This window comes from Lepus europaeus, chromosome 3 (assembly GCF_033115175.1).
Source record: "Lepus europaeus isolate LE1 chromosome 3, mLepTim1.pri, whole genome shotgun sequence".
Lineage (NCBI taxonomy): Eukaryota > Metazoa > Chordata > Mammalia > Lagomorpha > Leporidae > Lepus > Lepus europaeus.
In genome coordinates this window covers 75,184,169-75,256,257 of record NC_084829.1, presented here as the reverse complement: position 1 = coordinate 75,256,257, position 72,089 = coordinate 75,184,169, and the positions used below count along the sequence as shown (strand labels likewise).

Below are 72,089 nucleotides of genomic sequence, written 5' to 3'. Positions count from 1 at the left end.
TACAGTCATCCCAACAAGCCACAGAGATACAGACCAAAGACAAAGGTCACGGGACCCAAAAAAATTCTAAAAATGCCAAAGAATCAAGAAGAATATTCAAAAAATAAGAATAAGAAAGTTACTATGAGCCCTGCAAGGGAACACTACAACATTTCAATATTAGAAGGTGAAAATGAAGAGATTTGAGGAAATACCAGAAACTGAATTAAAAAACTAATCATCAGATTACTCAGAAGCAATCAGCAGCAAATTCATAAACTAAAGAAAACAATACATGATATGAATGTAAATTTTCCCATGAAATTGAGATCCTAAAGAGAAATACATATAAAATACTAGAAATGAAAAATTTAATGGATCAAATAAAAAAATGCAGTGGAAAAGTAGAAAGCCTTAACAATAGAGCTGGTGAAGCAGAAGAAAGAATATCCAAGCTAGAAGAAATATCTCTGGGAATTTTAGTCAGATCAAAAATAATAAGAAATTAGAAACCTAAAAAACATTGTTTGAGAGTTACAGGATACTATCAAATGACCCCACATATGAGTCTTAGAGGTCCCTGAAGGCCAGGAGAGAGAGAAAGAATTAGAAGGCATTTCCTGTGAAATAATAATGACAAACTTCCCTAATTTGGAGAAAAAAGGGACATCCAAGTACAGGAAGCACATAGAAATCCTGATAGACATGACCAAAAAAGATCCTCACTAGGTGACACAGCCATCCCACTTCCTGTAATTTACCCAAAGGAAATGAAATCAGCATATGAGAGATTTATCTTTAACCCATGCTTATTGTGGCTCAATTCACAATAGCTAAGACATGGAATCAACTCAAATGCCTATCAACTGAAGACTGAATAAAGAAATTATGGGATATGTACACCATGGAATCTATACAGCACTATAAAAATGAAATCTGATGATTGGCAACAAAATGGTTGCAACTAGAGCCACCCCCAAAGTGACAAATACTATATGTTCTTCTTGACCTGTGATAACTAGGAGAACATCTAAAACACAACCTGTAGAAGTGGAATTGCTTTATTTGATTACTGACACCATAAACAAGAGTGTCAATTGTTAAATCAACAACAGGAGTCACTGTGCAGCTACTCCTCATGTAGGATCTCTGTCCTTAATGTGTTGTACTATGTGAATTAATGGTAAAACTACTACTCAAACAGTTCTTTATACTTTGTGTAGCTGTGTGGGTGCAAACTGTTGAAATCTTTACTTAGTATATACTAAGTTGATCTTCTGTACATAAAGATAATTGAAAATGAATCTTGATGAAGAATGGGATGGGAGAGGAAGTGAAAATTGGGATGGTTGTGGGTGGGAGGGAAGTTATGGGTGGAAAAGCTGCTATAATCCAAAAGTTGTACTTTGGAAATTTATATTTATTAAACAAAAGTTGAAAAAAGACCTTTAAATTAAAAAAAAAAAAAGAAGTGTAATTGCACTTTGAGAAGCAATGACTTTGAACAGCTCTTGCCTTGACTACTGAAGAACAGTTTTGTTTTATTTTTAATTTTTTTCCTTTCTTTTATATTCTTTTATGTTATTTTACTTATCTTTTTTCTTTCATACTAATTATTGAACTCTTAATGCAGAGACAACCATATGTGTATTTAGTTAATTGAAAATAGACCTTAGTTAAAAATAATAGTGAGAATAGGAGACGGAATAAGAAGAGGGGGTAGGAGTGGGGGTGGGAATGAGGGTGGGAGGGTGGGCACAGAGGAGAGAATCACCATCATCCTAAAGTTGTAATTGTTAAATATATAAAGTTTGTAACTGTAAAGCAGTATAGTTCTACATACATTCCTATGGACTTACTTTTAAGGGTACAGGTTAAAAACTTGTTACGGGACCCCAAATCTCCTTAAGTTGGGTGGTAAAAATAGCATTTTAAGTATTATAGAGTTCATATGGATCGGATTAAGTGTTAAAGTGATCATATAAATAGGAATAATTGTTTGGTAATAATAATAGATAGAATTTAAAAGCAGTAAATTCTCCAACATGAGAAGCAGTCTATACAGCAGACTCATAGAATGGCAATTGCCTTAAGGAGGACTTTAGGCATTCTGGTCTGGCTGAAAAGCCCAGGAGAGCACTTCAGGCATGGAAAGCCAAGACATTGTGGCAAAAAAGTTCTACATGAAGGACCTCTGTATATGAGACCCCAGTGGAAAGAAGTGGCAACAGGGCCAGTGCTGTAGCTCACTTGATTAATCCTCCGCCTGCGGCATCCCATATGGGCACCAGGTTCTACTCCCGGTTGCTCCTCTTCCAGTCCAGCTTTCTGCTGTGGCCCGGGAGGCAGTGGAGGATGGCTCAAGTGCCTAGGCTCTTGCACACACATGGGAGACCAGGAGGAGGCTCCTGGCTTTGGCAGCACTAGCCATGGCAGCCATTTGGGGAGTGAACCAATGGAAGGAAGACCTCTCTCTCTGTCTCTCTCTCTTTCACTGCCTATAACTCAACCTGTCAAAAAAAGAAAGAAAGAAAGAAAGAACAAACGAAAGAAAGAAAGAAAGAAAGAAAGAAAGAAAGAAAGAAAGAAAGAAAGAAAGAAAGAAATGGCAACCAAAGAGGGATGTACTTTCCTCAGAAGGCAGGAGAGAGCTTCCATTTTGCCTATAGCTTTGTTAAAATGCTGAAGGAGTTGGTGGATTCAACTATGAAAGCCTAGGTAGTTCATGTTAAGAGCCTTGAGTGATCTTGAGGAGAGCAAGGAACTAGGTTGAAAGCAGAGTAGCAGGGACTTGAAATGGTGATCCAATATGGATGCTGGCACTACAAGTGGTGACTTAACCCACTGCAATTCACCATGAAACAGTACCAAATGTAACAGTAAAATTTGGAAGACCATATCTTTATGCCACATATCTAAGATTCTGATTTGTCTTAAGGATTCTCTAACTCCCCAAGAAACTCAGTAATTCATTACTGATAATAAATTTCAAAGCTTGGGAGTGTTTCTTGGATTATTTGTAACAGTGCCAGGGTCTTGGCATAGCACAAGTTAGCATCTTAGTATAGAGATCAAGTAGGAAAATGCCTATGTATCACTGTAGCACCTAAGAGCAGGACAGGGCAAGGGATGATGGTCCAGGATAACTTCAGGAGGATGGAATCCAAGAAAGTCGCTTCCACAAAGCACTGGCATCAGACAACAGGGGGATGGAATCCTGGATTTAGGAAATGTGTCCTTGAGCTATTCCTTACTCATTTCTTAATCTATAAAATAAAATGAGGATAATAATTGTGGGTGCCTAGTAGGGTTATATTATTAAGGTGGAAGACAGAACATGGTGCGGTTTAACATTTACTTTGGCTATTATCCAAAAGGCAGGCAGAAAGATTGAGACAGGACTGCAGGGCATTACAGATGAATTTCACTCTTTGCAATTTTGTTTGGGCTTCATCCCAAGACGTAGAATTATTGTTTGGAGAATTCTGTTTTCTCAGAACAACATGTTACACATCTAGTCAAGGTGATCTCCCACCTGATAATAATTAGGAAAGGAAAGTATAAGATCAAGAGATGATTCAAGTGAACAAGAAAAAACTAAATTCTTTGGTGGAATAAAAGCACTGCCAATGACATATTTATTCATTTGTGTTTTAGAGGGCAAATGGGCAAAGCTTTAGGTAGGAGTTCAGGATGTGATAATCACAACAGCCTGAGAACCTCAGATCTGGATTCAGTGTGGCTTCTGCAGCTCTATTCCTGGGTGTTTCTAGTACATAATCCAGGCCTATTTCCTGTGGTTCCTCTAAAAAAATTCTCCATCTTAGTAATTCATAATGGATAAAAAACATGATTCCTTCCACAAAACATGTTAGTGTCATTTACCAACTCTCATGATGCTGATTTTGGCTAATAGAAACATATAAGTCACTAAGCTAAGAGGTCTCATGGCATATGATAATGTCAAGCCCTTGATGGACTTGGCATTAAGAGATACCATACTTCTCAATTTCCTCAGTTCAAGAAATCATCTAATTTAGAAAGTATTATAAAGTAATCTTCATTTTTCTCTATTGTACTGAAAAGTTCCCAGAGACATAAAAGATAAATCTACTATATGAAAAATTGACTGTTCAGCTATAATTCTCTTTTAATAAAAACTATATACTGTTTAGCTGAATAAAAAAACAGATGTTCCTTTCTTCTTCCCTAGAGGAAATGTGCTACAACTTAGGAGCAAAATATTGCTGGAAATGTTTAAACTATTTTATTCAGCAAGTACAGTCTACCGAAATCTGGGCATGAGTTTTATGCCCTCCAAAGTTGCAGAAGGATTAGACTGGGAGAAAGCATTTACATGATGCAAGAACTCTATGAGCTGTCTAGCATACACCCCTCAATATGGCCATATTGCTCTTTTCTTGTCCCATACACAGAAATATTCTCATAAATAACAACTGAGCTCCATTGCAGATTTATGCATATTTATGTTACCAAAACTATACAAGAATATATCCCTTCTAAATTTCAAGTGTTGCCAATGTGATAATATTAAGAAGTGGAGGCATTAAGAGGCGATTAGGCCAAGTGGCCCCTTCCTCATTATTGGTATTAAGACTCTTATAAAAGCCCTTCTGCTTTCTGTCATGTGAGGATGCGCTAAGGAGGCCTATTCACCAGACATCACATTTCAGTGATATTGGGATTTCCATGCTGTAGAACTAACAACATACTGTTATTTAATAAGTTAACCAGTTTTAACTATTCTTTATAACAACACAAAACAGAATAAAACATCAACTTATAGCAACTTCTAGTGCATTGTGACAGGATTTTTTTTGTTTTGCATAAAGAAATTATAGTATATATACACTATGGAATACTATACACTGGTTAAAGTGAAATCCTGTCATTTGCAGCAAAATGGATGCAACTGGAAACCATTATACTTTGTGAAATAGGCCAGTCACAAAATGACTCTTGTTTTAAGTCAGGGTTGTTCATTATAGCAGTTTACCTCTCTACACTAATACAAATGTTAAGATGTGTGTGTCACTAGAACCTAGGGATACAGCATCCTTTCCTTTGTAGAAATTGCATTCAATAGTGATGGCAAAAGTAATAAGCAAGTATAAATACAGTGATACAGCAGACATGTAAGTTACAGGCAAAAATAAAGCAGGCTTAGAGAAGAGAGAATGGAGCTGAGATGTAATTTTATATGGAGAAGAGTAGAAAAGCCTCTTTGAACAGGAAACACTTGAACAAAGGATGGAAGTAAGTGAAAGAATAAGCTAAGTTTGAAAGGCATGTATTCCTGAGAAACAACAGGAATTACAGATGTGCTGGGTTGGCACAAACCTTGATGTGTTGAGGAACAAGAAAGAGGTCAGCAGGTAAAGAGCACTGTGCAAGAGGGAGTATGATTAGCAATAAAGCCAAACAACTATCAATGGGCCAGGTCTCTGAAGGCCTTCTAGCCCACTGAAAGGATTATAGATCTGACCATGGTTGAGGCTAGAGGGCTTGGAAAGACTTTCAAGAATGCAATGATGTAATGTGCTCTAGGATTTTGAAAAACTGAACTGGCTGCATTGGGGAGAACAGAATAAAATAGATCAATGATGGAATTAAAATATCCTGTAAGATATGGATCACGTCAATAGGCCTCTGTGACATACAGGGCTCAATTAATTGGGAACATGAATGAGAAACTGAGGTAAAAAAAGTAATTTCAGGGTACTTATTCCTCAGTCTTACTTCCAAAAAGTTATAACCTCAAGCTGGCCGAATTCCTCAATTCAAGTTCAGGTTCCTGTTGGGAATCTTCTTAACCCCTACCCTTGCTCTTTCAGTTCCAGGAGTGATATTGGGCCATGTTTACCATCTTTCTGATAGCGTTCTCCCATTGTGTTTTCCTGTCTTTTTCTAATCTCTTGGTTAATGATTTAACCTAAGGTTGCAGATGTGGAGCTAGTAACATCATATTCAAAGTATGACTTTAAAGTACTATTAGAAAAATCTCTGGTGGGTTGCATAAGGGATATGGTGAAACAAAAAAGGAAACAAAAGGAAAAGGGAACACAGGAGAAGAGGAACTTTATGCTTCAGAATCCAATCCTCATTATTGTGAAATAAGTAAATTATTGTGGTATTTATCAATCAATGAGACTTGTTTATCTAAAAACAGACCAAAAGAAAAATTTGTTAGATCATTCACAAGTATTTTTTAGTATTATTTTGTTTTATACCATTCTGAACTTCAAGATTATGTTTTTTATTAAAATTATCTTTGTCAATTCTTTAATTTAATTTAATTTAATTTTTTGTTTTTGATTTTTGATTACATTATTTTTACATTCAGTTGAATTTTTCAGTTTATTTAATTATCATAAGGTTATTTAATTATCATAGGTTTATTTAGTTTATTATTTAATTTATTTAATAGTTATAAAGTTAATGCTACACTAAGGTAAAACAGCTTAACAAATAATATGAAGAAAAATTTACTATTCCTCAACAGAGGAGGCAAAGGCTGTAAACAATCACCGAATGTCACAATGTACATTTCACTACAATACATAACATTTTAGGTATGATGTTAGTTACTCCTGATCAGGAAAAAAACATATGATATCTGTGTTTTTGGAACCAGCTTATTTCACTAAGTATAATGGTTTCTACATCTATTTTGTTGCAAAAGACAGAGTTTCATTTTTTTCCAGCTTAGCAGTACTCCATAGTGTATATATACCATGATTTCTTTTTTAATTACTCTAATTTCTTTCTTTTTTTTTTTTTTTGGTCAGACTGACAAATTGCCAGATTTCTTCTAGCACAAATATTCTTTCTACTGCTTCACAAAATCTGTTGTTCAGGCTCTCCACTACATTTTTATTTGATCTATTATATTCTTCATTTCTTATGTTTCATTTTGATTTCATATTAAAATATCAATTTCACTGGAAAAAATTTATTCATGTCATGTATGGATTTCTTTAGGTTGTAGATTTGCTTCTGATTGCTTTTAGTACATCTATGGTTAATCTTTTGAATTCTGTTTCCTGCATTTCCTCAATCTCTTCACCTTCACATTCTGATAGTGAAATGTTTTTGTCCTTTTTGGTGGTGATCATTATGTCTCCCTTATTCTTTCTTCTTGAATATCTGCATTTATGTTAGGCATTTGTGGAGATATTTGTTAGTTTTTTTCTCTGAATGACTTGTATCTTTGAACCATGCCTCTGTGGCTCAGTGAAATGTCTACATTTTAATTGGGTATCAAGAAGTGTCTGCTTGGTGTGGCCAGGCAGCTCTGGCCAGTGCTCCAGAGTGGGGCAAGTAGCCAAGGCAACACCCACATTGTGCGTGGTACATCTCCTCTTGTTAACAGAAGGCGGGGAATGGCCACCGCTGTTCATATGATCACAGTCTCACCTCCTTCCTCCAAGGTAATCAGTGCCTGAGTTTTAGCCCACAGTTGGTATAACATTCATTCACACTGCCATATGAACTGCACAAATAATCTGCATAATTTTCACTCCAAACACGGATCCCACTACAATGACATGCCCAAGCAACCAGGGAACTTTAGGTCTGTGAAGCCACACGCAATAACTGTCCAGAGACTACGTTGTTTTCAGAAAGATGATTCCTGAGTATCACATTGCAGGTGGATGGTGAGTTTGGGGGAGTGCTCAATTTGCTATTCTATTGTTTACTGGTTTCCATTTCTTCTGATAACAGTAGTCATATACTAGCTATTAAATATGACTCATATTATTATATTTTTACTATCTATCCTGATTGAAGTTCATAGCCATTCCTGAATATCTGCCCAAATTCCTTCCACTACCATCTGTTTTGCTGAAATTTCACTGTTTCTTCAAATAAAGTGTCTTCTCTCAATGTCTCTCTTTCTCTCTCCCTCTCTCCTCCCATTCCACATGTATTAGAAATTTTCATTGTGCCACCTTATATATTTTATTTCCTTTTAAATGTTTTCCATTATTTTATTGTATACATTTTAGTCTTTATTCTACTGACATATTTTCTAATTTATCACTTCAGTTATATTTATTCAGCTGTCATATATTTCTACATTGAATTTGAACTTCCTGTGAATGTACTTACGTTTTAAATGTTCAGATTTTCTACTTCAATCTGCCTTACACATTCTAGTTCTTTAGTGAATTACCTCACTTTGATAAGTGTTTTCCTGGACATGTTAACTAAAGTTATCTTGAAGTCCTTTTTTATCAACCTTGAAATATAGAAAACCTGAATTCATTTCTGTTTCTATCATTCAATTTTTCTCTTTACTTTGCTCCTCAATATGTCTGGTAACTTGTTAATTCAATGTCAGTTATGCAGATTTAAAAAGTCATGGTTGTTCCACAACCTCCTAGGTGATGTCAAGGAATTTTAACAACATAAATAAACACATGTGATATATACTCAAAAATAAAAGGTTAATACAGATTGTTGAGAAATTTTTTCTGAATAATTTTGAAATATTACTCTAATGTGTTTCAGGAAATCATATTTTTCATTCCTATCTTTGCAAACATAGCTTATAAGGTAACAGAAATGTCAGGAATCCTTTTGATATGTTAATGCCTTGCTTTATATATTCATAATATATAATAACATATTATTGACCTATGGTAACTTTATGTCTGCCTCTGGTGACAAAAGTGTTTCCCTGTATTAGAAACCACTTGCACTGCATATCATTTATTACTATAAGTCTTAATTACAACCTAACAAAATATAGGGATCATAAATTAATACTTTACTTATACCTTACAGGTTTTTTATAAAAAAAAAAGTTTTTATTGCAGATCTCTTTAACCATTTCCCCTTCTTTTTATGATCCTTTTGTTGTCCCAGGGATGTAAAATACAGATAAAAAGAATATTAACAGTGTATTTTTATCTTACATTATTTCTCAGAATCTTTTAACATTATGAGTTTGGGCTTCATTCCTTGTCTACTGCATTCAATGAATTCCATGTCAACTGTAGTCAATGAATCAGAAAATTAGACTTTAAAATTGGACTTTTTCTTTCTGGCTAATGTCAGTCTTATACTTGTCAGAAGAAAATATATTATTTTAAGCTAGATTTCTCAAAAGAAAGGGGGGGGGGTAAATTGCCTTCATTGACAAATGCAGCCTATTAACACATGCCTGAGGAAATCGTGCAGGAAGCAGGGATGTGGAGGGTGATGAGGATATCAGGCTGCTTAGAGTGAAAATAAAAAAGGATATTTGATAAGCCCTCACATTAATATGACCACAGCACATCTTACCCTCAAATAGTATTTGGTAAAGCTATTTGCAGGAGGTTTCGACTTCAGAAAGAACATCTAAAGAACAGCAAAACAGAGGTATGTGCGCAAGGTAAGCAGGTCATCTCAGAAGTAGAGTTTGGATATGATCATTTCAAACCAAAACATTCCAGGGGACCCTGTTCCCTTCCTGTAATTCTTTCCTACTTTACTAGTGCAGATCCAGGGCTGGAATCCTAATAAAGAATTTGCAGAGAAATAAGCCACCAGAACTGATTTTCTCCCTGCTGCATTGAATTTCAATTACCTAACCACCACTGTAGGAGTGTGATTTTCCAACTAACATTCCACTGAGAATACCAAGGGATGACTTGGAGAGAGAAGAATACAGAGCCTTCTTGATCCTTTATAACTAAAAAATACACAGACGAAAAAAGATGAAAGACATTCAACAGCTATAATCCCCTGAGAAGAAGACTGAAGACCTGGCTGTCAACTCGAATACCACCTGAGAGCACACAAAATAAATGAAAGAATGTAGGTCCTCCTGTTAAAGTCAGTGTCCCTGGGATTCAAAAGCTACATCACATATGCTGTCCCTGAAGTGACACAAAGGCTGGTATTGAGAAATGGCAGCTCACATGACAGTAAAAATAAGGTTTAAGACCCTGGAGCATCAGAGCAGATTTTAAATATCTGAAATCTCAGAAATATTGACTGTGAAGTTCTAATGGCTCCTTCTGTCTGCAGTGCCCTTTCTGTCTGCTTATTAGGAAAGAAAACACATAGTTCAAACCCTTCAGGGTCTTTCTCAGTATAATACAATTGTCAGTATCATAAAATGTGAAGTCAGAACAACCTGGGTTCAAGTACCAGCTGTGCCACTTGCAAGCTCAATGAACCCAGTCAACATATTTGTTCTCAACCATTCTGAATCTCAGACTCTTTACATGCAAGTGTCCACATCCTATAGGAATATTATCTCTATCAAAAATAGAACTAATCCATGGTGGTAGGTATATACACAGATATTTTAAAAGTATATTTGAAAACTAAACTTACTGCTTTTAAATTTGAGATTCTTAAATATGAGCTAGTCTAAACTGAGGAGCAATATTTTAGTCAATGATTTGGTTGCATTCTTTTACTTCATTTTCATGTGTGTAGGATTCTGGATAGCAAATACGAAGTGGATTGTGTTAGTAAACTACAGACTATGTCTCACCTAATGAGAAATTTAAAATGCATTAAGAACTTTCAAAATTAAACTGTAAGTTTAGAATAAACAAATGCAAGCTACCTATAGAAGCCTAAAAGGACAAGGGAACTTCCCTCCATGAGCCCTCAGAAAGAATGGAGTCCTGCTGATATTTTGATTGTCTGTTGAGATATATGTTGGACTTCAGACTTTCAGGTCTGAAGATGATAGATTTGTGTTATTCAACCTACTGATTGTGGGAGTAATTTTTTTTAAGCAGCAACAGAAAACTAATACATAGCTTACAGAGGGATGTTGGTTGACAATACAGAGCATAGGAAGCTGCAACTCATGTTTTGCCAGCAAGGGACAGTGGCCAAAGATGAGAAAAATAAGGGTAAAAATTAAGTTGTAGAATAACAATGAAATATTCTGAAACAAAACTGCATGGTGTTCCAAAAAAGAAACTATAGGTAACATGAAATGGAAATTAACAAAGGAATAATAAAAGAGAAGTTTCTAGATAATGAATGAGAACACAAGTCTTTAGCTGAAGAAGTCTGACCTTTTGCCCAGCACAATGGTTGAACAAAGAGTTCTAAATCATGATAAATGATGTGAAACATCTTAAGAAGAAAATAAACAATATTTAAAAAGCAAGGAAAGTGAGTTAATCAACATAAACAGCACCAAATACTGAAGAACAACGGAGAAGTACATTCAAAGTTTTGAAAAGAATTGTTTTAAATCTGGAAATTTTTAGAACAGCCAAATTATTGGATATATATGATGGCACACTAAACCATTTCAGACAAGAACTCTGACAACAGTTCTCATGTCCATTTTTCTATGGGGTTTAGTAATATTAAGTAGTAAACCAATGAACAAGCCATGAGAACATAGCACCATTTCAAAAAGTTAATGCAGTTCTTGGATGACAGCTCAGCCACAGGATAGCAGAAAGATAAAATTAACAGGGGCACAGCACCGTGACTCACTTGGTTAATCCTCCGCCTGCGGCATCGGCATCCCATACGGGCGCCGGATTCTAGTTCCAGTTGCTGCTCTTCCAGTCCAGCTCCACTGCAGGAGGGCAGTGGAGGATGGCCCAAGTGTTTGGGCCCCTGCACCCACATGGGAAACCAGGAGGAGGCACCTGTCAAATAAAAAAAAAAAAAAAAGACAAAATCAACACCTGAAAGAAGGCCTCCAAAAGATGGTCTCTTAGGGAATGAAGGAGTTAGATCCCAAATCCAACCATTTCTTACCTCCTCCATTGCTCTTAATTATTAAGTCATCATCTCATATATAATTCATATAGAGGCCCCAAAATCTACCTGCTTCTATTTCTTGCCACCTATTAGAAATACAACTTCTAGAGTTATTCTTTCAACATAAATCTGAACATGCTATTCATTTGCTCAAAGCACAGTGACTTCTCATTATTCATGGAGTAAAATTACTTCTCATGGCCCATAGGAACAAAAGGCTGGCTGCAGGCTGACAGTCTGTCTAACAGATAATGTTCCTTTCTTTCCATTTTCTTCCAATCACCATATCCACTTTAGTATTCTTCAAACATTAGAAGCCCCTATCAACTCACGTTTTCATCCTTCCTTTTAAGTTATTCCAGACAGCTGGTTAGTCTTCACTTCCTTCATGACTCTTCTCAAGAATCCCCTGTCTCCAAAGGAACATCCCTGATTACCCTTTCCAAAATGTCATTACCATTACTTCCCATTCATTCTTGTAGAATGTGGTCTGTGTCTTAACCTTCACTGTGGATTTTCTCAAAGCAATTGAAATAAACTAACATTTTTCTTAACTCACCAGTCAGATTGTACTGTCTTTATTTTTATAGATCGGTTCTGAACAGCTCTCTAATTAACTCATAAGTTTTAACTTCATCCAAATAAAATAAGTGGAAAGCATTGTGAATGCTTTTGTGGTCTTTGTTTGGATCTTCCCAGAGCGTTTGGCACAGAAATGAATACACAGGAAGTGGTCAAAGAGTTATTGATTGAATGAGGCAGTTACATTTCAAGGTCATATGTAGGGCAACATATGTCTGAAGAGGCAAGGAGTTCAGAAGGTGAGGGAAGTGTAAATTATATAGTGTTCTCTAAAGAAGACACTAGAAAAAACAATCTTGAAAGTCAGAGACATAGAAAATGATAACGAAGAATAGATAATCAAGGAAATACCTTTTAAATGCTCAGTAATTTCACTCAGAATCTGGAAAACACATAACATAATCTGTTTTTTTCTACACTGACAGGCTTTCAGCTGTCATCAAGAAACCTCAGGGCATTTGGAGATATATCTAGTAAGAGTTATGCTTATGAAGATGGCGGAATAGACAGGGAGCACACTTAGTCCGGGGGGACAGAAAGTTTAATATAAGTGGAGATACTGCAGGGTCAAGGAAGAGTAGGGGATGAAACAGCAGAGGAAACTCTTCCGGAACTAGTGATTCACAGTGGACCTGCGTGGAGAGCGTGGGAGCCCAAGTTCGGGACACCAGCGGCAGACTCAACGCACCAGCGCTGGAACGCGAGGTGAGCCGAACCTCCATAGCCCTAGACACCAGCAGGCAAGCGGAAAGAGGAGGCTAGAGGGAACGAGGCTTGAAACTCCGTGGGGAAAAGTTCACCAGGCTAACTAGAAGAGAGAGAAAAAAAATAAAAAAAGTGACTGATACGGACACAAGTTTCTCTCTCTCCGCTCACCTCTCAAAGGCGAGCAAGACAGAGCAGGTGCCATTTTGGACAAACGTCATAAGCAGGGTGACCTCAGGTCTGCACCAGCCCTGAGCCGAGCAGAAAAACCTGACTCTGGGGGGAGGGGTGAAATAACAGGAGATTAGCATCTAACTTGGCAACCCAGTGGGAGACTGCAGGAGAATTGGAGCCCACACTGAGGGCAGCAGAGATTCCCTGTGTGGACCTTGGGAAAGAGCTTCCGATCTCTGGCTCCTGTGGGTATATCATTTGCCTGCTAACTACCTCCAATTACGTTCAGCTGTGCGGAATTACTTCCCTTTTAAATCAAAAAAAGAAAGAGAGATTTACCACACCTAACCTGGGAGTGTCATCTTTGACACACCCTCAACACTAAGGAACCAAACACAGCTCTCAGTCCACACTCATCTCAAGCCTCTAAGGCTCCACTGAAAGCAGACAGTCCACTTAATATAGAGCCATAGTGTAACAAGAAAAAACACCACAGTGAAGAAACCAAATATCTCCAACATGCCAAACAACAAACGCAAAAACCAAGCTAACAAGAACAAGGAAGAAACTATGACGCCCCCAAATGAAAAAGACACCCCAATTCAAGATTATGAAGATGATGAGATCGAAGAAATGCAAGAAGCGGATCTCAAAAAATTGATAAGAACATTAAGAACTTCTCAAAAACAAATTCTTGAACTACAGAAATCCTTCATAGACAAGATAGAAAATCTCTCTCGTGAAAGTGAAATATTAAGGAGGAATCAAAATGAAATGAAACAACTAGTGGAACAAGAAATTCTGATAGTGACTAGAAATCATAATGAAATGAAGAGTTCAATAGATCAAATGAAAAACACATTAGAGAGCCTTAAAAACAGAATGGGCGAAGCAGAAGAGAGAATATCAGACTTAGAAGACAGAGAACAGGAAAGGAAACAGGCAAACCAAAGAAAAGAAGAAGAAATTAGAAATCTAAAAAATATTGTCGGGAATCTACAGGATACTATTAAAAAACCCAACATTCGGGTTCTAGGAGTTCCTGAAGGCATGGAGAGGGAGAAAGGATTAGAAGGCATTTTCAGTGAGATACTAGCAGAAAATTTCCCAGGTTTGGAGAAGGACAGAGGCATCTTAGTACAGGAAGCTTATAGAACCCCTAATAAACATGACCAAAAGAGATCCTCACCACGACATGTTGTAATCAAACTCACCACAGTGAAACATAAAGAAAAGATCCTAAAAGGTGCAAGAGAGAAACGTCAGATCACTCTTAGAGGATCTCCAATTAGACTCACAGCAGACTTCTCATCAGAAACCCTACAAGCTAGAAGGGAATGGCGAGACATAGCCCAGGTACTAAGAGAGAAAAACTGCCAGCCCAGAATACTATATCCTGCAAAGCTCTCATTTGTGAATGAAGGTGAAATTAAGACTTTTCATAGCAAACAGAAACTGAAAGAATTTGTTGCCACCCATCCTGCCCTGCAAAAGATGCTTAAAGATGTGTTACACACAGAAACACAGAAACATGGTCACCAATATGAAAGAAGGTAAAGGAAGGAAACCTCACAGCAAAAGATCACAGGAAGCTCAATTTCTCTTTGACATAGAATTAAACTCTGATGCTCTGTTAAAGCAATGTGTTAAAGTAATCTAGTATGTTCTCTTCATGTCTGTTCAATTCTAATTGTTCAAAAACAGCTGAATTTTTATTAAGAGCTATGGGTTATTTAAATATGTGCTTTTTTCAAAAATTTGAATAATCACCTTGTAACAATGATCAAATTTGGTCTATGTTATGTCATGATTTTAAGGAATCTTATTTCAACCAGATATTTTGGATTTTGAGCCTTCTTGGCATTCTTGACAGGCATTCAAAAAATCAAAGTTTCAAACAATCTGGTCTCTAAAATTTCCAGTAAACCCTGGACTTTGGTTTTTCCAGTTTGGGCCCAACTGAAAAAATCGAAGGACTTATGTCTCTCATCTTATAGAAACACCAACTAATCAGTCTATTTGGAGTATATTAGAAGTACTGTCAAGATGTGATGTGGTACCAGACTTTAAGTTTCTATAATGGAAAATGCTATTAATACAAATGTTTGAGAATTAAAAAGTCTAATGATCTTGTGTTACTAGACATGATAGTTATCTTAATGAGAAAGCCCCAGAGGCTTAAAGGGTTAAATACTTGTAAAACCCTACAGGTGCTTTCAAAAATACTGTGAAGTAAGCAAGTGCCTCTTGTTGGTTGATGAGTTTATAATTTTAAACATGGCTACTTAAAGTCTTTTGTCATCCACAGTTATATATGATGTGCTGCTCATAAAACTAAAGCGTTGTTGGTTCTGTGTTTAGCTGTCCTCCTATAGGTTCCTATGGACTTTTTCCAGCCACTTCTATTGTATTCAGTACTTTGGGATGGCTCTGTAAACAGATGAAGCCAATAATGTATTAACAGTACCAACTGAGAGAAAGTATGGTTAACTGAGGTTACTAAAAACAAAAAGCAATTCAAATCAATTGGCAATCTACAAAAAGAGTTAAAGATTTTAAAAGCTATTATTAAAATTGCTATATTGGTCTATTATGTTATGTTATATGTGTGTACATATTGTATGTCCACATGGGGAAATTTTATTAAGAGTTTTATTTTAAATGGCTTATAGATAAGATTGTCCATAAATTTAAGCTGCTAAAATCAATCAAAGATACATTTTAATTCGTGTGATCGGAATCTCTGCATCATATGTTTTATACTTGTTGGTAGAAAGAAACTAAAAACATTATATATGGTTGTGCTTAAATTTACTGGCTAAACAAACTATACCATGTTAGATATTTAAGAGGTGTTTTCAAATACATGATTCTTAAAATTTATAGAAGGCATTGGACCTTCTGGTAAATGTTTTCTTAAGTTGTTATCTAATGGTTGAAACGGTTTGCTAAGTATTCATGTGATATTGCTATTGTCAGCAAGCGATCTAGGACTTGCTCCCTCATTTCTCTATTCTAAGCCCAACTTGTTCTTTCATTTCTCTATTCTCTTCAAGGTAGGAAACTAATTCTATTATGAAGGAATCTGTAGGATGCACAATTTAATCTTTAGACCTTATAAAAGAGATGGCTAACATTTTTCTGCAATAGCATAGCCAAAATAAGAACTTAAATAATAATCTCATAGCTAGATTCACTTCGCCATCAGCGAAGTATACAGTAAGTAGAAAAAACCTCCCTTTCAGACCAAAGGGAAAGAAAGTTTTAAAGTGAGAATATAATTTTCCTCATGGGCATTGTCTACCTTAGAAAAACTACTACAGAACATGCCTGTGACTATAGACTTGTAGTTCAGGCCACCGAAGATTAGAGATGGGAAACGGGCACTCCCTTGACTTGCATCCTCTGGTCTGCTTGAACACAAACCAGGAGGAAAAGAAAGCTCAGCATCAGAAGCAATGGGTGGCAGGCCTATTAATGGCTGATCTGTACAGTGATCTTCCCTCAAGGAGACCCAACAGGCCAGTCCACTGCAGTGGCTTTCAATGTGGTAAGCCTGGGCTTCAGCAGAAGTCAGCTTGTGAAGAGCCCTGGCAGCTCTGCCAAGAGTTGGATCACTGCAAATGGACCTGCCCTGGAGTCGAAGGATGCCCAGGTCAGAGCCACAGATCTTATTGGCTCTAAGCTGAAAAGCCCTTCACTCAGCCCAACTTCCAAAGGGACCACTGCAGCTGCAGGGATGCCCAAGTAGGGTCAGCAACATTGCAGGAAGAACTGTAAATTTCTTGTTAGAGATGCCCCCTGCCTTTACCTGGCCAGCTCTCCTCCCAGGTCAGCCAAGTAATGAAAGTCAACAGAGTGCCTTCCCCTAGGAGGTTCACACCTCCCTTAGGATATACCCCATGTGAAGAGATTGATAGGTCTGGGCCTCTTAACTTACAAGGCCTAAAGCCCAACAGATCATTATCAAGCCCCTTCTATCAGGTTCTATTTGCCTCTCAATCAGAAAACTTAATTGTAGCTTAGACAGCACCTTTCTTAGCTCCTCTAATAATGACTCTGTCCTTTGTTCTAGACCCTGTCTAGTGCACTTGGGCCTCATTCCTTTGTAATCATAACCTCTACTCTACCACCAATGGCTCTACTCCCAACCTGTGTGTACTGATGGTCCTCTTCCCCACTTAATGCTGTATAATTGTTCAAACCTGGTAAATGCCACTCTTAGGATCATTGGTTACTATCCTCACTCTGTCTTTTATGACCTTGTCTAAATATGATCAGAGTCGGCAAACTTGGAAGGCTTCCATAGCCTTGGCAACTCATGACGACAGCCTAGGATGGTTACTGGCGCCATAAACTAGAGTGTCAATTTGTTGGGTCAACAACAGGAGCCACTGTGCACTTGCTCCTCATGTGGGATCTCTGTCCTTAATGTGCTGTACATTGTGATTTAATGCTATAACTATTACTCAAACAGTATGTTTCACTTTGTGTTTCTATGTGGGTGCAAACTGTTGAAATCTTTATACTAAATTGATCTTCTGTATATAAAGAGAATTGAAAATGAATCTTGATGCAAATGGAAGGGGAGAGGGAGCGGGAGAGGGGAGGGTTGCGGGTGGGAGGGAAGTTATGGGGGGGGGGAGCCATTGTAATCCATAAGCTGTACACTGGAAATTTATATTCATTAAATAAAAGTTAAAAAAAAAAGAGTTATGCTTATGGTTTCCCTTCCTGCTGGTTTCAAAAGGTAAGCTAGGCAATAGAAAGGTTTACAGAAGCTGGAGGACAAGGGAGAATGCTCATTTTCTGTCAGTACTATGTATTAGAATACACAGTCCAAGAACTACAATTAAATGTAAAGAAGGTAACGGACATCTTGGGGATAGCTAACCCAAATTTGCCACTTGACCCTCAACAACACTGCATCAATCTTCCCCCTCTTCAGGAGGAATAAATAAGGGACAAAGACTAGTGTGATTTCAACTCTGGTATAGCATAATTCTAGGTTCAGTCTTGTTGCATTAGGCCAGTGGATTGAAATTTGGTTTTTGCAAATGTTAAAGAAAAAAAGAAAGAAAGGAGGAGGTTGAGAGGGAGAGGGGAAAGAAAGGAGGGAAGTATGATTATCTTCATAAAATTGTACTTATGAAATCTAATCTGTTCTTTTTATATTGATAAGAATTTTAAAAAGAAACTATGGCAAAATCCTGGGCAGGCTATAGAACAAAACAATTTCTATTTCCAAGTTTGCTTGTGTGGAATCTCCACAGCATGTCATATTTTAGCTCAGAAGAGGAGATATAGTCAACTAAATTCCATTTTTTTCACATTGAATTAGAAAAGATCTTCATTTAGTCTTGCCTGTGTGTGTCTGAATTCATGTTGGAACTAAGTGTTATTTCCTTTTTGTATAATATTCCTGCAGATATCTACTCCAAATCGTTTTTAAGACGGACAAGTACTTTATTGTAAAATACTGTACATTCCCAGTTGCCTGGAATCAAAGTTCCCCCTGTGTTCCTAGAACACAAGATGACTAGAGAGGTATAGCCTGGCAACCAGAAGGTGAGGGGAAAGATAGGGAGAAAGGTTATAAATCATTCACCAAGGAAGGAGACTAGAAAGAAGCCAAAATCAATGTACACTCAGGGCATACCATCAAGTCCAGTTGGCACAGGAAGTTCAATAAAAGAAATTTTTCCTGAAAACTTATGCTTATGTAAACTCACTTTATATAGGAGACATTTTAATGACTTTCTATGTACTTTCTAAGGCAAATGCAGTAGTGTTGACGTGAACTTTTAGATAAATTATATATGTTACTTCATTCACTCTCAAAATGAAAGATTAATTAAATGTGGCACTGCAAGTAATGGGATCTCAACTTTAGTCACACAAGAGGTACAAAGCATAAACTACTGAGTATTTTTCATTATGTGTGCTACAATGGCAGATTTGTAGCAAGTCTAAACAAAACACTATTTTCCTCCTGTAATTAATATATTTTCTGCTATGTTTAACATTCATTGAACACAAATAACATCTATTGCTTTAAGAATTAATAAAATTGAATTTAACAGCAGAATACATTACAGTTTCAAGTATTGATGTTTTCTCTTTTTTTGTGCAAAACCAATATAAAATACTTATGCTTAGAGTAGGCAAATGAAGGCATTCTTCACTTGAAGTAAGGGTTTCCAAGGGTATCAAGGAAAGCAAGGCCCCAAGGATAGTTGTTGTTTTATGTTCAGGGTTAAGGATGATCATATTTTTTTAAGGTTTATTTATTTGAAAGTCAGAGTGACACAGAGAGAGGAGAGCAGAGAGAGAGAGAGAGAGAGAGAGAGAGGTCTTCCATCCAATGGTTCAGTCCCCAGATGGCCACAACAGCCAGAGATGTGCTGATCAGAAGCCAGGAGCCAGGAGCTTCTTCCAGGTCTCCTGGATGGGTGCAGAGGCAGGAAGACTTGGGCCTTCTTCTACTGCTTTCCCAGGCCACAGCAGAAAGCTGGATCAGAAGTGGAGCAGCTGGGTCTCGAACCGGCGCCCATATGGGATGCCAGTGCTTCAGGTCAGGGCGTTAACCAAACAGTGCCAGCCCCTAGAGGAAGATAATATTAACCTCTGTAAGTGAGTTCTTAGTGACAGAAAAAGTGCCAGAATAAAGCTGGACTATACACTTAATCCATGTAAGTCCTCTAAGCAGTGGCAGAGAAAACCAGACCAAGTCAGGAGTGATCAGGGAATACTGTCTATCACTACTAGGGACTCAGTTACAAAATATTCTCCTTAAATTTTTGATCCTTCTTTCAGTTCCAGCATGGGAAAAGTGAGACATTAGACTGGAATTGTGACAGTGGGGAGGTGGCTAGCATTGTGGTATAGCTGATAATGCCATCACCTGTGGGCATCCCATGTTGGTATCCCGACTACTCCACTTCCCATCCAGATCACTGCTAATGTGCCTGGCAAAGCAGCAGGAGATGGCCCAACTACTTGGGTCCCTGCTCCCACATGGGAGACACAGATAAGCTCCTGGCCCCTGGCTCCTGGCTCCTGGCTCCTGGCTTCAGCCTGGCCTAGCCCTGACCATTGTGGCCATCTGAGGAGTGAACCAGTGGATACAAGAGTTCTCTCTATGTATTTCCCTCTCTCTGTGTAACTCCGACTTTCAAATGAATAAAATAAGTCTTAAAAAAAAGAAAGGAAAGCAAGGTGAAGTAGAGGTAAGATCCCAGAAACCAGGTATCTCTTAAATACAATATGCTGTAGTGTAAGAAAGAAGAAAAGGAAGCTATTATGTATCCTCTACATTCTAATACCCTAGAAGCCCAAGATACTTAAATATAATATAAAATAGATGGTTTAGTATAGACTGGATTAGACATGTCTTTTTGTAGCTGAAAGTGATTGGGAGTATAGAATCTGCTTATGTTAAGGGATGAGAGTAATTGAAAAGAGCTATAGGAAAAACTAAAACTATCATGTTAATATTTCATCTGTATTTCCGAGCCTGTTATAGTACACAAACACTTGTGTGTACAAATTAATGTGTTGAGGAGTCCAACCATATAGAGTTTTGGCAGAGATCTATAATTATTGACCACATATATGTATGAACAACTTTGAAAAAAGTACTCAGTTGAATTAGCACAAATATAAGCACTTCACACCTTGAACATCCTATAATTTCATAAAATGCATGTGATATGGAAACAGAAGGCTGAGTTACATGATTATTTTGTTTTTAAGATCCCATCATTGGGGCCAGTGCCTGGCTCACTTGGTTAATCCTCTGCCTGCCGGTGCCAGCATCCCATATGGGCACCAAGTTCTATTGCTGGTTGCTTCTTCCAATCCAGCTCTCTGCTGTGGCCCGGGAGGGCAGTGCAGGGTGACCCAAGTGCTTGGGTCCCTGCACCCACATGGGAGACCAGGAAGAAGCACCTGGCTCCTGGTTTCGGATTGGTGCAGCGTCAGCCATGGCATTCATTTGGGGAGTGAACCAATGGAAGGAAGATCTTTCTCTCTGTCTCTCTCTCACTGTATATAACTCTACCTGTCAAATAAAAACAAACAAACAAACAAAGACCCTGTCACACAAGCACCCCAGATTCAAGATAAGGCAAATAGTTTCAACCCCTTCAGTCATACCTCCACTTTCCATCCTGAATGATGTCAAATTCTTTGCTTGGGACAGATATTTCAGTTAGCATTTGAGGCCACCAGCTGCTTTCAACAAAGAAGAGGATAAGACACATGTACCTCAGAAAAAGAGGATGTAAAACACCGGGGGCAGAAGAAAAGGGAGGTCTTGGGCAGAAAGAAGAGAGCTGGATATGGCAGTGCACCAGGGTATTGGGTTAACAATAGAAATAATCAAAGTGCTTGGATCTGAATCCTGGTTTTTCCACCATTAACTGACCTTGGCCAATCTGTGTGACATCTTTGTTTCTGCAGTTTTCTCCTCTCATTAAATGGGACTACTGTATTTCTCTACTCATGGAGTTACTGTGAAGGTTTACTGTATTAATATGTGTAGAACACTTAAAGCAGCACCAGTCCATGTAACGTCATACATTCTACTTATAAGCATCAGCATGATCCAGGAATAGAAAAATAGTGGCTGGTGCTGTGGCATAGTGGTTTAAGTCACCACTTGCAGTGCCAGCATCTCATATGGTGGTTGCAGGCTTAAGGCCCAGCTGCTCCACTTCTAATCCAGCTCCCTGCTAATGTACCTGGAAAATCAGCAGAAGGTGGGAGACCAGGAAGAAGCTTCTGGCTTCTGGCTTCATTCTGAACCATTCTTGGCTGTTGCAGCCACTTGGGGAGTGAATAAACAGATGGAAGACTTATCTCTCTCTGCCACTCCTGCTCTTTAACTCTACCTTTCAAATAAATAAATAAATCTTAAGAAAAAAGAAAAAAATAACAAAGGTAAGGTAAGGAAAGGTCATCTTGATCCTTATATTGAGTCAGGAGAGAAAGTTACTTAGAAAATCACAGGAAATAATGAGAAATAATGGATCTTCACAAGGTTAGAGGGGCAAGAAAATTAGAATATAAGTGTAAATTATTTCTGAGAGCAGGGCCAGCTTGGCTTCTTCCATTCATAAGTGAATAAAAGCGGAGCAGAACGCCATATTACATAAGCTCTAATTTTGATATTTGGAAACATTTGATTATTACTGGCTGGTGGAAGACATTTTTCTTTTGAGGAGAGGATGCGAGCATTGTTATTGAAGATGCCAGATTCATTAGCATTCACTTGTTTGAATAAAAAGAAGTAACTAAAAGTGTTTGTCTTTGTCAAGGCTATAATCTTAGGAGAATGGTAATAACTTTCACCAATGATATCACAAATCATGTGTCAAATCCTTGTTTTGGGGCAGGAATTTGGTACAATGATTAAGATGTCACTTGTGACAATCCCATGTAAGGGTGCCTGGATTTGAGTCCTAGTGACACTTCTCATTCTAGCTTCCTACTAAGGACACTCTGGGAGGCAGCAGTCTTGAGGCAGCTCAATGACTTCGTGCTGCCACCCCATGGCAAAGACTGGGATGAAGTTCCTGTCTCCTGGCTTTGGTCTGGCCTACCCCAAGCTGTTGCAGGCATTTGGGGAAATGAATCAATAGATGAAAAATCTTTGTCTCTGCCTCTCTCTCTGCTTTTTAAACAAGTAAATATGTTTAGAAGTTTAATGCTTAAAAAATAAATAAAAATTGTAGTGCTATCTCAACAACTGAGTGGGTTTCCTTGTTGAACCTCTTTGGGAAGAATCAAGGAGAGGATAAACTGATGTTTCTCTCAGTGACCACCTAAAAGGGATGTGAAACATTTCCTAGTGATGGGGACGAACTGGTGAATAATTTCTATGTTATTGACTTTAAAATAGAAGGGTATATGGAAATGTTTTGTATAAATAGATCTAGGAATTGAAAATTAACAAGTAATAAAGATGATTCAATACTAAACTAAATTATATAAGCCATTCAAAAATTTAATGTAAAAGTGTTCTATCATGAAATTTGAGGATTAAAGCAGATCTCTGTGCTTGACTGTCTCATCCATTTTCATGAGAGGAAAGTACTTCCCATAAGGAAGGAGAAAGAATACCTCAGTGGTCATAGAATCCTTCTTTCCTTTCCAAACTCTGGCCCTTGATGCAAAACAATATGCTGAGAAGCAAAGTAAAGCTATATTCTACTTGGAGTGGAACTCTGTTACGTTTTCATTCATCCAGCTACTTGGATTCAACAAGGACTTTGTTTCACATATAAAAAATACCACAGAGGTTGTTAAATGCGGTTTCTCTTACAAACCTCTTGGATTCCCAATTGCACATTTCAAAAGTGTCTGCGAATGACCACTTTCCTGTCTGAAGCCCAGCTGCTCCTTCTGTTGAGTGGACTCAATTCTTTAGATTGACACTTACCAGTTTTATTTTTGTCCTCTCCAATTTAAATTATTAGCTCTTTTTACAATCCAGGAAAATTATGGTTATTTTTATAGTCAGACTGGTCAATGTATAATGTTTCAAAGGGTTCAAGGTTATTTGTCTGCAGGGATAACTCTCTGTTATCTACTATGCATGTAATTATACGTGTACAAATATTTTCATTCTTGTCACATAGTAAAAACTACAATTATTCCCACTGTGACAAGAATCAGTGCTATATTTTTTTTCTACTCTATTTTCACTTAAATATGAAAATGACATTCAACTTGGGTCATGTTAAATGACTGCTATTTATATAAATAAAAAGTAGACTTAGATAAATGATATATATGAAAACACAGGAAAAAAGAAATTGATTTACAATATGTTTGTTATGATACATTTCTATTTTTTATGTGTACCTCAACTTGTTCTCTCTTTAAAAGTTTTTTTGGGGGCCAGCATTGTGCAGTACCAGGCAAAGTCACTGCCTGTGATGCCAGCATCTCATATGGGTGACATTTGTGTTCCAACTGCTCTGCTTCTCATCTGGCTCCTTGTTAATGGCCTGGGAAAAGCAGCAGAAGATGCCCAAAAGTTTTTGGGCTCCTTATACTCATGTGGATGAAGCTCCTGATTCCTGGCTTCAGCCTGGCCCAGGGCTGGTTGTTGTGGCCATCTGGAGAGTGAACCAGCTAGTGGAAGATCTCTCTCTCTCTCTCTCTCACTGTAACTCCAACTTTCAAAAAAAAGATACATTTTTTAAATGTGTTTGTTAATAATAATTATACATATTCATGGCCGGCACCGTGGCTTAACAGGCTAATCCTCCGCCTTGTGGCGCCGGCACACCGGGTTCTAGTCCCGGTCGGGGCACCGGATTCTATCCCGGTTGCCCCTCTTCCAGGCCAGCTCTCTGCTGTGGCCAGGGAGTGCAGTGGAGGATGGCCCAAGTGCTTGGGCCCTGCACCCCATGGGAGACCAGGATAAGCACCTGGCTCCTGCCATCAGATTAGCGCAGTGTGCTGGCCGCAGCGCGCCAAGCGTGGCGGCCATTAGAGGGTGAACCAACGGCAAAAGGAAAACCTTTCTCTCTGTCTCTCTCTCTCTCACTGTCCACTCTGCCTGTCAAAAAAAAAAAAATTATACATATTCATGACCTACAATGGGACATTTCAATATTCTCATATAATATTTAGTGAAAAAATGAACAGTCCAAGTATTTTATTTCATTACATCACACACTGATGTGTGAAAGAAAACAATACTACCTTTCTTCTTCACCCAGACTTCCAAATTAGCTGACTTTGAGACTTCTGTGAATTCCTGTAAGCTTTGGTGCTGATTATGAGGTCTCTACAAGTTGTTTCTCAGGAAGACGCATCATGAACTCATACTTCTGTTCCTGGGATGAGGAAGAGGAGAAATAAGAGAGGAGGGAGTAAGCATCCTTCATATAAGTGCCAGAAATCCCCATTCCACACAGGATGCAACAAGTGGCACAGTTCTCTGAGTTCCACTCAAGGTGTAGGGTACCAGCAAGTACTGGCTATATGGGAAAGAGGGGAAAGGAAAGATAAATCAAACAAAAGTTAGGAGGCAATGGATAGTACTGAAGGATCACTAAAGGTACATATCCTCTATCATTTTTCTCCAGTAACTTCACATAAACCAAATCTAATTTTCATATGAGTGTCTGAAAATGTTCCAAGGAAATTAATACATATGTGTACAAATGTGAAAAATAAGCTTGTTTCTCATGCAAGTTTATGTAATGGTCAAAAATAGAAATCCTGTGTTCATGAACTTGAAGATTTTATATTGTCAAAATATTTATACTATCTGCATTAGTTTTTTTTCAGTAATTAGAGTAATTGTTTTTCTTTACAGTTATTTATTTTTTATAGAGGGAACAGATCTCGTGTATTTTATAAATACAGTTTAAAGTACAAAAGGATACTTCCAACCACCCTCTCACTCTCCCTTTTTCTTCCTTTCTTATTTTTCTTTTAATTTTTGAGATGACATTATTATTTTTTAAAGATTTATTTTATTTATTTGAAAGAAAGACTTACAGAGAGAGAGAGAGAGAGAGAGAGAGAGATCTTGTATCTGCTGGTTCACTTCCCAAATGGTCACAAACAGCCAGGACTGGGCCAGACTGACCAGGAGCCTGGAGCTCCATCTGTCTCCCACACAGGTGGCAGAGGCCCAAGCACTTGTGCCATTTTCTGTTTTTTTTTCCCAGGCACATCAACAGGGAGATAGACCGGAAGTGGAGCAGCGGGGACTCAAACCAGCGCCCATATGGGATGCTGATATTGCAGGCCAGGGCTGTGCCACAGCACAGGCCCAAGATGACATTATTTTATAATCAGAGCTTAATTCTCTGCTAAGGAAAGAATTCAACAAGTAGTAAGTAGACAGACCATTGTTCTTCTGGTGTTTACACAGGGTTATAAACAATAACCAAATCTCAAGATGTCAATTTAACTCATATACATTCATTTTTGTACTCTATATATTAATTATCACAAATTGGAGAAAACATGATATTTGTCTTTTGGGGACAAATTTATTTCACTAAGCTTAAAAGTTTCCAATTGCATCATTTTGTTGCAAAAGAGAGGATTTCATTCTTTTCAATGGCTGAGTAGTATTTCACTATGTATATATATATACACACATATGTTTATATATATAAACATGCATGCATATATGTGTATGTATGTATATATATATATATATATATATATATATATATATATATATATTCTTTATCTAGACAGCAGTTGATGGACATCTGGGTTGATTCCAAATACATGAGGAACCTAACTTTATAAAGAAAAGCAGTTTGTTTTGACTCACAGTATTAAAGGTTCACAGTCTAAGGTCCTTGTTTGTTGAGGTCCTTCCTAACAGAGCTCCAAGATGGCACAGAGCATTACATGACAAGAGATAGAGAGTGTGCATATCTGTCCAAAGTCTATATGGTCCGTTATATGGCCACTGTGATTAAATCATGGGGCTTGATCATAAAGACCTCATCTAATCTATTTCCCAAAGAAACTCTCCTCTATAGAATACAATTGGATTGTTTCCACCTTCTCAATACCATTAACCTGAGAATTTTAGAGGCTAAACTCTTGAGTTTTGTGGGAAAATATTCAAACTATAGCATTCCACTCCTGGCCTCCCAAAATGAATCTCATTTCCACATACAAAATAGTCAGTACAGCCCAAATAGTTTCATACTCTTAACTTGTTTCAACATTAATTTAAAAGCTCAAAATCTTATCTGAGTTTCAAGGCAAACTCCAGCTGTAAGCTACAAAACTTCACATCCCATACTTCCTGGATACAATGGCAGGACAGGTACAGGATATATATTCCCATTCCAAAAATGAGGAACAATCAAGGAAAAAAGAGTAATAAACCCCAGGCAAGACAGAATACCAGAGGGCAGACACTTAACCCTAGATCCCCATATTTGGCATCTCGTGCACACTGGAGTGGGCCCTGGGCACCCAAGCTATGGGCAGATTGACGCTAGGGCTTTCCCATGCCTCGTCCATGATCCAGGTCTGTCAAATTAGAGAATGATGTTTACAGCTCTCCAGGGTGACATGACATACTCCACAGTTTCAATTGCAGGATCTCAGTGGTGACATTGCCTCCGCAGCTTTGTTGATCTGTGTGACTGCTCTCATGGGCTGTACACTGATGTCTGCAGCTTTCCAAGGGTTTGTTGAGCATACTTCCTGCAGCTTTCCTGATTAAGCATTGCATGTTGTTATTTTTGTTACCTCTCCGGAGTCTACTTTGGCTGCACTCCCTTAGCTCCACCAAATATCAGCCTATCAATAGCTCCCTGCAGGTGACATAACCCTGTAGACAATTTTGCCTGGCTTCTAAGGCTCTCTTTTGAAATATCTGTGTAAGTTTTCATGTCCCTGTAACTCTTGCATTCTATGTGTCTGAAAAATCAGTATCATGGGAATGATTATTCCAAGGTCTGCTGCCATCATGAGCTACACCTGGGCCCGTGTTTACCTTGGTTTTAGTCACCAAGTATGTGGTAGGCAGAACACAGAGCTATGAGTCCTGATGTTGTCTTGGTAAAGCCCGTGAAAAGCTCAACAGGCTACAGTTAAACAATTCTGTCCATGTCTAATGAGACTGTAATGGGAGTGAGGATCAAAACTTTCTGATTCCTTTGGAATAATCCCCCCACTGTCTGATGATCCCTTCTATTCATACTAGTCTCCTTAGCAATGGGACACTCAGCTACACTCTTCATTTTATTTCCTGAAAATTCTCTTTTATCTTCTACCAAATACCCAGGCTGAGATTTTTCCAAATCTTTCTGCTCTATTTCCCTTTTAATTATAAGATCTATCTTAAAATCATCCTTTGTTCTCTATTTCAATGTAAGCAATTAAAGGTAGCCATACAGTAGCTTGAATGCTTTGCTGCTTTGAAATTTCCTCCAACAGATGAAGTAGTTAATCACCTTTAAATTCAGCTTTTCACAGCGTCTTAGGGCATGGGCACAATGCAGTTAAATTCTTTGCTGTTGTGCAACAAGGGTAACCTGTAATCTAATTTCAAACAGAATTCTCATTTTCATTTGAAGCCTCATCAGCCTGCCCTTATTGTCCATATTTCCCTTAGAATTATACTTTTAGCCACATAGCCAATCTCTTTGATATTACTCTCCCCTAGTCTTCTTTTCTTCTAAGCCCTTACCAGGATCACCCATAATACTCTGCCTACAGCATTCTAGGATTGTTCTACCTGACCTCCAAAACTCTTCCTGCCTCTGCCTGTTACCTTAATCTGAAGTTAGGTATAGTAATGATCCCAATCCTCATCACTAATTTTCTTTATTAGGCAGCTTTTATTACTACAGTGAAATACCTCAGGCAGACTAATATAAAGACAAAAGATGTATTTTGACTCATAATTTTGGAGGCTCAACATCTTGAAGCCTCACCTGTTGAGGGTCTTGCCAACAGAGTCCAGAAGCGATGCAGATTACCATGGCAAAAACCAGGAAGCATGCATGTTTGTCTATGTCAGTGTGATGTCTTGTAAGACTGCCAGTCATGGAGGCTCAACTTTAGTGACCTAGTGCACTCTCATCACTTCCTAAGGGCCCACCTCTAAACACCACAATTGGATTAAGTTTCTAACCTGCTAGTGTCATTAAATAAGACTTCAGAGATGAAGTTCCTGAGATTAGGGGTATAAATATTCAAATCTATGCATGACCCAAAGTTATCTACTGGTTCAATGCCTTCTCTTTCAAACCTCATGATATTTTTCAATAAAATAGGAAAAGTAAAACTTATTTTAAAAAACACAGAATAACCAAAGTAATACTGATTTCAAAATACATTATAAAACAATTGTTATTAGAATAGTATAATACATATAAAAAACTAGACTCACAAACCAGTGGAACAGAATAGAGCCCAGAAATAAGCATAGAAGAATAAGGTGAAACAACTCAATAGTAAAAATAAAAACAAAACAAATTAAAACAAAAACAAACCATATAACCCAGTTAGAAAATGTGCAAATGACCAAGTAAACATTTTTCCAAATGGCTAACAGATACATGAAAAGGTAGCCAACATATCTAATCAGTAAGGAAATGCAAATTAAAACCACAATGGACACTTACCTTACACATATTATGACGGTTGTTTTCAAAAAGCCAAGACGTTGTAAATATAGGTTATAGAATGTAAATTGGTATATGTGTTGTGAAAAACATTGTGGAGATTCTTTAGTAAGTACAGCAGAGTTACCAGATGATGGAGCAATTCCAGTGACATAAAAATATCAATGAGGTATATGCACTTACATATTTTAGTATTATTGACAATAATCAAAATATGGAAACACTGAAATATCCACTGACAGGCCAATAGATTTTTGAAATATGGTGTATACATAGAATGAAAAGTAGCTCTGTAGGATAGTATGGCAAGTGAAATAACTCAGTTGAAGAAAGACAAATACTGCAAGGTTGCACTTACATGAAGTATCTAACATAGTGAAATTTATAGAAAGGGTGAGTAGAATGATGGCTGCTAGCATATAAGGGCAGGGGAAATGGGAGTTGCTATTCAATAAAATTTCAGTTATTTGATATGAACTTTTGTGTAATAATATGCCTGTAGTTATCAATTCTATATTGGTGCACTTAAACATTTGTTGAGAGTGGAGCTCATGTTAAGTGGTCTTGCCATATTAAAAATAAAACTAGACAACAAATTATCAGTCTAACATTAATGATTGATGAACTGTATTAGTCAGCTTTTTGTCATGATAATTTAAATTCCTGAGAGGAACTTCCTAGGAAGAAAGAAGATTTATTTTGGCTTACAATTCTGCAGGTTCACAATCCAAGATCCAGTGGTTCAATTGGAGTTTTATTACATAGGCCAGACTAGACTGTCATGCAAGATGGACTAGGATATTATGTAGGGGTCCCCCAATGTATTGACCACAGCTATAAAACTGTGCATTGCCTATAGCTATCAATCTGTTGCCTGCACTACCACATAGGTTTGCTGGAGCTGTCCAACATCGGTGCTTGGTAGTATGGACCAACTGGGGCTGTCAGTTATCTGCACTGCCATGGATGAGCTGGAACTGTCCAACAGTTATTTAACTGGGGCTGTCAAACCTCAGCTCCTTTCTTCCAGCTAACATGTCCTACCTTCCCACATCATATATACCTTAGTTGCTTTTACTCATTGTGTTCAGATTTCAACCAAAAATATCAAAGCATGTGAAAAAAAGAATACTTCAAAGAGGCAAAGGGAACACCATAGCAAGATTCAATATGGCAGAAATTTTGGAATTATTATACTGATAACTAAAACTAATATATGAAGGGGCTTCAAAGAAGGTCCCTAATACTTAAAGACTCTACCAATACAGTGAGTTAAAATTGAAAAACCAATGGGTAATGCAAATATATTAAGGCTTTAAGAACCACAATGAAATACTAAGAATCAAAAATAAAAGACTAGCAGCTTTTAAAAACTCCAATATTAGTCTCCTGTATAGACCAGGAATGACTCAGGAAAGAATCAGTGATCTCAAAACAACTCCCAGTTCAAAATTAAAATGAAAATACAATGAAAAAGATGGAATAGGACAATCAAGAACCATGGGACAATTATAAGACATATGATATAGGAGTGATATAAATAATAGGAAGAAATAAAATTACAGAAGAAAAGTTTAAATAACAATGACTGAGAACTTTCCAAGATTAGAGATAGATACCAAAGCACAGATTCAAGAACCCCAGAATAAATACCAAAATAAACCCTATACCTAAGAATTTCATATTAAAACAGCACAAATCAAATACAAAAAACAATGCATTTTTGTACTTGTGATGTTCAGGAATTCCAGGTGTGTAATATCTCTTTATCCTTCACTTAGCAAAGTAGACCAGGCATGGTTTTTGAGTCACATTATAACTTACAGTGCACAACAGATAATTTTATGTTTTCTTCGCACTTTGTTTAAGGAGGAATCAGTCTCTCCATTTTTCCTTTAACCATAATATTACCTGTGTATTGCACCAGGAAAAGCCTGAACAACCCCTGAAAATGAGCTTCTAAAAATGATGAAAGCTGCTTTTTTTTCCTGCTGTTTTCTCAGGAATAGTGGAGATGCCAAAAATGAAATCAGTGAGATGTTCATAAGCTTTTACTTTGTCAGATATTTTAATGAACACTATTTAGTAGAAGCAAAAAAAAAATGTGGTTATGCCTGCCTTCTAAAAACTGGCCAGTATTTCTCAAGCCCTATGGTATATTAGTGACCATGAACAAAATGCAAAGGCATATGCTCACTGGCAGTGCACTCAGTAAAACAAAGGGCTGTCTTGGCTCTCAAAATTCTCATTTATAGGAATTTTTCAGATTAGATCTTATTATAAGATAGTTTTAACTACATCATTGCTTGTTGATGTATATGCATTTAGACTTTTAAACATTTTCCTCTTTATTCCTGCTGTTCCAATATATAACTGCTTCTAACACACAAGTTTCTTCATTGTTGCTAGCATTTAACAAGATATCCCAAATTGGTTCCATTCATGCCTTTGCTGAAAGCCTTCTACCTCAGTTGGTCTGACACAAACCTTGAAACCAGGTTCAAATAATAGTGCCGGTAATGGCTCCTTCCTACAACATGATTGTATCTAGATTAGTGGTAAAGCAAGAATATTTTTCTCCTGATGTAGAATGTTCATCTACTCACTGTCTCAGTTTAGAATCTTTGTCTTAAGAAAGCTCCAAGTTTGCCATTAAAATTCTCTGTACCAACAACCCATAAACTGGTTGCTATGATTTTAGCAGCATGTTACAAGTGACTTTTTTTTAAATAGTGCTAATAATATGAAATCCTTTAATCTATCCAGAAAAAGAAAGAACAGATGACAAACTGGCATTGTGGCATATCAGGTTAAACCAATGCTTTGACACTGAAATCCCATATCTGAATGATGGCTCCAATAGTGGCTACTCCACTTCTGATTCAGCTTTCTGCTAATGTGCCTGGGATGGCAACATAAGATGACCCACGAGTCAGAGCCCCTGTTACCAATGTAGGAGTCCAAACTGGACTTCCTGATTTCAGCTGACCAAGTCCTGTATGGTGCCACCATTTGGGAAGTGAATTACTGGATAGAAGATTCTCTGCAGTCCCCCTTTTACCTCCCTCTGTCTCTCTCTCTCTCTCTCTCCCTATCTCTGTGTCAGTATGCTTTTCAAATAAATCTTTTTTGAAAGAATATATTGAAAGGAATTGCAGGGGAAATATACCTTACCTACAAGGAATTAAACATAAAAACTATATACAACTTCTCTTCAGAAACCATGCATCCTAGAAGAGTGAGGTGAAATGTTTAAAATGTTGAAAGGCTGATTTATTTCATGAAGCATAATGGTCTCCAATCCCAAAAAAAGACAATGTTTTCTCTGATATGTATCAGTTAATATAGAATATAAAAAAGCATAAAGATGAAACTGACATCTTATGATCTGATGATTGTTTACAGCACTTGCCTAGATTCTTGTGGAATAGTAGTCTTTCTCCTTTTTACTTGTTGAACATTATGGTTAGTGGTGCATTAAACCTGTGATTATAATATAAATTGAAATTATGTTATTGAAAAAATTAAAGGGAAAAAAAGAAAGAAAGAACGGGTGACTTAACAGGACAAGCATGCTTTCCTCCTTTGAATTATATCTATAAAATACATGAAAAATCCTCTATTAACAATATTTTAAACGCAAAATAATTTTTAAAATTTTATATTCCAAAAGAAGTTGAAAGAAAGACAAAACCAAACTAGACTTTTCCAATCAAAAATTATAGCAATTTGTTATCAGGATACCTGCTTTATGGGAAAAAATGTTAAAAGAAGTTCTTCAGAAGGATAATTATAAAGGTCAGAATTTGTATCTACATAAAAAGATCATTAGAAAATGAAAAAGTAAAGGTGAAATAAAATCTTATTTTTCTTATTCTTTATTATCTAAAATATAAAATTTCATTTAAATTAAGAACAACCTATTTAATGATAATAGTTCTTAGATAAATAAAATTCATAGGGCAATAGTCTAAGGCACAGAAAGAAAGAATCAAGAATATGCTGTTATAAGATACCTGCATGGCCATTAAGTATTATGGAAGAGGGCCTCAGAATACTTGTAAATGTGCTTCAAAGTTTTGTGTGTCAGCACTAAATAAATGTATAAAAGTATAATTGATATGCTAATAGAGGTATGTGGCATTATATAAAATGCTCAATTAAATTAATAGAATATAGAAAATTATGGATGCATATTGCTAAGTGAAAAAAGTCAAGTTGAAAAGGTTACCTACTTTATGATTCCAATTACCTGACATTCTAGAAAAGGCAAAACTCTAAAGATATTGAAAATATCAAGGAGAGGTGAAAAGGTGAAATACAGGGCATTTTTAGTTCAGTGAGTCTGTTCTTTATGGTAGCTTAGTGGAGAATACATAACATTAATCACTTTTCAAAATTCACAAAACTATACAACTCAAAATGTAAAACTATGGATTTTAGTTAATAACAATATGTCATTATTGATTCATCAATTATAACAAGTATGTTAATGCAAGATGTTAATAATTGAGAAAAAATTGTTTATGGTATAGCGATTGAGTATATGAAACCCTGTATTTTCTACTCAATTTTTCAATAAACAGCATTTCTCTAAAAATAAAATTCATTAATTATTTTAAAATTTTGAAAAAATTGAGAGTGGCCTTGCGTCTGCCTTTCTCTTCTCCTTGCGTTGATACCGCCCCTCTCTCATCAGCCTCCGACCGGCCGGCTCCTCAAACCCAAACACCATGCCTTCAATAAAGTTTCAGAGTTCTGATGAAGAGATTTTTGAAGTTGATGTAGAAATTGCCAAACAGTCTGTGACTATCAAGACCATGTTGGAAGATTTGGGGATGGATGATGAAGGAGATGATGACCTGGTTCCTCTACCAAATGTTAATGCAGCAATATTAAAAAAGGTCATTCAGTGGTGCACCCACCACAAGGATGATCCTCCTCCTCCTGAAGACGATGAGAACAGAGAAAAGCGAACGGATGATATCCCTGTTTGGGACCAGGAATTCCTGAAAGTTGACCAAGGAACACTTTTTGAGCTTATTCTGGCTGCAAACTACTTAGACATCAAAGGTTTGCTGAACGTTACGTGCAAGACTGTTGCCAATATGATCAAGGGGAAGACTCCTAAGGAGATTCGCAAGACCTTCAACATTAAGAACGACTTTACTGAAGAAGAAGAAGCCCAGGTACGCAAAGAGAACCGTGGTGTGAAGAGAAGTGAAACGTTGTGCCTGACACTGTAACACTGTAAGGATTGTTCCAAATACTAGTTGTACTGCTCTGTTTATAATTGTTAATATTAGGCAAACGTAGACAAATGCAGCAGCAAATCATTTGTTTTAGCAGAATATTGTCCTCATTGCATGTGTAGTTTGAGTACAGATTCCAAACCCGAGTTTCTTCTAGTATGATTGAAAGTTCCTGTTTACTTTGCTCTGAATAAAACTGAACTGTGGGTTCTCCATAGAAAGTGACATTTGGGGTTTCCTCTCTTCTCACAGAGTGATTGCTGCCTAGTTTATTGTTCAGTTAAATTGAGTGATCTTTTAAAAGTTGGCATTGTAGGCCGGCGCTGCGGCTCAATAGGCTAATCCTCTGCCTAGCGGCGCTAGCACACCGGGTTCTAGTCCTGGTTGGGGCACTGGATTCTGTCCCAGTTGCCCCTCTTCCAGGCCAGCTCTCTGCTGTGGCCAGGGAGTGCAGTGGAGGATGGCCCAAGTACTTGGGCCCTGCGCTCCATGGGAGACCAGGATAGGCACCTGGCTCCTGCCATCAGATCAGCGGGGTGTGCCGGCCGCAGCGCGCTGGCTGCGGCAGCCATTGGAGGGTGAACCAATGGCAAAAAGGAAGACCTTTCTCTCTGTCTCTCTCTCTCACTACCCACTCTGCCTGTCAAAAAAAAAAAAAAGTTGGCATTGTAAATAAAACAGCTTCCAAAAAGTTTTCTGAAATAGAATTAAAAAAATACTATCTTTATTCATGAGTTGGAAACTGGAAAGAGGCTACTTGAAACAAACATTCTGAGTGGGCCCATTAGGATGTCTTTCAGCTGCACCATCAGTCAGTATCACTGGCATTGATCAGCTTGTGTGTAGCAGGGCTCCCTTAATTGGATCTGAGGACTTGTTCTTATTTTTAATCTTCTCAGCTTTGAGTATATTGCCTAGAAGACTCAGTTACTACCTGGTTTGTGGTTATGGGGGTGGGGAGAAATGTAACTAGACAATTTGTTAGCTTTTCAATTAAAAAAGACACTTAAAAAAAATGAAAGAACTCGATGGTAGCTTTTTCTGAGAGATGAGATAAAAGTGTTTGTTGTTGAAATTCTGCTAATGCTATCTTAGTTCTCTAAGTTTTTTGTAATTATCCCATTAAAAGGCAAAATTATCAGGAGAAGCACGTTGTTGACTTTAAATGGATTCCTTTATCAAAGGCCAAAGAAATGGGTCAGTCAGCTAAAAAGAGTATAGTTATGAAAAAAAAATATTTAGAAATAAGGACAAAAAATTAAGTAGCAGTATGCCTTACTGGGCACTGTACTAAAGCTAACAAGTGTACAGTAGAAGGTACCAGTAGAACAGGGTCAAAGAGAATGGGGTTAACCACAATTATTCTCTAATGAGAACAGAGTATGACATGGACTTTGCTTTCCCTATGTGGGAGAAATCCAATCCCTGACTCTGATAGAAGTGATCTATGTTGGGTTTTTTAATAGTATCGTGTAGATTCCCAACAATATTTTTTAGATTTCTAATTTCCTCTTCTTTTCTTTGGTTTGACTGTATACTTTCCTGTGCTCTGTCTTCTAAGTCTGATATTCTCTCTTCTGCTTCACCCATTCTGTTTTTAAGGCTCTCTAATGTGTTTGTCATTTGATCTATTGAATTCTTCATTTCATTATGATTTCTGGTCACTATCACAGTTTCTTGTTCTACTAGTTGTTTCATTTCATTTTGATTCCTCCTTAGTATTTCATTTTCATGAGAGAGATTTTCTATCTTGTCCATTAAGGATTTCTGTAGTTCAAGAATTTGTTTTTGAGAACTTCTGAATGTTCTTATCAATTTTTTGAGATCCACTTCTTGCATTTCTTCTATTTCATCATCTTCATAATCTTGAATTGGGGTGTCTTTTTCATTTGGTGGCATCACAGTGTCTTCCTTGTTCTTATTACCTCGGTTTTTGCATTTGTTGTTTGCCTTTGAGAGGTGAGCGGAGAGAGAGAAACTCGTGTCCATATCGGTAGAAGGCCTTTTTAGTGAGATAATTGCAGAGAACTTCCCAGGTCTGGAGAAGGACAGAGACATCCAAGTACAGGAATCACATAGAACCCCTAATAAACATGACCAAAAGAGATCCTCACCATGACACATTGTAATCAAACTCACTACAGTGAAACATAAAGAAAAGATTCTAAAATGTGCAAGAGAGAAATGTCAGATTACTCTCAGAGGATCTCCAATTAGACTCACAGTAGACTTCTCATCAGAAACCCTTCAGCCTAGGAGGGAATGGCGAGATATAGCACAAGTACTAAAAGAGCAAAACTGCCAGCCCAGAATATTATATCCTAGTACAGGAAGCTCATAGAACCCCTAGTAAACATGACCAAAAGAGATCCTCACCATGACATGTTGTAATCAAACTCACCACAGTGAAACATAAAGAAAAGATTCTAAAAGGTGCAAGAGAGAAACGTCAGGTTACTCTCAGAGGATCTCCAATTAGACTCACAATAGACTTCTCATCAGAAACCCTACAAGCTAGAAGGGAATGGAGAGACATAGCTCAGGTACTAAGAGAGAAAAAAATGCCAGCCCAGAATATTATATCCTGCAAAGCTCTCATTTGTGAATGAAGGTGAAGTTAAGACTTTTCATAGCAAACAGAAACTGAAAGAATTTGTTGCCACTCATCCTGCCCTGCAAAAGATGCTTAAAGATGTGTTACACACAGAAACACAGAAACATGGTCATCAATATGAAAGAAGGTAAAGGAAGGAAACCTCACAGCAAAAGATCACAGGAAGCTCAATTTCTCTTTGACATAGAATTAAACTCTGATGCTCTGTTAAATCAATGTGTTAAAGTAATCTATTATGTTCTCTTGATGTCTGTTAAATTCTAGTTGTTCAAAAACAGCTGAATTTTTATTAAGAGCTATGGGTTATTTAAATATGTGCTTATTTTCAAAGATTTGAATAATCACCTTGTAACAATGATCAAATTTGGTCTATGTTATGTCATGATTTTAAGGAATCTTATTTCAACCAGATATTTTGGATTTTGAGCCTTCTTGGCATTCTTGACAGGCATTCAAAAAATCAAAGTTTCAAACAATCTGGACTCTAAAATTTCCAGTAAATCTTGGACTTTGGTTTTTCCAGTTTGGGCCCAACTGAAAAAATCGAAGGACCTATGTCTCTCATCTTATAGAGACACCAACTAATCAGGCTATTTGGATTATATTAGAAGTACTGTCAAGATGTGACGTGGTACTAAATGTTAAGTTTCTATAATGGAAAATGCTATTAATACAAATGTTTGAGAATTAAAAAGTCTAGTAATCTTGTGTTACTAGACATGATAGTTATCTTAATCAGAAAGCCCCAGAGGCCCTAGAGGCCTAAAGGGTTAAATACTTGTAAAATCCTACAGGTGCTTTCATAAAAACTGTGAAGTAAGCAAGTGCCTCTTGTTGGCTGATGAGTTTATAATTTTAAACATGGCAACTTAAAGTCTTTTGTCATCCACAGTTGTATATGATTTGCTGCTCATAAAACTAAAGCATTGTTGGTTCTGTGTTTAGCTGTCCTCCTATAGGTTCCTACGGACTTTTTCCAGCCACTTCTATTGTATTCAGTACTTTGGGATGGCTCTGTAAACAGATGAAGCCAATAATGTATTAATAGTACCAACTGAGAGAAAGTATGGCTAACTGAGGTTACTAAAAACAAAAAGCAATTCAAATCAATTGGCAATCTACAAAAAGAGTTAAAGATTTTAAAAGCTATTATTAAAATTGCTATATTGGTCTATTATGTTATGTTATATGTGTGTACATATTATATGTCCACATGGGAAAATTTTATTAAGATTTTTATTTTAATTGGCTTATACATAAGATTGTCCATAAATTTAAGCTGCTAAAATTAATCAAAGATACATTTTAATTCGTGTGACCTGAATCTCTGCATCACATGTTTTATACTTGTTGGTAGAAAGAAAGTAAAAACATTTTATATGGTTGTGCTTAAGTTTACTGGTCGAACAAACTACACCATGTTCGATATTTAAGAGGTGTTTTCAAATACATGATTCTTACAATTTATAGAAGGCATTGGACCTTCTGGTAAATGTTTTCTTAAGTTGTTATCTAATGGTTGAAACGGTTTGCTAAGTATTCATGTGATATTGCTATTGTCAGCAAGCGATCTAGGACTTGCGCCCTCATTTCTCTATTCTAAGCCCAACTTGTTCTTTCATTTCTCTATTCTCTTCAAGGTAGGAAACTAATTCTATTATGAAGGAATCTGTAGGATGCACAATTTAATCTTTAGACCTCATAAAAGAGATGGCTAACATTTTTCTGTAATAGCATAGCCAAAATAAGAGGTTAAATTATAATCTCATAGCTAGATTTACTACTCCATCAGCGAAGTATACAGTAAGTAGAAAAAACCTCCCTTTCAGACCAAAGGGAAAGAAAGTTTTAAAGTGAGAATATAATTTTCCTCATGGGCATTGTCTACCTTAGAAAAATTTAGAATATGTCTGTGACTATAGACTTGGATTTCAGGCCACCGAAGATTAGAGATGGGACTTGGGCACTCCCTTGACTTGCATCCTCTGGTCTGCTTTAACACAAACCAGGAGGAAAAGAAAGCTAGGCATCAGATCAATGGGTGGCAGGCCTATTAATGGCCAATCTGTACAGTGATCTGCCCTCAAGGAGACCCAACAGGCCAGTCCACTGCAGTGGCTTTCAATGTGGTAAGCCTGGGCTTCAGCAGAAGTCAACTTGTGAGGAGCCCTGGCAAGTCTGCCAAAAGTTGGATCACTGGAAATGGACCTGCCCTGGAGTCGAAGGATGCCCAGGTCAGAGCCACAGATCTTATTGGCTCTAAGCTGAAAAGCCCTTCACTCAGCCCAGTTTCCAAATTGACCCCTGCAGCTGCAGGGATGCCCAAGTAGGGTCAGCAACATTGCAGGCAGAACTGTAAATTTGTGTTAGAGATGCCACCTGCCTTTACCTGGCCAGCTCTCCTCCCAGGCCAGCCAAGTAATGAAAGTCAACAGAGTGCCTTCCCCTAAGAGGTTCACATCTCCCTTAGGATGTACCCCATGTGAAGAGATAGATAAGTCTGGGCCTCTTAACTCACAAGGCCTAAAGCCCACCAGATTATTATCAAGCCCCTTCTGTCAGGTTCTATTTGCCTCTCAATCAGAAATTGTAGCTTAGACAGCACCTTTCTTAGCTCCTCTAATAATGACTCTGTCCTTTGTTCTAGACCCTGTCTAACGCAATTGGGCCTCATTCCTTCATAATCATAACCTCTACTTTACCACCAATGGCTCTACTCCCAACCTGTGTGTACTGATGGTCCTCTTCCCCACTTAATGCTGCATAATAGTTCAGACCTGGTTAATGCCACTCTTAGGATCATTGGTTACTATCCTCACCCTGTCTCTTATGACCTTGTCTAAATATGATCAGAGTCGGAGAATATGGAAGGCTTCCATAGCCTTGGCAATTCATCACATGAGCCTAGGGTGGTTACTGGCGCCATAAACTAGAGTGTCAATTTGTTGGGTCAACAACAGGAGTCACTGTGCACTTGCTCCTCATGTAGGATCTCTGTCCTTAATGTGTTGTTCATTGTCATTTAATGCTATAACTAGTACTCAAACAGTATGTTTCACTTTTTGTTTCTATGTGGGTGCAAACTGTTGCAGTCTTTACTTAATATATACTAAATTGTTCTTCTCTATATAAAGAGAATTGAAAATGAATCTTGATGTGAATGGAAGGGGAGAGGGAGCTGGAGAGAGGAGGGTTGCGGGTGGGAGGGAAGTTATGGGAGGGGGAAGCCACTGTAATCCATAAGCTGTACATTGGAAATTTATATTCATTAAATAAAAGTTAAAAAAAGAAGTGAGCTATGTAAAATGACTTAAATTTTTCATCAACCACTGTCAATGATATCACCATCTGTATAATATTTGACACGAACTAGCTACCACATATAGAACTTTCTTCTTTGAAGTCCTAGGATTCTAGGACTGCCTCAAATAGGAGAAAATCTCTATTAATTTTCCATTACTTTTATAACAAATTAGTATATGACCTTTTTGGAGGCAGACTTGCCTGCTAAAATCCATCTTCTGGATTTGATCCAATACAAAACATCCCATGACTCATCAACTGAATGTTCAAAGTCTCATGTAATTTTCGTATATTCTAAAGTCTCAAATTTCACTGCTGAAATAATCTAACTCAGATATGGGTTAAGCTTAGAATATAATGAATCCTATAGCAATGACAAGATCAAGATCTCACATTTCCTTCTTTCCTTGTGCTTTTCCTCCAGCAGATGCTTCTCTTTCGCATTCCTCTTCTCATTTTTCCTTTTAATCCCTGAATCCAGCCCAACTGGCCACCTTGACCTTCTTTTCTGTGACTGAATTAGTAAATAAGGTCATAACTGCCATCTATATCCACGTCCCCTCCTAAAGTGGAGGTGGAAGTTGTCACATTTTGTCTTTAGATGTAAGTCAATTTCCAGTCCAGTTGGTATACAGAAAGAACCTGATACCATCAAATTACTAGAGGGGAACATTGCCGAAACTCTGCAAGACATTGGCATAGGAAAAAAACACAAAAATCCAAAACAAAACAAAACAAACAAACAAAAAAAACCAAAACCACCTCTTGGCAAAGATTCCAGAAACACAGGTAATCAAAGCCAAAATAGACAAATGAGATTACAAGAAGCTGAGAGCCTTCTGCACTGCAAAAAAAAAAAAAAAAAAAAAAAAAAAAAAAAAAAAAAAAAAAACACTCAGCAAAATGAAAGGGCAACTGATAGAATAGGAAAATATTTGCAAACTATGAAACTGATAAAGGATTCATATCCAAAATCTATAAAGAGCTCAAAACACTTAACAACAACAAAACAAACAACCCCACTAAAAAATGGGCTAAGAACTTGAAAGGAATTTTTCAAGAGAGGAAATTCAAATGGCTAACAGACACATAAAAAATTATGAATATCACTAGCCATCAGGAAACTTCAAATAAAAACCAGAGTGAGGTTTCCCCTCATCCCAGTTAGAATGGATCACAAACAGAAATCAGCAAATAATAAATGTTGGTGAGGATGTGGAAAAATGGTATACTAATCCACTGTTGCTGGGAATGCAATAGCCACTGTGGAAGACAGTATGGAGATACCTCAGAAATCTGAAAATAATTCTATCATTTGACCCAGCAATCTCATTCCTGGGAATTTACCCAAGTGAAATGAAAGTATCATAAGAAAAAGTTATTTGCAACCCTTGTTTACTGAAGTTAAATCCATAATATCTAAGATAGGGAATCAATGAGCTTGTCCACCAAATGATTATTGGATAAAGAAATTATGATATAATTATGATATGTATATATATATATATATATAATAGAATACTACTCATCCATAAAAAGGTTGAAATCCTTTCATTTTCAACAAAAGGAATGCTACTAGGCACCATTATATTTAGTGGAATAAGTCATTGCCACAGATAAATATCATATGTTTTCCCTGATCTGTTGTTACCAACGGAGTACCAAAAATGTAATGTATAAAAACTGAAATTGACATTTTAAAATTCGATGATGATTTACAGTCCTAGGCTCTACTGTTCAGAAACAGTGTTTTTTTTTTTTTCTTATTGTTATTTGTTGTACTCTTTATTTGGTGTAGTGTTAATCTTATGGGTATAAAATAAACTGAAATAAAGTATATCATCGTAAATATTAAGAGAGGGAGTGAAAGAGGAAGGAGGAGGCAGGACGGGAGCTTAAGCAGGAAGGAGGGTAGAGTGGGAAGAATCACTATGTTCCTAAATCTGTATATATGAAATGCATCAAATTTGTTTACTGTAAGTAAAATTTTTAAAAAGAAAAAGATTAGGATGTACTTTCAAAATTTATTGTGATTCATATTTCTTTCCAGATTTAGTACATGATTCTTCTTTGAGCTCCATTATGTAACCCTTGGAGAAGCGGAAAAGTAGCAACTTGAAGTTCCAATGAGACCACATGCTCCACTCTCACTGTGCTGCTTTGTGGAACCAAAGGCTTGTTTGAAATAATCCAAGTTTTCTACAGGATAGTTTGACAAGATAACTGATACAGAAAATTGCTAGTTGCATCTACTTTACCTATAAAAGCTTTGTTTTTTATCAGGTTGGTTTCACATAGACTCTTTAAATTTTATTTAAAAATATTAATACAAAGAGAACAGATTTCATGCATTTCATAGATACAGTTCTAAAAAGATTATCTATACTTCCCTTCCTCCCTCAAATCCTCTTCCTTTACTTTCTTTATGGTTTCTTTTAATTTTGCCATAAGATACTTTCAAGTTACTTTATAATCAAAGGCTTAATGCACCACTAACCACAATGCTCAACAAGTGAAAAATAGAAAGACCAGTGTTATGCAGGGATATAGACAAGGGCTATAAATGACAATCAAATCATAAGATGTTGGCCGGCGCTGCGGCTCAGTAGGCTTAATCCTCCGCCTTGCAGCGCCGGCACATCGGGTTCTAGTCCCGGTTGAGGTGCCGGATTCTGTCCTGATTGCCCCTCTTCCAGGCCAGCTCTCTGCTGTGGCCAGGGAATGCAGTGGAGAATGGCCCAAGTCCTTGGGCCCTGCACCCGCATGGGAGATCAGGAGAAGCACCTGGCTCCTACCTTCGGATCAGCGTGATGTGCCGGCTGCAACGCGTCAGCCGTGGTGGCCATTGGATGGTGAACCAACGGCAAAAGGAAGATCTTTCTGTCTCTCTTTCTCTCACTGTGCACTCTGCCTGTCAAAAAAAATCATAAGATATCAATTTCATTCTTATACATTATGGGGATTTTGTATTCTATTAGCTACAATATATCAGAAAAAAAAACATATGATATTTCTCTTTGGGGGACTGACTTATTTCACTAAGAATAATGGTCTCCAGTTGCATCCATTAGTTGAATACCATTGCTTAATTCTAAAAACCATTGTGCTGATCCATTACACTAATGCTCATAAATCACTTTATTATGTGTCAGTGCAAATTGTTATATACTATATTACTATATAACAGTTAAATTTTTCTTTGAAAAGTGTATATATGTGTGTATGCCTATATCTATCTATCTATCTATCTATCTATCTATCTATCTATCTAGGAGAGAATTCCCAATTACTGATTCAGTCTTCAAGTGTCCATAATGACTGGGACTGTCATGCTATAGCTAGGAGCTGGTAACTCAGTCCAGTTCTCCCACATGCATAGGAGGAACCCAACTACTTGATCCATTACCACCTGTCTCCCAGGATCTGTATTAGCATGAAATGAAATTGGAAGCTGGGGCTGTGATCTAAACCCAAACACTCCAACTGGGGTGCAGGAATCTTTTTTTTTTTTTATTTGACAGGTAGAGTTATAGACACAGAGAGAGAGAGACAAAGAGAAAGGTCTTCCTTCTGTTGGTTCACTCCCCAAATGGCCATTACAGCCGGCACTGTGCCAGTCTGAAGCCAGGTGCCAGGTGCTTCTTCCTGGTCTCCCATGCAGGTGCAGGGGCCCAAGCACTTGGGCCATCCTCCACTGCCCTCCAGCAAAGAGCTGGACTGGAAAAGGAGCAACCAGGACTAAAACTCGGGGCCCATATAGGATGCCAGTGCCACAGGCGGAGGATTAACCAAGTGAGCCACAGTGCCGGACCTGGATGCAGGCATCTTAACCAGCTTCTTAACATCTAGGTAAATGCTCATCCACGCACAGCCAAATTTTGATAATTGTTTCAATTTGCAATGGCAATAGAGAAAATAATCATAAATTTTAAACAAACAATGAAAAAGCCGCAGTTTTATAACATAGTAAGTTTATGATTTGATAGGCATACCTTGTTTTGCAATCTATTATCACATGCTCTTATAGCAATACACCCATCTTGCCCTGTGGAATCATCCTTGTCTTGATGAAAGTAGTCAGTTAGAATGGCGATGGTAACGAAGTAAAGAGAACAAAGAGCACTAGTCCCGGTCGGGGCACCGATCCTGTCCCGGTTGCCCCTCTTCCAGGCCAGCTCTCTGCTGTGGCCAGGGAGTGCAGTGGAGGATGGCCCAAGTACTTGGGCCCTGCACCCCATGGGAGACCAGGAGAAGCACCTGGCTCCTGCCATCGGATCAGCGCAGTGCGCCGGCCGCAGCGCGCCGGCCGCGGCGGCCATTGGAGGGTAAACCAACGGCAAAAGGAAGACCTTTCTCTCTGTCTCTCTCTCTCTCACTGTCCACTCTGCATGTCAAAAATAAATAAATAAAAATAATTAAAAAAAGAGAGAACAAAGAGGCCCCTCCAGTAATGTGAAAAATTTTCTTAGCATAGTTGGGAAACCAGCCTGAGCTAGAAGTGTGATAATGAAAGACACATGAAGAATGTTCTTGATTAGGAGTAAAACAGACTCTGTTGCCAGGGCCTCAAGGAGGGCCAAGTGGCTGGTGTTATCTGTGGCTAGTCTCAGGAGTATGGTAAAGACAAACAGCTTCCCCAGAGAGGCCCCAGGGTAGAACTTTTCTCTGTCCTGTAACAGTCACAGCCAAATGGGAGAAATGAGAGATAAGCAGGCAGGATGAACTCAAAACAAAGAAACACATTTCTTAAATGACTTGTACAAACTTTCCAATGGGTATAAAACCCCCAGATGATTTCCTTTTCATGGGTTTTTTCTGTGAAGAATCCCCTCTCTGCTGCTTATGCAGGAACTTTGCTCTGCTCTTTCAATCCTTCTGACCTTTAAAATAAAACCCTTGTGCTAATATTGCCATCTTGGTTTGTTCATCTGCCTTATACTTTGTTACAAATAGACCAAGTTCCTTGTGTTCACATCCGCTGTAACACCGACTTTCAGGCCAAGTGCTTCAAGTCACACTTCACATTTGCTCCTGGGGTGAGTGTGGAACTCAAGTTTGACAAATCTGAGCAGCCCATTCTTTGGCCACATTGGTGGGCATGAAAATGGGCAAGTGATGAAATCAGGCAATGAGATGCAAAGCAATTTTTGTCAAAAGTGTTGGAGGACAAGGACTCTTTCTTATTGCTTCTATTCTTGAGAAGGGTAAATCTTAAACTCCTTTGGTCATTTTTGTCATCAAAGTTACACATAATAGAGAGCCTACAAAAAGATAGGGCCATGGTGACATAATCAAAATCTCTGAAGCTAGTCTTGCCAACCCAATCAAACTGTTCAATCATGTCAACCAATGAGTTTGTTCATGTTAAACCAGTGTAAATTTGTTTGCATCTTTTAAATTAAAAGAGCCCTAATTTATTATCTAAAAAGTTTATGTGTTCTAAGATCTTGAATTCGTCTCAAGAATTATTAGTGATTTTGCAAAATACAATTGGAGCTTCATTGCCATTAGCACAGATAAGTAATCCGGTAAAGGTAAAAATGCATAGAGAATGACATTTAAATATTCCAGATTATTTATGTGGGTGCTTTATAGCCTTTAGCTATATTTCAGGTCTTACACTATCTGAACAACCGAGATACAGTCCCCTGTTAAATAGCTGGACATGCTTGTGTTTTGAGAAACTTGAAAATACTCTTTCTCTCTGAGTATTATCTCTACGAGTTTGCTTTGATTATTGGAAAACATAAGTAAAATGTAATTGCCAAGGAGATGGCATTTACCCATAAGTATATATGGTTTTATCAGATGATTTTAATAATGGAGGAATTGAGCATCAAAGAACTAAATAATTTTTAAAACATCATCCTTACTGCTAAAGGCAGAGCTCTGGCTTTAAGTTAGTTTTTCAAATTCCTGCTCTGGGATTTTTCTCTTTTCCTCTATACCTATGTGGCACATATGACCATCATTTCCTTTTCGCCTAAACTTTTCATATTACAGAACAAATAATGAACTATGCTGGAATCAAATGAATTATTGTTATTCATTTCTATGTTAGCAAACTGTTCTAGGACCTCTAACCACAGAGTACCTGTTCACTAAAATCTCAGCAAAGAACACACATTGACTTCACAGCCCACCTGTAATGGGGGTGACTCTGAAGTTGCCTTTGCCAGGATTTGTGACTCGCAGATGAAAGATCCTGAGGGTAGTGAACTCTCCCCAGAGCATGACACCAGAGAGAGAGAGCAGTTCTGTAACACCCGTATGCCTTATACTTTATGTTAAAGATAACACTTTAAACTTGAACTTACAGTCATTGTCAAACTCAGAGGTCAGATGCACTGAATAAAATAAGTTTCAATTTAAGGGAGCTAGTGACTGAATACTCACCCACTTTAGTAAATTCGGTGAGCCCTATAAGAGTCTATGAGTTCTTCCAATGGAACGACCAACAACTCATTTACACATGCTTGTAACTGATGCTTTAGTTCAAGATTTCTGTGGGCAATTGCTTTCTTTGTACTAAGCTTCAGAGCACATTCTCTATCAAAGCAATTTAAAAGGTCTAACATTTTTGAAAAAATCAAATGCAGAAATCTCTCTGCTGACCTCATGGTCAAAATTCTGCTTGAAAATTGGCAGAAGGCTTATTAAAAGGATGTGGATGTTGTGCTTCTTTTAGGAGATAAAGGAACAAAGCTTTCTGACCTTATTTTACCCAAGCACCTTTCTTGTCCATGGATTTCTTGATGACAGAAGAAAAATGTTCCATACTGACAGCAAGATGGCTCTTAACGTCACTTCTTCTGGATAGTTCTTTAGTTCAAATGCTTACACATGACTTTCTTCATATCATTAGCATTGTATTTTTGCTAGTTGAATCTTAAATTCTGGTGACTATTCAGCAAGAATGGGCCTTTTTTAGACATAGTGGTGCTTTTCCCTAAGAATTCATCCCATGACCTTCTGCTCTACCTCTATATCACAACCTATAGATAATGTCCAAAAGGATAGTGTAAAGACACTCCAAAAATTTGACAGTTTTCCAAGACTACCCACTGTTCTTTCCATCTTGTTCTGGTTCGATTTTAGTTATCTTCAGCTCCTATTTTGTCCTATCACCAGGACTTCATCTTTTTAATTTGCTTTTGCTATGACAATACAAGGTCCTTATATTTGGCTCAGCCTTATATTTTTGGGAGTTTTTTCTCAAGGCAATATTCTATAGGCAACTTATCACAGTTTCAGCCCTTTGGGACCAAAGTCTCAACTCTGGTTCTTCTGGCCCCTACATTGACTATACCTTCCTAATGAGCCAAAGAGAGGTATTAAATAGCAATTATTCACAGAAAAAATACTCCTTTCTCTGCTATAAATATTCTGAGCTCCCATTCCCCTGGATCCCTTCAGACTTCATCTTCAATTTTGGAGTGCTTCTTCTATAAACAACCTTAAGGGCTGCATTTAACAATGGCATGGTGAAAGTTCTACTGAGTCCAGGTTGTTTGTTTGTTTGTTTGTTTGTTTGTTTTTGTACTAGGTTTCAGAGTCGGAGCAGAGGTGTCATCTCACCCTGATACCCAGTGCTTTATTGTAGTGGATGCTTTTATCAATTATCCAGACTCCACTTCAGAGTCAGTAGCACTGCCTGCTCAGTATCATTCTCTTTCTGGGTAATTCCCTCTGGCTGAAGAGCTCTTCCTTATCCAGATAATGCTACTAATTCACAGAAACCCAGATCTGATGACTGATTGGTTTTGAGTATATACAGGCATAGTTCCTTTGACTTAATTTAGAATAACTCTAACGGACAAACTCATATACAAATACTCCCCCTTGGTCTCTATTGTTATTACATTGTGAATTAGCTTCTCCTCCTGCTGTCCAGTCCTGTTTACCTCATTTCCTTCAAGTGTTGTTTGCTATATTAGAAAGAGATAAAACTAGCACACCAAATCTTTGTATTAGAATCAGTTCTTAATATATTGATTATCTTCTCTTGCAATTTAATGTTAATTTGGGTTCCAAAGACACGTTTCTGAAAACAATAGTTTCAACAGGTCATGGAATCATAGGTAAATTCATACATCACTGTCAAACAATGTATTTAGCATCACCACAAACATAAGCAACACATTTGGATAAGCAAACATGATGGAGAAGCAGCTGTATTTACACACTTTAAATAACATTCAGACTACAACAGAACAGAGAAGTAGTTACACAGTGCCCTACATGTTGAAGTTACTCATATAAATGATTGCATTCCAAATAGGTGTCAGTAGATAAACTCTTAAAGGGTCCTCAGCTTCCTACAAAAGTATGTCAGGAAGAAAATGTTTGACAGTATTTTAACAATTTTGTAGGCAAATGCACAAAGTAAGATATAAACTCTTAAAGGGTCCTCAGCTTCCTACAAAAGTATGTCAGGAAGAAAATGTTTGACAGTATTTTAACAATTTTGTAGGCAAATGCACAAAGTAAGAGATAAGTCAATCCTATTACCATGAGTTCTATTTTTCTTTTTAAAGCTTAGAACTTTATTAGAAACTGAGAAAACTAAGGATAGATATAGATAAATTATTTTTAATTTACAAATAAAACTTCCTATATATTTTGAGGCCTTATGTATACATCTGAGGCAAGCATAGGAATTCAGGCAAAAAGCATTTTCAGGATAATAATTTAGTATGCCGTGTTTTATAAATTTTAAAATAGACTATAAATATTTTATAATCACACCACACTCAAGCTAAAGCCCCCTCTAATTACCTGTATGGGTGACTCACCTTTTTCAGTTTCACTATCTGTCAAATGGAGATAACAATATTTATTTTCCTCATATGGGTGTTGAGATGATGGATTTCCTAATGTGTAAAATGTACTTTGAAGATGAAAAGCTTCATATAAATGCTCAGTGTTGTTACTGTGCATAAATTTATGAAGCATCATAGGTGCACAATTCCAAAGAATGCATTAAAGCTAAAATTCATTATGAATAATCTTTGAGGTTGTAAAAGTGAATTAAATATAAAGGTAAGACAGTCTTCTAAACACTAAACACAGATGGTACTGATTTTACTCAGATTTTCCTTGTAAATAGGTTGATATCGCTTACAATTAGACAAAGAACTAAGTATGCATAAATTGCCTTTTTTTTTTTTTTTGACAGGCAGAGTGGACAGTGAGAGAGAGAGAGAGACAGAGAGAAAGGTCTTCCTTTTTGCCGTCGGTTCACCCTCCAATGGCCGCCGCAGTAGCGCGCTGCGGCCGGCGCACCACGCTGTTCCGATGGCAGGAGCCAGGTGCTTATCCTGGTCTCCCATGGGGTGCATGGCCCAAGAACTTGGGCCATCCTCCACTGCACTCCCTGGCCACAGCAGAGAGCTGGCCTGGAAGAGGGGCAACCGGGACAGAATCTGGCACCCCGATCGGGACTAGAACCCGGTGTGCCAGAGCCGCAAGGCAGAGGATTAGCCTATTGAGCCATGGAGCCAGCCACAAATTGCCTTTCAAAAATCATGTGAAGCTTGACTTTCAGAACTTTGTCAATCCTTGTGATTATCATTTATAAAGTTTAATTCTTTTCAATTATTTTGTGACTTTGGAAATTGATTGTAGAGTGTTAGAATTTTACCATTACTCATCAATAATAAAATTTTGGCCAAAAGGCATATGATTATAACACTCTTAATCCTTAATGCTTTTCTCATTGCTGAAAAAAAGATAAAATGTTTTTTTCAATATAGTACTTCTGCCTCAGGAAAAATATTACTATGGCCAAGGCCTTGGTGAAATTCTCCTGGGTTCAAAATCAAAGTGACTCTTCTAAGTTTTCTAACTTTGTGCTATATTAATGTATTTCAAGGACAGATGAGGGATGCACTTTTGCTTTACTTGTGACATGTGGAATTTTATTACAAGGCGTCTATCTGCTTAGAATATTCTCTATTTCTCCTTGGCTATGTCTACAAATATGCAGGGACTTGGGTTCAAACACCAAAGCATGGGCCCAACATGAATGGTAGTGGTAGAAATCTTACTGATTTGCCGGCACCGTGGCTTAACAGGCTAATCCTCCGCCTTGTGGCGCCGGCACACCAGGTTCTAGTCCCACTCTGCCTGTCAAAAAAAAAATTAAAAAAAAAAAGTAATCTTACTGATTTAGCCCACCATATCAGTGTTGCATGGGCCCAACATGAATGGCAGTGGAAGAAATCTTACTGATTTAGCCCACCATGTCAGTGTTGGGACCTGAGGTTTGGCTGTTATCCACCTTGTGAAAATCAGGTAGCTTCAAAATTGGAAAAGTTTGTCTCCATTTTACTTTTATTTTCAGCTATTTTAAATGTAGGTATTTGGAAATGGGATGGCCTGGTCTAGATATAGTGAAGAAATGCCCCATGGAAGATTGTTGCAGGAGCAATACCCTCTTATTGCCTACTTCATTTTATTTTGCAAGAAATTGTCATAATTTATAACCAATCTCTACACAGGAAGATGTTCAAACCAATGATGCATGTGTCTGACTAACAGTGAAAAATATCGCTCTCCCTCTTAAGAGTAGCATTAATTTGTTTTAAGTGTGAGGGCTGCCAGCTTGCACAATAGAGAAAGCAATTTACTGAAATGGGGCTTCATTGGCATGGAAGTTAATGCATATCTAGAAAGGACACATTTAACTCTATGTTTACTGGAAGTACTGAGTTTATATTACAAAAGAAGAAGAGTGAGAGTGCGGGTGGGAAGAGGCTAGAGTGAAAAGAATCACTATGTTCCTCATTTTGTATATATTAAATGCATGAAGTTTGTATACCTTAAATAAAACTTAAAATCAATGCATTAATTAATAGATAATGGGAATAGACAGAGAAAGGGTAGGGGGGAGAGAGAGAGAGAGAGAGAGAGAGAGAGAGGAATGAATCACTCCCATATACTGGATTACTCTCCAAATGCCCACAACAACTGGGGTTAAGCTGAGACCAAAACCAGGAGCCAGGAACTCAATCCACGTCTCCCACATGGATGGCAGGAAGTCAATCACATGAACTGTCACTGCTGTCTCCCAGGATCCATATTAGTGGGTTGTGGAATCAGGAGTGAAACTGGATATCAAATCCAGGAATTCCAATAAGTGTTGCAGGTGTCTTAAACACTAGGGCAAATACCTGCCCCATGAGTTGTCCTTCATTCACACAATGTCCCACACTTTATTCCCGCTTTTTATCATCCTTTCAGCAATGCCCTAAAAGTTGTCACACACACACTAAGAGTCTGTTCTTCCAGTGCTAATACTAGCACCTCACATATGACAAATATAAGACAGTGGCAAATTCTTTGATATTTTTCCTGCTGAGAGATGGAGTAAAACTTTCCTCCCCTTGAATTTGGGCTGATCTCACTGACTTGATCTCCCAGTTACAGAAGAAGCTGTGCTGCTGCCAAAGCCAAGTCATAGGAAATCCTTCTGTGTTCCCTGCAGTTTTTTGGAAGACTACTCTGTGAGAGCCCAAGCAGCCACTAGAGGAGACACAGAGACACCCAACAAGTCTCAGTTCTCACAGTCTCAGAGGTTTGAGTCAGCTCCGAGGAAACCCCAGACATCACATGCAGCCAAGGTCAATTCCCTGGAAGCTCATTCCAAGAATTCAGATTCGAAATCAAAATGAATGAATGCTATATTGTACACTGAGTTTTAGGGTGGTTTATAGCACAGAAGTAGCTAACCATAACATCAGGTAAGTTACCCTATCTCTTTGGGCATCAGTTTTCAAGCTGCAGATGACAAGAAAGGATCTTATGCTTTTTGATGTCCCCTCAACTCTGACAATTATTCTCTAGAACCAACAGTCGTGGCCCCAGGATTCCTTTATACTCTCAAAAATGACTCAGTACCTCAAAAAGCATTTGTGTATGTGAGTTCTGTCTACTGATGCTTTCCATATTTAAAATTAAAGCTGGGAAATATTTCAAATATTTACTTCGGATTTTGTTTTAAAACAATAATAAAATATTAACACAAATGATATACTTTGATAAAAATGACATTTTCTAAATCAAGATAAGTATTAAATAGGTCATATTGTCTTTGCAAAAAAAAAGTACTTTTAAAAAGTTCAACTGAGGATAGGTGTTGGACTAGCAGTGAATATATCACTTGGGATATCTGAATCCCAGCATTGCAGGTCTCAGTGTGAGTCCAGTTGTACTGCTGATGCCAGTTCCTACTAGGGAACACCCTGGGAGGCAGCAGGTGATGGCTCAAGTAGTTGGGTCCTTGTAACCCATGAGGGAGACCCAGATTGAGTTCCTGGTTCTGACGTTGACCTTGCCAAGCTCTAGATGTTATAGGCATAGCTTATCTGAGTACCAGGTTCAATTCCTGGATCAGTTTATGACTCCAGCATCATGTTAATGTGAACCTTGGGGAGCAATGGGTGACAACTCAAATATTTGGGTCCCTGTCACCCATATTGGAAACCCAGCTTTAATTCCTGGCTTACGGCTTTAGTCTGGTCTATCTCTTGGTGTTGCAGCCATTTGAGGAGTACAAGAGCAAATGGGATTCCTCTCTCTCCCTCTCCCTCTGTCCCCTCCATCCCTGTCTTTCAAATAAAATGAAATATTTTTGGAAAGTTCAAATTAAGTCAATAAAAAAGTTAAAAACTTTTAAGGATTAAAGCAACATTGGTTTGACTAGGGGAAAGTGTCACTATTCTTTTAAAGACTGCTTCTAAAGCAAAATCAGAGGTAGACATATATTCCTTGATTTATTTAAATAATTTTTATGTTGAGTAGATGCTGAATATCAGATAAAAAGTAAGGATACAAAGGACAAAATGAAATGCCACAAAACATGAAGATTGCATCTTGTGGAAGGAATACCAAGTAGCTGAGGGTGTGAAGTATGATGATTGTGCTTACTTACAGCGTTGGTCATTCCATGTCTCACCTAGATGAATTGTCTAGGAGCAAATGAAGAAAAAGAAAATAAAACAAGGAAGGAAGGAAGGAAGGAAGGAAGGAAGGAAGGAAGGAAGGAAGGAAGGAAGAAGGAAGGAAAGAAGGAAGGAAAGAAGGAAGGAAAGAAGGAAGGACAAAGGGGGAAGGGAGGGAGGAAAGAATAAAGAAGAAAAGGAAGGGAATTAGGAGAGGATCATAGAGAAGGAAGGAAGGAGGAGAGGAAGGAAGGAATTAGTGAGAGGTATGGAGAGAAAGAAGGTGGGAAGGAGGTAAGTAGATGAAGGGGAATTAAGGAAGAGGCTATTGAAAAGAAAGAAGGCTGGAAGAAGCTTTTTTTTTTTTTTTTAACAGGCAGAGTTAGACAGTGAGAGAGAGAGACAGAGAGAAAGGTCTTCCTTTTTCCATTGGTTCACCCCTCAAATGGCCACCACAGCTGGCATTGTGCCAATCGGAAGCCAGGAGCCAGGTGCTTCCCTCCAGTCTCCCATGTGTGCGCAAGGCCCAAGGACCTGGACCATACTCCACTGCACTCCCGGGCCACAGCAGAGAGCTGGAATGGAAGAGGAGCAACCGGGACAGAATCGGGCCCCCCAACTGGGACTAGAACCCGGGGTGCCAGTGCCCCAGGCGGAAGATTAGCCTAATGAGCTGCGGTGCTGGCCGAAGAAGCCAACTTTCAAAATGCAAAGCAAAACCTTAACAACAACAGCAAAGATAATTTAACTCCTAGAAATTTAGGACAGATGTTAGGGAATCCCAAGTGCCCAGTACACAGCTGTTTGATTTGTCCTCTATTGCCCTGGGAGACATCTAACTGCTGCTTCTGTCTCACGTCACAACCCTGGATAGTGAGCTGAGGTTGATGAGGATTGGATTCAAGGACAGATTTTGAGACAGATCTAATTGGAAAACAAATACTATTATTGGACATAATATATATTTTTTAAGTCTAATTTGATAAAATGTTAGATTTTTAAAAAAATTATAAAATATATAGATTACATTTATCAAGTATCTACTGAAAAGATAATGGCTTTCATAAGAAATATATTTATAAGAGTATGAACCTATTGGGTTTCCCATGTGTTTTCATTTATTTACAAAATGGAAACTTCTAAATGAAGAGAACATGGTCACCTTTATTCTAACACTTAGATAAATGTTGAGATTGAATGGGGAGTTCATAAAGAACAACCATTAGTTTGTTAGTTACTTCACTGTCAATTTCTCACACATCAAGAGGAGTGTGCTCCACAGGCAGGTCCCTCTTTTTCTGCCATCACCTAATCTACTTCAATGCCATCGCCAGTCTGTAAACCAGGTCTTAATTCTGGCTGCGCATTATAACTGCATGAAGAGTTTATAGAAAAACCTGATAACTTGAGAGTCAGTCCTTTAAGATTTAGATTAACTTCATCTAACCAAGGTTGACAATCCATATCCCAGAACTTTCCACTGATCTTTTGCAACTCAAAGTCTGTCATCATAAAATCCCTCATGCACACCTCTACTTTGAAAACTTCTTTCTTCTTGTTCTAACAGAAACTGAGTTATTCATGACGACACTGCTTCTTCTTTAGCTTTCCACTCCATTTTTAAATCTCCAGAACTGCTGAGCTGTAATCATCTAATGATATTGTCTATCTTATTTTCCACATTAAGTACAGAAAGTCATCAAACAGGACTCCCTCAAATTCCCATCACCTAAGGTCTATTTGCCTGTGTATCTCTGTCCTTTACTTGCCTTCCCTGTTGGTGAAGTGATTGACCTGGTCATGCTCTTATTAAAGTCCAGCATTTCAAGTTCTGCACTAGCCTCATATCTATTCTGGGACTTTGATGGTATAATTAACTCTTCTAACTCTTTTATGACTGAATTTTCTTTCTCCATTAGATTATTCCCATCAACAGAGATAGCAATCATGCAATATCAACATAAGGCATTAAAACTGATTCATATAATAGAAGTGACTGGAACAACATATTTTCAAGATGAATGTCACCTGTCTTGCCTATTATAAAATAATCATTTTTAGTGTAACTCATCTTAATGAACACTTTCTTTTTATCCCACAGATTCCTACAATTATCAACTTCTTTCTCTGTTGCTTTTTAGGAGTATGAAAAATTCCTCATCATGCTATCTCTACAAACTATCTCCTCATCCAGTTAATGTTTTCATTTTCTCCAAATGGGTTGTCTCCTCCTATTCCAGTGAAGCATGTTTTATCAAGGTCACCAGCATGGGAGTTCAGCTCTCAGCCTTCATTTTTCTCTAATAATTCAGAAGCACGTGAGATCATTGCCTGTTCCTTGAAAATTTTGAATAATTGAATTATGATCTAATTTTTTTGGCACAACTGTAAAGTTTCACTTGATATGCCATTCTCACTGTTTTACAGTAATGCTAGACACTTCTACTCTTTCAAGGATAAAAGAAATACTGGAGGACTCCTACAAAAATATCAATTAAATCTTTTTCTGAAATTATTTCGGTTAAGGTCAAATTTATGATTCTCATTACTTATAAAATAGAATGGATCTAAAAATACACTATAGTGCTGAGAGTGTGAATATGATTTTTAAAATTTATGTCCTTATATTTGGAGAATCAGAAAGTATCTGCCTGAACTGTTAAAAATGAAATTTTAAATACATCTCAAGGACAACAAACTAAGAAATGAAACATTTTAAATTAAATTAGACATATTAGATTTTTCATGAAAGGAAACAATTTCAACATTCTAAATTTGTAAGAGCACATAAAATTATTATAGCTTTTTTGAAACAATATACTATAGGAAATCAATGTCTTAAAAAGTCTGAATGAATTCAATAAGCCAAAATTAATACTATGATACAGTATGCACACCATTATTCTTATAAAGGTAGCTCTAATTAGTTTTTGTAAATCTACTCTGGAAAACTGCAAAGTCTTAATATTTAGTCTGTACTTTGGCTGCAGTGGAAATCCTGGTCTTTGACAGCAAGGACATAAACTAAACTATGAAACTTATATAACCCAGATGTGACTGGCCCTGGTAAGTTTCTCTGCTTTCTATACCCTCAACTTGAAAGTGAGCTTTGCACTTCAAAACAACTCCAAGACCAGATTCAGTTCAACATATATTAAAAAGGGGCAGTTATTTTCCTACAGCTTCCATAAGGTCATGAAGAAAAGGACTCTCATTACATCTCCCACAGCAGAACTTACAAAATCTTCCTTTAAAAGTGTTCATAGTTTTCCAAAGTGCCTCTTCTTCCCTGACACCTCATTCTTTTCTGTCTTTGCCTCCAATACAGCTTTTCAGAGACTTTTGGTTTTGCTCTTCTGCTCACCATTGCAAATAGAAGCCCCATGGCAGCCACACAATGGGCCCCTGGCCTCATAGTCTTCAGGTTTATTGTGTCAGGGTCTCATTGCCCTTCCCAAGTGGCTCCTGAAGGTACAGAAATGGCAATCTACTGCCAAGAAAATGAAATTACCCAAAACATTCAATTAACTAAATAGTTTTTGTCAAATTAGTAGCATGTCAAACACTTAATAAAAGAAACGAGGCTTTGCATCTGCTAAAAGTGTCAACAAATTAATACAAAGTTTTCTATTCACAGTTTCCACAGAGAGGCTATGCACCCGTGTGGAATAAGTTAGTGCCAGACCTTTCTCATGACAAATGATCTAGATTTAGCTATCTCTTTTATTACTATATCCAAAATTTGCATATGAAGGGTGTTCTTGGTCTGATTTCTTCAGAGCATGGGGATACTTCTAAAACAGGCAGTCAGCCCTCTACACCCGTGGTTCTACATCTGCAGATTTTATCAAACATAGAATGAATTTTTAAAAAATATGCACCAGTGATGAACATGAATGGATGATTTTCATGTCATTATTTCCTAAACAAAACTGTATAGCTGTATTTATATTAAATTCTGCGTTATAAGTAAGTCAAATAAAGTACACATGAATATTAAGTTATATTAAAATTCTATGCCATTAATTTATTATCAAAGACTTGAGCATCTGTAGATTCTGATATCAGTGATTGCCCTGGAAGCAATCCATGATGGATACACAGGGTTGATTATTTTATTCTCAATTTTATGAGGAAAAGCTCTTATTTCTGTGTTTCTTGATTAAAGTGAACATCACTGAGGGGAACATATGGATATTTTAAAAAAGAAGAAGAAACATCTTCATTCAAAATGACAATTATCATTTAATTACATGTCTTTTATCTTTGTATTAAGCATCTCCTAATTTTCATTTTCTATTCTTGTTTTGTCTTTTACTTTCTATTTTTCTTTCTATTTCCTTTCTGGTTTCAAATAAGTAAAAAATAGTTCTGAAGCTGATGTTTTACTTGTATGATGCTGGCAGGAACAGGCTGTTGAGTATGGAAAGAACAAAATTAGAAAGATGATCTTTAAAATATTTTTTCATCTTCTCAAAACTTGACATTTCTAATTTTCTAGGATTTGTGTCCATATCATTCATCTTCCTTCATTCCAATATTTCCATACATTTTATTACTATCTCCTGAAACTTTTATTAGAGAAATAATAGTTTAGCAGTGCTGTTTTGTTGCCTAAGTAATTAACATTTGAACCTGGTATCAAGATAGTCTACACTCTGTTTTCTGGAGCACCTTCCATATACAGTTAATACCATGACTCAGTGATTCCCATTCTAAGAATCTAGTCTAAAAAGATTATCATTTAAAGATTTATGGGAACACTGTAGGACACAATATTTAAGAATCTAGTGGCCAATATGTATCCTCCTGGACTTACATCTCAAAGTTCACTACTTCTGCTACTTATTTCAGATTACTTGAAATACATGTGTCTCAGTTTTCTTGTCTACAAAATGAGAATAATAATAAAATCCACCTCAAAAGATTTTGGTCTGGATTGAGTAAAATAATACATGAACTTTTAGAACAAAGCCTGATATGCAAGATGATCTCTATACAATTGAGATATTGTTAGCTAGGATTATTTGCACTATTTGTATTATTATATAATAAATATCTGTGATACATATTATACATGTATATGTTATTTTAAGTTCGTGGGATTCCCTGTACATTATTGATTTTAATTTTACAAACAAAAGGAGTGGGCATTTGGTGTAATGAGTAAGATGTCACGGGACATTCACATTATGTATGAGAGTGCCTCAGCTGAGTCTCAGCTCTCGGTTTTTTATGTGGGCATTTGGGGGGTGAACCAGCAGATGTTAGATAGATGTCCGACTGTCTATTTCTCTTATACTCTTCCTCCTTTGTCTCTCTCCCTTTCAAATAAAAATGACATTTTTTAAACTGAATAATTAAAAATGTTTTAACCTAAAAAATAAAACTAGCAAGATGTTTTATTCGTATAAAAGAAAGCATATACGTAAAGAATATGAAGAAAATAGAAAAATGTTGGCAGATTTGAATAGGTGGATTTATCTATTCCCATATATTTTTACATATGAAAATATATAATGAATATTATGTAGTATGAATATAATTACCAAAATAAGATTTAATTTGATAATCGAATACAAACTTGAGAAGTGAGATAGCTGATGGTCTTTCTCATCATTTATTTTGTGACCAACTCAAGACAGTTTCTTAGGCTTGTTAAGTGTGATAAAGGTTGAGCAATTCCTAGTTTGGATTAAGAATGGTGATAATAATGATTTTCAACTCTTGGCTATTGGAAACTTTAAGATGGAATGCACCACTACATATTTTTATAACTGTAATATAGGTGTTGAAGTCAAATCAATTTCAAGTAACATCTAATAAACTGGAAGGATGGCATAGCCATTAAACTGTTTACAGAAGATGAAGGCGTGCCACAAGTGACAGGCCACACAGAATGGCTAAAATACCCTGGTATGCTCTCTCCTCTGCCCTTGGAAGACATAGCAATGTGTGATTTAAGTCTAAATATAATATGTGTACACAGTAGATTTAGACATCTGGGGTGAGTTAAAAGGAAGGAGAGAGAAGAGGAGGAAGCCACAGAATTCTATTGTGAAGGAAAAAAATCTTCCTAACCTAAATGCAGAAGCAATGTTAAACAAAAAGTCTATATCCATCACATACATTTGTTTTCACATGCACTGCTACCCTCATCTGGAGAACACTCACATGAATGAATATTAACATATTTTCTCTTTTTCAGAGCGTTCTGATTTGAGTCCCAGGTAGAATTTTGTTGTAAGTTTTGAAAAAGCTTTTTTTTTTTTTTTTTTTGCTAAAAGACATTCAAGGTACAAATGTAATTTAAAAGGGCTGAAAGGCATTATTTTCACTTTGGTAAGGAAAGCAGAATTAATTACTTCAGACCCTGAAGAACTCCTGAGAACAAAGCATTTATTTGGCACTCAGATGCCTCAGTGCATCAGCAATAGAGTTCTCTAGGGTGGAGGCAAAGTGCCAGGTGATAAGGAAATGTCACAAGCACAGCAATACCTGAAAAAGTGAACCAAAGGTGGTGGTGCTTGCACAATCAGCATTTTCTAGGCCTTGAAACTCGTACCTTTGTCCTGTACTAGATACTGGGATACAGCATTAGACAAACAGCCATTACCCTCCTAAAGAAACAAGCTGGCCCCAGTGAAAAAGATGGGGATGAAATAAATAATTACACAGTTGTTCACTTAATTCTAGTTTTGAAGTATCTAAAGGGTAAAGAAAACAAATGCAGTTTGGAGGATCAGCAATAGAAGCATTAATGAGAGATTTATCAACAATGCAACCAGAGCTGGAAGACAGAACCAGCAAATACTATAATGGTAAATGGGTAGATTTGATTGTAAGTGTGTGTATATGGTATTTCCACAATGAACTGAGTGTTGAATCCGACAATAATAAAGAAGGAAAATGTAGTAAAGTATAATTATCATGGTACAAATGACTCTAAGTTTAACTTCAAATTTGAACAGCCTCACACTTGTACTTAAATGTTCTCAATTATAAAACACAAGGACATCTGGGTCCCCAACATTGGAGAAAATGACTAGATGCAGATTCCTGATCCTAAAAAAAGTAAAAATACAAATTGGCAATTCTTAATTTTTTTTTTAGAATTTTCTTATTTTAATGATTTATTTGAGAGAGAGAGAGAGAGAGAGAGAGTTGCCTTATACTGGTTCATAACCCAAAAGCCCACAATTGCTGTGGCTGAGTTGAGTCCAAAGCCAGAGGCCAAGAACACAATGCAGGCTCTGGTATGGATTGCAGGACATAATTACTTGAGTCATTACCACTGCATCCCACAATTTGCATCAGCTGAAATTTGGTGTCAGGAGCCATTGGTGGGCATCAAACCCAGGCACTCTCATTTTAGAAGCAGGCATCTTAACCACAAGGCCAAATGCCTACCCTCAGACTAATTATATTTCCTAATGCCACTGTGGCAAGATATCTTACAATAATTAGTTCTATGTTTTTAAGTATTCATGCTTACATATTCAGTTTTCTGTACGTATAATTAGTAAATGTAAATAAACTATAATTCAAACACCTCAATCATTCTAATTGATACCTGTGCTGGTTGTCTGAAATATAGAACACAAAAATAGAAGTTCCATCTTTGAAACCCAACCTAAACTTGCATTCTCTTGGAAGCAGGATGCTAGTAGTTAAGTGAGTTGACAGCATTAAATGCTGCATGTCAGCCTTTCACTCTGCATGGCTGCTTGTTTTTCTTGGTCTCTTCTCTTTCATTCATTAGTGTTTCAGTGATCTATTTAAAATTTTTCTGCTATCAACTTCCCCCTTACTCACTTTCTTTCTTTTCTAATTTTCTCTTTTTGTTCCACAATTATTATGCATTTCTTTATTTAACTTTAAATTTTTATCTGATTTTATCTGTTTCATATTTACTTACCATTATATGAATGTGAAATAATGCAAATAAAAAAGCAAGGTTAGAAATGATTTATTTAAGAAAGATTAACAGTAGGAAGTGGCATAGATAGGATAACTGGGTAAAAGTGGGAAATGTTCCAATAGTTAAATGCATAAAAATATTAGAGCATCCCACTTCCCATGTTGGATCCTTCTCTCCCTTTTTGATTCTATCAGTTAGTATTAGCAGACACTTGTCTTGTTTGTATGATCCCTTTGATTCTTAGACCTATCCGAGCCATCGAATGTGAACTGAAATTGATCACTTGGACTAGTGAGATGGCATTGGTACATGCCACCCTGATGGGATTGTATTGGAATCCCCTGGCACATTTCTAACTCCATTATTTGGGGCAGGTCTGATTGTGCATGTCCCAAATTGTACATCTCCTCCCTCTCTTTTTCCACTCTTAAATTTAACAGGGATCACTTTTCAGTTAAAATTTAAACACCTAAGAATAATTGTGTGTTAATTACAGAGTTCAACCACTACTAACTGATAGAATCAAAAAGGGAGAGAAGGATCCAACATGGGAAGTGGGATACACAGCAGACTCATAGAATGGCAGATGTCCTAAACAACACTCTGGCCTCAGAATCAGCCCTTAAGGCATTCGGATCTGGCTCAAGAGCCCATGAGAGTATTGTAGGCATGGAAAGCCAAGATACCATGGAAAAGAAAAAAAGAAGAAGACCTAAATGAAAGATCTCTGTGAGTGAGATCCCAGTGGAAAGAACGGGGCCATCAAAGAAGGAGGTACCTTTCTCTGAAGGGAGGAGAGAACTTCCACTTTGACTATGACCCTATCGGAATAAGATCAAAGTCAGCGAACTCTAAAGGCTTCCATAGCCCTGGCAACTCATGACTAGAGCCTAGGGAGATTACTGACGCCATGAACAGGAGTGTCAAATTGTTAAGTCAGCAACAGAAGTCACTGTGTACTTACATCCCATGTGGGAACTGTCCTTAATGTGTTGTCTAATGTGCAGTGATGCTATAACTAGTACTGAAACAGTATTTTTACACTTTGTGTTTCTGCGTGGGTACAAACTGATGAGATCTTTACTAATTATATACTGAATCGATCTTCTGTATATAAAGATAATTGAAAATGAAAAAAAAAACCTGGTGTTAAATTGGAAATGGCATAGAAAATTAATTTTTAAAAAAATATTATTTAGTATCTCTGTCTTTAATGTGCTGTACACTCTTATTTAATGCTATAACTAGTACTCCAACAGTATTTTTTTTTCACTTTGTGTTGCTATATGGGGGCAAACTGTTGAAATCGTTACCTAATATATACTAAACTGATCTTTTGTATATAAAGAGAATTGAAAATGAATCATGATGTGATTGGAAGGGGAGAGGGAGCGGGAAAGGGGAGGGTTGTGGGTGGGAGGGAAGTTTTGGGAGGGGGAAGCCATTGTCTATAAGCTGTACTTTGGAAATTTATATTCATTAAATAAAAGTTTAATTTAAAAAAAAAGAAATCAATGAACAATTCTGAAAAAAATTATATTCATCCTACTGGGGGTGTATAATAAAGAATCTAACTTTGAAAATAAAAAAAAATATTAGAGCAGAAAAAAATCTTTATTCCTTTGTTTTGTAATCAAAATGTTTATACGTAGAAAGCCAGGAAAACATTATTTGCATGTGTCTATGAGGGTGTTTTCAAGGGTTTAGTATGTGAATACTAGTGAACCCAGTGGGGAAAATTTGCCCTTAATGTGGATGAGTACCATAAGTGGCTTTGAGCCCAGAGAAAATTAGTCTCTCTCTCTCTCTCTCTCTCTCTCTCAGATCTTTGGTGTGCTTGTCTCCTGCTTTGGACATCCATGACAACTTCTGGTTCATTGTTCTCTGGTCGGCAGGACTTAACACAAGCAGCTCTGCCTTGTTAGAATTGAGGTTTTGGCCCTATAACTGAGACTTACTCCATTGACGTCCCTGGTTCTGAGGACTTTGGACTTTGAGCCACTCTAAGTGTCATAAGAGTCTGTGTAGGCCTGCACCATGGCTCACTTGGTTAATCCTCCGCTTGGGGCGCCAGCATCTCATATGGGCACCAGGTTCTAGTGACAGCTGCTCCTCTTCCAGTCCAGCTCTCTGCTGTGGCCTGGGAGTGCAGTGGAGGATGGCCCAAGTACTTGGGCCCTGCACCCTCATGGGAGACCAGGAGGAAGCACCTGGCTCCTGGCTTCGGATTGGCGCGGCACCGGCCATAGCAGCCATTTGGGGAGTGAACCAACAGAAGGAAGACCTTTCTCTCTGTCTCTCTCTCACTCTCTATAACTCTGTCAAATAAAAAAAAAAAGAGTGTTTGTGTAACAGTGTTTGATACAGGAAATAGTGATGTATAATTGACTTATTGATGAATGATTTACATTATATGTGCATTATTGACAAATAATGTCATTTGAAAGAAGGAATTTTTTGTTTCAAATTTATCAGTTTTATCAATTGAGTCACTCAAAAAAGGACAATGAGACAATTACTACCCTTTGAAATAATAATCAAATTACCTCTTCACTCCAATCTGGATTTTAAATGATAATATAATTCAACAGAAGCAGTCAAGTATAAATTACTGAAATGTATTTTGGATAGGATATTGGAATTAAAAAGTTAATGGAAGGAAAATACTACTAATAATAATCTTTACTAATGTTTAAGACAATAATACAAATCAATTATTTTGAAGTTTTCAGATGTGCTTTTGAGTACCCAGGAAGTTATGATTTGGAGTATCTAAGGAGAAACTAATATTTCTACTGAGGCTATCTGAGGAGTGTAGCTTTATATCTATTACACTTGATCTTAGCCAAGAGGCCAAGGAGAAATATAGCTTTATATCTAATCGACCTCAGAAAATGTAAATAAGGGGGAACTCTACAGGTTTCAGAGCTGTGATTTGGCAAAAAATAACATATCAGTTACCAAGGTCATTTTTTTCTCCTGAGAGTAATATTAATATTTCCACTTAGCAATTCTTGTTCATTTTTTCCCAGATCCCATCTATTGTCCTTAAATGCCTCAACTACATTTCTTGCAGTTAAATAAACACAAGGGGCACAAGGAATAATTTTATATGCCTCTGACTCTGAGGTTATAATATGGCTGCATAAAAAACTGTGTCGATTCTATTGGATCAACTTTGAGGCAAATTTATATTTTGTCTTCATTTCCTTAATTTAGTGAGCCAACCTAGATTTCCTTTTGTTCTTGCACAAAGAGTTTAAAATTATATACTAATAGTCAAAAAGGAATATATAGAGATTATTCAATAAATTTACACATTACATGGTCTTAGAAATACTTTTACCATGTATATTAATGGAATAAATGGGGGAAAAAGGAAGTAAGTCATTTCCTCAGCTCCTATAATTTTCCCCAAAGTTAATATTATTGTTTTTGATTTTAATTTCCTCAAAAATTATAATTAAGAGGATCATATGTCCTTCCCCCAGTTTCTTTAGAGTTAGCATCTTCACAAATTTACTAATAATCATGGTTATGATATTTTTAAAAGTCTTAAAGCTATACATTGAGCATCAGTTCTATCAAAATCATTAGATATTTAATTAATCCAATTTTATGAATCTTCTTTTATAATTAGGAATTTGACTTGTTTGAAATAATGTTAAAATGATGTTTCTCATTGCTTATAAATGACCACTGGATAAAAAATTAGTATTCTGCAAATGACAGAAATAAGAGTAGCTATGAAATAACAAGGATAATGCATAAAACTGCTCAACCCTCAAATAGTTTGCACAGCACCGGTTGATTCATATTAGTTTTTATGATAGTATCTATTAAAGTTGGGTGTTAATATATTAAAGAATCTAGTGGTCAGCCTTATGCCACAACTGGTTAATCTGCTTCTTGCAATGTTTGCAATGTTGCTGCTCTGCTTCAGATCCAGCTTTCTACCATTGGACCCTGGAAGAGACAAAGGATGACCTAAGTACATGGGTTCCCACCACCTATACGGGAGACCCAGAAAAAATTCCTTCCTGCTGGTTTCAACCTGGCCCAGCTTTGGTAATGTAATCATATAGGGAGTGAACCAGTGGATAGAAGATTCTCTCTCTTTCTCTCTCTCTTCCCCGACCTTGTCACTCTTTCAAATAAATAAAAGCATATAGTTTTTAATTTTTATTTATTATTTATTAATGTAGCTTATAAGAGCATTTAAGTTCTTACTATGATTTAAAGTTTGTACACTGAGATAATTTTAATATTTTAGTTTAGAGAAGATTTTACTTGAGCTTCTAAGAATTATGACATAGCTTTTCTGAGTTATCTGGTATTCAACAAAGAATTTAGAGGTAAATCAGGCTCAATCATCTTTAAAGTCTATTACAAGTGTGATTGATTGATAACAATGTAACATAAATCAAGTTAGCTGGAGAGATTAGCATTTGACTTTTCAAAAGACTATAAAAGAAAGTTCCAGGAATACAAGTTATAATCAATGTCAAGATTTATCCAAATCTGTCAATTAGTGTTCTGTTGTACTCCCAGAAATAGTTGAGAAATGTAATTAATAAAAATTGGTAGAACAGTGGCACTGCCTTGATAATTGGCAACAACTCAGAGCAAAGCCTGCCATGTACTGAAGATAGGAAAGTGCTCAACACTCCCACTTACCATCCTCTTCTGCACTGGGAGGGCCTCTCAATCTTGGTTTTCAATGACACAGAAAAAGAAAGCTGTAAGTAATCCCGAGAAGTAAGGTGTCTGAGATAGTTCCAAAGAAGTAATTAAAAATCTCTATTGGAGCCTAACAAAGAAGATATTGTTGAGTTCAGTTTTCTTTTGCAAAATCTTATTGCTCTTAGATAAGAGTAAAATTTATGAGAGCAGTTTATTAAATATTCATTTACTCATTATGGTGAAATATAAAATGAGAAGATGGGGGCCAGCACTGTGGCATAGTGAATAAAGCTGCCACCTGCAGTGTTGGCATCCCATATGAGTGCTGGTTCCAGTCCCAGCTGCTCCACGTCTAATCCAGCTTTCTGCTGTGGCCTGGGAAAGCACTGGAAGATGGCCCATGTCCTTGGAAACCTGCACCCAAATGGGAAGACCCAGAGGAAGCTCCTGGATTTGAATCAGTGCAGCTCTGGCTTTTGGGGTCAATTGGGGAGTGAACCAGCTGATAGGAGACTCTCTCTCTCTCTCTCTCTCTCTCTCTCTCTCTGCCTTTCCTCTCTGTTTTTTTAACTATGACTTTCAATTAAATATACAAATCTTAAAAAAAAAAAAATGAGATGCATGGGAGTGAGAACCAAAAAATGACCTTTGCTTGCTGAGCATACAGCCTCCAGAGAACTGTAATTTTTCTCTGTTTTGCTGGTGAATCCCACCTGTTAAGAGTGCCCATGCCATCAGGTAGATACCTGGCCAAAAATAAGCCAAAAGGAAAGAATCAAAAAATACATATGTATGAAAGTAGAGGAGTAATTTCAGTGACGCACATAGTTCTCATAAAAGATGTTCATACAAGCTTGGTATGGTTGATAAATGATATTCTCACAAGACCGTTTTCTAAAGCCACATCAAAAAAAAATAAAAAAAAAGAAAGAAGGTACATATTGAGAACTGAAACTCCATATGGAGCTATTTGATGGTGGTTTCTTGTATCCAGAAATAAAAGCCTAGGCTCCAGGCATTAGAAAGCTGACCATTCAGCTCTACCTTTACCTACTTGGAATACTCCACAGGACTTTTTTTCTCATTCTGTCTGTCCTTCACCTTGCAACCAAGATGATTCTTTTGCTAAGCAAAAATTAGTTCACACTGTGTCCTAATATAAACTTTTCATTGACTCCCTGGAATTTCTATTATGTATAACAAAGAAATTCCTTAATTTCTATGGATATTTTTCTTACAGATTTTGCTTGTTTTGCATTCTTTCAGCACTTAAGTGCACTGAGACAAAAGTAAAATAAAGTGTCTCAAGCATAAATCTGAAAAAAATTGTTGCAATTAATTCCAAAATTTTCTACACTTATTTTACTCACAGGTCAATAAAAAATCAACTATAATGAAAACAGGACAAACTATTGCATGGAAGAGCAGAAATTTGATAAATTATATGTCAAACTATGGAAAGTCTTATTCTCTTGGTGTGTTAGCCTCCTCTTCTGAGTACTTAAGTACAACACATTGTTTCCTCGAATAAATGCATCCCTATGCTTATTCTGTCTGCTCCAGGCATATATTCATGCAGACATCCAGGCAATCCAGGACACCTCTACAATCCACTCCAGAATTTAATATTGCTATAATTGGTTCTCCCATGATGTGCTTTAAGACTAGGGGATTGCTTCCAGATTCATTTTAATGAGTATGGTTCATTACATCCAGGGTCCAGAAGCCTCAATCAAGAGCCCTACTAGCCTGGTCTCTGCACACCTCTATGGATACTTTTGAGAAATGTTAGAATCATTCCTTTTGCCTTAAGGTTCTTTGGGTAAATAAAGAAGAAAACACTTGTTCAACAATGTTAAGAAGATTTTTGTGCCAAAGGATTTGTTAGAGCTGTGACTCAAATATGGAACTCAGAGTTCATTATAAGATCTCTTCCTGTTGTACACATTTTAAGAACTTAGAGAACCTGTTGTGCCAGAGAACAGTGAAAGAAATGTCTCTATGAGGACCAGATTCAATTTTCTTGTATTTTTGATCCAACCCCAGTCAAGCACGTGAATCTCATTATCCCTAACTATGTTTACCTTAAATAATTTTCCCTGCAACTTTCAAAAAGTGTTTTGAAGTTCTGACCACTCACTTTATTCTGCACATTTCTTTTATATTTCCTGTATAATCTCTATCCCAGAGCACTTACTTATTTTGACAGCTGTTTTATTTGACATCTGCTTACCCCACACCAAACACTATCCCTGGTTGAGTTTACTGAAGGCAAAATCCTATCATGTGAAACTAAATTTCTTTAAGTTCTAGATATAGTAGATGCCTATTCAGTCTTTTGTGAATGAGCTCTATTTTAAATACAACAGTTTCCCTTCAAAATTTCTTTTTTTCCTGCCTGATACAGCTATATGAATAATTAATTGTCTTTAGAGAGCAAAAAGGGAGTAGATTTCCCCTTTGGTGCTCAGTTAGTTGTAGAAATGGACACTATAAGAAACAATGACCTGATCAGCTTTTGTCCTGACTCTAGATATACAATGTAATACTTTATCCTTATACTTTGCATTTCTGTGTGGGCACAAACTGATGAGGTCTTTACTAATTATATATTGAAGTGATCTTCTGTATATAAAGAGAATTGGAAATGAAAAAAAAAAAAAACCAACCTGGTGTTAAAATGGAAATGGCATAGAAAATTAATTAATTTGAAAAAAAATTATGTAGGTTCTCTGTCTTTAATGTGCTGTACATTGCTATTTAATGCTATAATTAGTAATCCAATGGTAGTTTCTTCACTTTATGTTGCTATATGGGCAAAATGTTGAAATCTTTACCTAATATATACTAAACTGATCTTCTGTATACAAAGAGAATTGAAAATGAATCTTTACATGAATGGAAGGGGAAAGGGAGTGGGAAAGGGGAGGGTTGCGGGCGGGAGGGAAGTTATGGGAGGGGGGAAGCCATTGTAACCCATAAGCTGTACTTTGGAAATTTATATTCATTAAATAAAGGTTTAATAAAAAAAAGGGAGTAGATTTTTAATAAAGATTTATTTATTTTTATTTAGAAGGCAGAGTTCATTGGAGGGAGGGAGAGAGAGAGAGAAAGAAGGAGAGAGAAAGATTCTCTCTGCAGTTCACTCCTCAAAGGCCAAAATGGCCAAAATGGCCAAAATGACCGGAGCTGTGCTGGTCCAAAACCAGTAGTCAAGAGTCCGAAGACTTGGGTCATCTTCCGATTTCCCAGGCACATTAGCAGGAAGCTCAATTGGAAGTGGAGCAGCCAGAAGACAAACAAACACCTATATAGGATGCTGGTGTCATGGGTGGTGAATTTACCCACTGCATCGTAATGCTGACCCTAGAAATAGATGTTTAAAAATATTCTTTGCTCCTTCTTCATTATATTATAAACCACTAAATCATAAGAACTACAGCACTTTGCGACAATTTTTCCCAAGTGCTTGGAAAGTTGAAAAATGTCCTCACAGATACCCACTTGACATGATAAGAGCTTTGCAAGAGAACTAAAATTCTGCCAAGAAATATATCCACAACAACCAAGTACGATGTATTTTTCTGTTTTCATTATTGTTTCAATGTTAAATGTTAGACTGATGAAACCTATATACAATTATGGAATTTCAAGAAGATTGGAAAGGACTTTAGAGGTCATTTGGCTCATCTATTTTTTGTTTTTGTCTTTTAGAATTCCAATAACTTGGGTACTAAATGGTTGTACATATTCTGTACATACACAGGATATCCTTTGATATGGCATTAAATGCAATCATTCTTATAATAAACCTGAATGGCATCTGAGGTGTTTCTATTGATCAGAAAAAGAAAAGAAAAAAACGTATATACACACGTTCTGCTTATAATACTAGTGTTCCCAAAAGGACTGCATTGGAAAAATAAAAATTTGCATATAGTAACTCATCTAATAATTAACAGTGCTTCCCTACGCATATTCACATCTCAAAAACAATCTAAAAGTAAGCAGTTCAAATATTCAACCCTTAAAAAATGTGACCCTAGTTTAGTAACTCCTTGCTTCCTAATCTTTATCCCCATTATTACATTGCTCAATCACTTTTAAAGAAATGAATCCAAAACTCTATGTGTGCTGTAACTAACATTTAAAAATTAGAAATATTTTCAGTCTAGATATTGTATTCCAGTTAACACACATTTTGGGAATAATGTCAATACACTACTGACACTTTTAAGATTGTCTATCATCTAAAAATCTTTCCAGCTTTCATGTAATTCATGCAGCTTGCCAGAACATATATAGACATGTAATTGAATTTTTGGAGCCACATGTGGAATATTACATTTATTCTATGAAAATTGCTATTTTAATATACTGTTTATTTAATTATATTTATTTTAATACAGAGAGCAGAGAAATGAAAGAGCCAAGGAGCGAGCATTCATTTGCTAGTTCACTCTCCAAATGCTCACAATAGCCAAAACTGAACCATGCTGAATGTAGAAGTCTAGAACTAAATTCACGTCTACTACATGAGTAAAAGAGACACAATCTCTTTTTTTAAGATTTATTTATTTATGTATTGAAGGTCAGAGGGAGAGAGAGAGAGAGAGAGAGAGAGAGAATCTTCCATCCTTTGGTTCACTCCCCAAATGGCCACAATGGCTTGATCAAGGCCAGGCCAAATCCAGCAGTGAGGAACTTCTTCCACATCTCCTATATGGATGGCAGGGGCCAAAGGACTTGGCCATCCTTCACTGCTTTCCCAGGCATATTAGCAGGGAGCTGGATTGGAAGTGGAGCACCTGGGACCTGAACCATCACCCATGTAGGATGCTGGCAGTGCAGCCTGTGGCTTTAAATCACTGTGCCATAGCACTGGCCTGATACCCAGATTTTTGAGTTATCAATTACTACATTGCAGCAGGTGCCTCAGCAGGAAGCTAGAATCAGAAACAGATCCAGGCCTTGAACTCAGGAACTCTAAAAGGTGGGGGTGGGGGAGAGAAAGATTGATTGTATCCACTGGTTAACTTCCCAAATTCCTGGAAGAGCCAGGACTGGACCAGATAGCATTCATTCATTTTGCTTTTGAATCTGATTTTTGGAACGAGCTTTGAGGGAATTGAACTTGGCTACATGTGATGTCTGGGGCTTCCTTTGAGCTTACTGAAACCTCTGAGAGCTGGGACAACTGGGACTTGTTGGGTGTCTCTCTGTGTCTCCTCTAGTGCTGCTTGGGCTCTCACAGAGTAGTCTTCCAAAAAGCTGCAGGGAACACAGAAGGATTTCCTATGACCTGGCTTTGGCAGCAGCACAGCTTCTTCTGTATTTTGGGGATCAAGTCAGTGAGATCAGCCAAATTCAAGGGGAGGAAAGCTTGACTCCATCTCTCAGCAGGAAGAACATCAAATAATTTGGCACTGTCATATTTGTCATATGTGAGGTGCTAGTATTAGAGCTAAACCCCCTACCTCACTTCCCAGGCCAGTGCTCACAGATGGAGTCTATAAGTTTGCTTTGACATCAGACAAAGAACTGTGTTCTCATAGGATAGACTTGTGTTCTTGTCTGCATCACTGCCAGACTGGCAGAGGTCTGGCATGAACTCATAAGAATATCCAGGGCAACGTGATTGCAAGACCGAAGCTTGAGCCTGGATGGCCAAGGGACAGACTTTACAACCCCTCTCCCAACCTCAGGCAAACAGCAAATTACAAGACTTCAGTTGCTTTGTAGCACAACAGTAAAGCAATCACATGATTTGTCTCAGAACTTAGTGCCAGGCTTGTAAAACCTACCACTAGACAGATCCTTGGTAGAAGATAATTGTTCATAGTAGTCTCGTATATCCTTTCTATTTCTATTATCCGTTTTAATTTTCTTCTCTTTCATTTCTGATTTATTCTAGTTTTTCTTTCTCCTGTGTAGTCTATGGAGGTTTTTTTTTTTAAATTTTAAGTTTTTATTTATTTATTTGTTTGTTTGTTTTTGCTTATTTGAATGGTGGGAGGGGGAGAGAGAGATAGAGAG

General features: G+C 37.2%; 1 pseudogene; it reads left to right on the top strand.

The window, feature by feature from the left end:
• Positions 1-34,069: 34,069 nt before the first annotated feature.
• On the top strand, positions 34,070-34,801 carry LOC133756966 (S-phase kinase-associated protein 1-like; annotated as a pseudogene).
• Positions 34,802-72,089: the final 37,288 nt, after the last annotated feature.